Raw genomic sequence first — 72,089 nt, forward strand, 5'->3', positions numbered from 1 at the left:
GATGATCCTAACCCGGAGGCTCCTGCTGAAGCTTCACTTCCCAATATCCCGGAGCAGCCCCAATGGGTAATGTGTGTGGGTAGCGTAATAGTTCTCCAGCCCAATGAGACTACTGCCCACCCAGAATCCTCACAGGGTGACTACGCTTTCCGGAATACTTCTTCCAACCTCAAGAGGCAGTCCAGACGTGCTAGACTTAGAGGCAAGCAGTCACGCCTGGGTCTGTCCTCCCTGAGACCTCCTGAACCCTTCGGGGTGCTACCTGGTAACGAAAGGACAGAGACTCTCCTATACTCTGTACCTGATACCTCGCTCGCTTCGTCCAGTGAGTCCAACCTGGTGTACTCCGAAGCAGAGGTTACTCCCGAGTCTCTACACCCCTCCGACCAGGCGGAGGACCTCCAGTTGTGTTTAGAACCCTTCGGGGTGCCACCTGGTGGTGAATGGACAGAGACTTTCCTATACTCGGTACCCGATACCTCGCCTGCTTCCTCCAGTGAGTCCGACCTAGTGTTCTCCGAAGCAGAAGTTACTCCCGAGTCTCTACACCCCTCCGACCAGGCGGAGGACCTCCAGTTGTGTTTAGAACCCTTCGGGGTGCCACCTGGTGGTGAATGGACAGAGACTTTCCTATACTCGGTACCCGATACCTCGCCTGCTTCCTCCAGTGAGTCCGACCTAGTGTTCTCCGAAGCAGAAGTTACTCCCGAGTCTCTACACCCCTCCGACCAGGCGGAGGACCTCCAGTTGTGTTTAGAACCCTTCGGGGTGCCACCTGGTGGTGAATGGACAGAGACTTTCCTATTTCCTGTACCTGATACCTCGCCTGCTTCCTCCAGTGAGTCCGACCTAGTGTTCTCCGAAGCAGAAGTTACTCCCGAGTCTCTACACCCCTCCGACCAGGCGGAGGACCTCCAGTTGTGTTTAGAACCCTTCGGGGTGCCACCTGGTGGTGAATGGACAGAGACTTTCCTATTTCCTGTACCTGATACCTCGCCTGCTTCCTCCAGTGAGTCCGACCTAGTGTACTCTGAAGCAGATGTTTTCTCTGAGCCTCAGTACTCTTCTGACCCGGCGGAGGACCTCCAGTTGTTTCCTGAATCCTCCGGGGTACCACCAGATAACAAAGAGACAGTGACTTTTCCTCATTATGTACCTGATAACCCGTCTATTTCTTCCTGTGAGCTTGACAAGATGTACCTCGAAGCAGAGATTACCCTCAAGTCTCTGTCCCCCTCCAACCCAGTGAACGACTGGTCCTCGAATTCCCTGCGGAAGATTCTGGCAGGCCTGAAGAAGAGGGGGCGTAAGGGGGGAGGTACTGTAACATACCTGGCGGCGTCCTTGCATAGTGGTCCATCTCCCACTGTGCAGGAGCGCGCACTTGATCTCCTGTCCAGAATGTCTCTCTGGCTTCCCTCCATGCTGTCTTGTTTGTGTCTGTGTCTGTTTCTGCTGCTTAAGGGCGGCGCCCGATCACTTCCTGCCTTTTGTACCTGCTGTGGGTCACACCCCTTGTGCGTCCTCAGCCTATCGCTGTCTGTCTCTTGGTATATAGCTCAGCAGCTCCCTTCTATCCCTGCCTGAGCATATGTGTTTCTTTCAGTGTGTGCTTGCACTCTGAAGGTGCCAGGTCCCGTCTTTGTTTCCCTGTCCGCCTTTCCTGTAGGCTTGTTTCCAGGCCTGTCTGAACTAAGTCCTGTATGTTTCCTGCTTTTCGGTATTAGTTCCCGTGTCTGAACTAAGTCCTGTATGTCTCCTGCTTTACGGTATTAGTTCCCGTGTCTGAACTGTGTCCTGTATCTTGTCTGTCCTGTCTGAACACGCTCCTTGCCTGTTCGTCCCGCCTCTCTGGGGGCAGTATTCCCAGACCCGCTCCTGTATCCCGCTGCAGTGTCGGTCTCCTCCGTACACTCAGTTCCAGTCTGAACTCTCTCCTATCCTTTACCTGTTTTGTCTATGTCCATTCCCTTCCTTTTCCTGCAGAGTCTGTACTCGTACCTAACTCCTGCTTGTTGTCTCTGTACTCCCGTTTGTGAGTTTTTGGTCCACTCGCTACTTCACTGCAAGTACCCTGTGGGTGTCTGGCTCTGTCTTTCCCTTCCTGTCTGTTCCGTGTGAACAGAGTCCTGTCCTGCCCTGCTTCTGCCCGCTGCTCCTGCAGTCCTGTCCTGCCCTGCTTCTGCCCGCTGCTCCGGCAGTCCTGTCCTGCCCTGCCTGTACCCTATCCTGCCTGTATTGTTCCTGAGTCCCAGTGTGTACTGGGCCCTATCCTGCCTGTATTGTTCCTGAGTCCCAGTGTGTACTGGGCCCTATCCTGCCTGTATTGTTCCTGAGTCCCGGTGTGTACTGGGCTCTATCCCGCCTGTGTTCCTACCTGCTAGTGCCTCCCCGTCTGCACTCTAGCTGTGCTTGCCTTTACCCGCCTGCCTGCATACCCGCCTGCCTGCATACCCGCCTGCCTGCATACCCGCCTGCCTGCATACCAGTCTGTTCCTGTATTTCCCTGTGTGGGTCAACAGCCGTGTCCGGGGTCTGTCCTGGAGTAGCACCTGGTCCCTCTGCTCGGTTCCTCCTTGGTGCACTGGCGTCGTATGCCGTCGTGCCACCTTGGTCGGATCGGGTAGATACTTAGTTACGCCCCTCCAGGCATACACTCTCCGGCACGGTCCAGTGGAATCACTACCAATCACATGCACACGCCGCTCTAGCCCGGGCGTGTGCATAACAAGTGCATTATATTCTATGAAGGACAATGCGGAGTGCATTATATTCTATGAAGGACCATGCGGTGTGCATTATATTCTATGAAAGACCATTGGGAGTGCATTATATTCTATGAAGGACCATGGGGAGTGCATTATATTCTATGAAGGACCATGGGGAATGCATTATATTCTATGAAGGACCATGGGGAGTGCATTATATTCTGTGAAGGACCATGGGGAAAGCATTATATTCTATGAAGGACCATGTGGAGTGCATTATATTCTATGAAGGACCATGCGGGGTGCATTATATTCTATGAATGACCATGGGGAGTGCATTATATTCTATGAAGGACCATGTGGAGTGCATTATATTCTATGAAGGACCATGCGGGGTGCATTATATTCTATGAATGACCATGGGGAGTGCATTATATTCTATAAAGGACAATGCGGAGTGCATTATATTCTATGAAGGACCATGGGGAGTGCATTATATTCTATGAAGGACCATTGGGAGTGCATTATATTCTATGAAGGACCATGGGGAGTGCATTATATTCTATGAAGGACCATGGGGAGTGCATTATATTCTATGAAGGACCATGTGGAGTGCATTATATTCTATGAAGGACCATGCGGGGTGCATTATATTCTATGAATGACCATGGCGAGTGTATTATATTCTATGAAGGACCTTGGGGAGTGCATTATATTCTATGAAGGACAATGCGGAGTGCATTATATTCTATGAAGGACCATGGGGAGTGCATTATATTCCATGAAGGACCATGGGAAGTGGATTATATTCTATGAAGGACAATGCGGAGTGCATTATATTCTATGAAGGACCATGGGGAGTGCATTATATGAGTGCATTATATTCTATGAAGGACCATGGGGAGTGCATTATATTCTATGAAGCACCATGCGGAGTGCATTATATTCTATGAAGCACCTTGGGGAGTGCATTATATTCTAAGAAGGACCAATGGGAGTGCATTATATTGTAAGGAAGACAATGGGGAGTGCATTATATTGTATGGAGGACCATGGGGAGTGTTTAATATTCATTGGAGGACCATGGGTGGTGCATTATACTATATGGAGGACTATATGGGGTCAATTATACTATATATAAGGTAATGTGGGGCCATTATAATATTTGGAGGGCTATGTGGGGGCCATTATACTGTATACAAGCAATTATACATTTTGAAGGTTTGTGTGGGGTCCTTCATACTGTGTGGGGGGCTGTCTGGGGGCCATTATACTGTGTGGTGGCCTGTGTTGGGCCATTATACTGTTTGAAGAGTTGTAGCGCCATTATACTGTATGCAGGCCCATTATACTGCATAAAGTTCTGTGTGTCTGTTTTGCGGGATCAAACTATGTTGAGGTCACCATACTTTGTCTTAGGAGTTGAGGTGGGGTACAATAGGGTCATTATACTGTGCATGTGGAGGCTGATGTGGAGGAATTCACCATGGGGGTATCATACTGTATTTGGTGGGCACTTTTGTTGGCATCATACTATATGGGGGCAATGAAAGAGGAATCTAGGACTTCAACAGGAGGAATAGTACTATGTAAGGGCTGCAAAGTTGTGTGATATGGTCTTCTGTGATCCCAACAATTATTTTTTTTTTTTTGGGGGGGGGGGAAGGGGTGACCCAATTAGAACTTCTGCTATGTGGCCCCATCATTTCTAGGTACGCCCCTGGTTCAGTTTATTGTAAACATTGATAGAAAACAAAATAGCAATATTGCAGTTGTTTGTCATTTTGTCTTCTGAAACCTCCATACATTCTAATACACTGCAGGCTGCTCAATGCTATTCACTGGGAAAACTGTCAGATAAGCTCTGTATACAGATCACTACAGATAGTATACAAAAAATTATCTTGGATCTAAAAGTGCAGAATACATGCACTAGACTGAAATTGTCCCTCCCTCCGCATACTTGCATTCTCATTTACATGTAATATTATATTCAGAAACATAATATACATACGTGATGGCTGTAAGCTGGTGAAATCTTTCCCCTGTCTCTGTTTTAACAGGTCTATAACAGAAAACAGTTTTCATACATGAGGGCTCGTGTCATATCTCACTCATTATACACTATATTACAATACTTACATCTGATTTAAAGGGAATCTGTCAACACGTTTTTGACACCTAATCTGATATAGAGATCATATATCCAGTGATATTTCACTTACTGGGCTGCTTGCTGTTATATTAGCAGTAGATTATTACTAGAGAACTAGTAAACCTGCTGCCATGTAGTCCTCCATATTCATGAGCTCTGTATAACTCTGTACCCACCCCTGATTGGCATCTGTAGCACCCTGAGGATTCGGCTGCTACAGGGGTATTGCACCTCAACCCAGAGGTGTGATGTTCCACTCCCGGGTAAGGAAGGAGTGTGGAACTGAGCTCAGATAGACTGCATGCACTACATACATCCCATTCCAGAGGAGCAGGCCGACGGTACTCCCACTTAGAAATGTGCAGGTACAACCGAGCCTGTTCCTGGCTGGAGTGGGAGGGGGGTGGTACATCCCATGTAGTGTAGGGGCAGATAGGGGGAGCAGTCTGGGTAGTGATAGGAGCTCATTGGGTGCTGGTCACCTGAGCTCACACATAGAGGGATATATAAGGAGGGCACCAACTTAGATCAGGGTCAGACGCTGAGAACAAGTCAGCTGGAGAGAGAGAAGGAAACAGCAGCCCTGGAGAGAGAGAGAGGAGAAAGAAAGAGAAAGACCCAGAAGGGGAAGACTGAAGGGACCCAAGAACCCAAATTAGAGCACCGGGTGAGGAGTCAGCAAGAGGGTACCGGAACCCAAGCTGGTGGGGGTAAAGACATTCCCCAGCCAGAGACCGGAGACCGTGGGCAGTGTCTGTCACGGTCACCCACCACATTCACCCCGAAGGCAAACCACATGAAGGGTCAGGGAACCCAGGGCCAAGGGTGTCCCAAAAGAAGGCCCGAGGGAGCTGGACCTAGGTGAATCACTGGTGGGGACGGCTGAAGAAAGGACAGAGGGAGAGCTCAGGGCCACGCTCTGGACTTGTTTGGGGGTTGGCTGGATCCAGGACCTGGTGGACGCAGCACGGCTCGGGTGGTCACTAGCAGCTGGAGTGACCAGTACAACATCAGCAGTAAGTAAACACCCTTAACTGCATAACCCGAGTCTGTCTTCATTGCCGGCTGCACTGCACCACCACAACCCCCATCCTCTGCGCCTGTCCCCTCTGAGGCTATACCCCTCCCGTTGGGGGTTATCCCACCAAGCTGCGCACCCACCATCAGCCTCAGCGGACCCTGCAGCAGCGGCGGCCACAGTGACCGCATCACAACGGGTGGCGTAGTCGACATAAAAGAACTTTAATAACATCTGTAGGACTGCCGCATAACACTTAGCTTGACGCCCTGGGCACGGGACCGGGTCACAGCCGCTCGGAGACTACAACCCCCCCCCCCATCTGATCCGGTGCCGGGTATTCCCCTCAAAAAGGAATATGTCCCAGGGGGCGCGTCAACTTTGGCGTAGTCGGCAGGATTGCGTGCCCGCAACACCCGGGTACTGCGTGCCTGAAGAAAGGTGCGGGTTTGCCTCGGAAGGAGGTCTCCCGCCGGTTCCGGAGGGTCCGCGCCATCGGACTCCATCACCAGTCGTTTCCCGCCGATTGTCCGCCATTTCCAACTTGTTCCCGCCATCTGCAGAGTTTCCCGCCACTGGGCGACGCTTCCCGCCAAAACCGCAGATTTCCCGCCTTGGAAGAGCAGCGGACGCCATTGTGGGCGTGCCAAAGGAGGGTAAGAGGCCACCTCCCATCGTGGGCCAGGACAGAAAATGGCGCCAAAAGTGGAAACCGCCCCCACCAACAGAGACTGTGATGCTGGAGGTGTCTGTCAGCGTGAGAGAACTCCCCCTGGAGCTGACGGTCACCGAGTTGCCCCGGGACCGCCCTCGAAGTGGGGGGAGACGAAGGAGAAGAGAAAAGATGGGTGTCGCTTGGAGCGGTCTGGAGCGAGCGCACCCGGAGGCAGGAAGCCTGGAAAGGAGCAGCAGAAAAGCTCACCCGGAGATGGAAAGAGAGCGGAACAGCACCGGCCCGCTGGCCAGGAGTCTGCTAGAGACCGAGGAGGGAGGGCGGAGCGGCGCCGGCCCGCTGGCCGGGAGCCTGCCGGAGGCCGAGCGGAGCGGCGCCGACCCGATGGTCGGGAGCCTGCTGGAGTCCGCGGCCCCGCTGGGTCTAGCGGGGATCCTAGCGCAGCTCCCCCGGGACCGGGAGTGTGCGCGGGCTGCCCTGGAGGGCCTCGCGCGGAGGGTGGCCCGGGTGCAGCGGGAGATGCTGGCGGGGTGGAGCCGGGAGATGGCTCAGCACGCAGAGACCAGTCAGCGGAGCACGCTACCCTGGAGGAGGAGGCGGACCGCCTCTGGGGATGGCGCGGGAGGACCCGGGGCCGGAGGCGGCGCCGGGGAGGGAGCCGAGCGCATGGAGGCAGGTAAAGGGGACGCCTATACCCCAAGCCGTGACGCCGCTTACCTGCCCCAGCTCCCCGTCGCAGAGCCCGAGGGTCCCCCTGCTGTGCCCGAAAACGCCATGTCACCGACGCAGACTAGGCCCCAACCGGAAGCCGCCGCCGCGACCCCTGTGACGTCACACGCCTCGACCCCGAGCGTGACCAAGCAGGAAGTACCACCAGCCTGGTCGCAAGGCCTAGTACCCCCGGGCGCCGCAATACCAACAGCGCCCCCTACCTCCGCGGAGCCCCCGGCCTGGTCGCAGGGCCAAGTAGCCCAGGGCGCCGCCGTCCTTGCGGTGCCCTTTACCTTCCTGATACCCCAGGCCTGGCCGCAAGGCCCGGGCAACCCGGGCGCCACCACCACCGCGCCCATGAGACCAAGAGTGCCGCGTCTGGGAGGAGCAAGAGGACCCGGACGGGTCTGAAGTAACAACCAGCTATAAGCAAAGAGCAGGAGGAAGACGCCGTTGAGTGCGGCAGAGCAGGTGCTGTAAATAGTTACCCAATCGGGGTATATAGGAACTGAAACTAGAACTGTTGTTGCTGCTAAAATAGTCCCCGTTGGGACCAGTGAACTGTTTTACCCGTTAACCCCTTCATCCTACAGGCTGAGGACTGTGAGCAGCCATTCCCTACCCTCTACCTGGCCGAGGACTGAGAGCGGCCAACTTCCAACTTCCCTGTATATAGTTGCGCGTCCTAAAGCGCCCCCTACCGGTTTTATAGGAAAACCAGTTTTTCTGAGAGACTGTCGTACTTTTCCCGGACACACGTTGCACAGTGTCCGGAGGAGGAACCTGAAACCAGAGACCAGAGAAGTCTACGAGAATGTTTTATATGAAAGTTATATATAATGTTTTATATGTTTATATGAAAAATATGTATGTTTTTGGTGTTTTATGTCTTACAGCCCGAGGACGTGCTGTGATTTACCAGGGGGGAATGTAGCACCCTGAGGATTCGGCTGCTACAGGGGTATTGCACCTCAACCCAGAGGTGTGATGTTCCACTCCCGGGTAAGGAAGGAGTGTGGAACTGAGCTCAGATAGACTGCATGCACTACATACATCCCATTCCAGAGGAGCAGGCCGACGGTACTCCCACTTAGAAATGTGCAGGTACAACCGAGCCTGTTCCTGGCTGGAGTGGGAGGGGGGTGGTACATCCCATGTAGTGTAGGGGCAGATAGGGGGAGCAGTCTGGGTAGTGATAGGAGCTCATTGGGTGCTGGTCACCTGAGCTCACACATAGAGGGATATATAAGGAGGGCACCAACTTAGATCAGGGTCAGACGCTGAGAACAAGTCAGCTGGAGAGAGAGAAGGAAACAGCAGCCCTGGAGAGAGAGAGAGGAGAAAGAAAGAGAAAGACCCAGAAGGGGAAGACTGAAGGGACCCAAGAACCCAAATTAGAGCACCGGGTGAGGAGTCAGCAAGAGGGTACCGGAACCCAAGCTGGTGGGGGTAAAGACATTCCCCAGCCAGAGACCGGAGACCGTGGGCAGTGTCTGTCACGGTCACCCACCACATTCACCCCGAAGGCAAACCACATGAAGGGTCAGGGAACCCAGGGCCAAGGGTGTCCCAAAAGAAGGCCCGAGGGAGCTGGACCTAGGTGAATCACTGGTGGGGACGGCTGAAGAAAGGACAGAGGGAGAGCTCAGGGCCACGCTCCGGACTTGTTTGGGGGTTGGCTGGATCCAGGACCTGGTGGACGCAGCACGGCTCGGGTGGTCACTAGCAGCTGGAGTGACCAGTACAACATCAGCAGTAAGTAAACACCCTTAACTGCATAACCCGAGTCTGTCTTCATTGCCGGCTGCACTGCACCACCACAACCCCCATCCTCTGCGCCTGTCCCCTCTGAGGCTATACCCCTCCCGTTGGGGGTTATCCCACCAAGCTGCGCACCCACCATCAGCCTCAGCGGACCCTGCAGCAGCGGCGGCCACAGTGACCGCATCACAACGGGTGGCGTAGTCGACATAAAAGAACTTTAATAACATCTGTAGGACTGCCGCATAACACTTAGCTTGACGCCCTGGGCACGGGACCGGGTCACAGCCGCTCGGAGACTACAACCCCCCCCCCCATCTGATCCGGTGCCGGGTATTCCCCTCAAAAAGGAATATGTCCCAGGGGGCGCGTCACATCCTTTTGCCCATGCACAGTGTACACAGAAATCGGCCAATCAGTGGTGTGTGGGGTAATACAGAGCTCAGCATTCAGAGAAATGGGAGATCTGCAGCAGATAAAACAGTGATTTTATCAAAACTGCAGCAATTGTCTTAGATCTAAAAGTGCAGAATATGTGCACCAGACCAAAATCATCCCGCCCTCTGTGCACTTGCACTCTCATTTACATATAATACTATATTCTCTGATATAATATACATACTTAATGGCTGGGCGCTGGTTTCGCCCTCTCTGTGTCTCTATTTTTTCAGGTCTGTAACAGAAAACAGTTTTCATACATGAGGCCTCGTGTCATATCTCACTCATTATACACTATATTACAATGTATACATCTGATTTCAAGGGAATCTGCCATCACGTTTTTCACACCTAATCTGATATAGAGATCCTATATCCAGTGATATGTCACTTACTGGGCTGCATGCTGTTCAATCAGCAGGAGGCTTGAGGACTAGTAAACCTTTTGCCATGTAGTCCTCTATATTCATAATCTCTGTATAACCCTCACTGATTGGCAGTTTTTTGTCAATGTACAATTTACCCAGAAAGCTGTCAATCAGTGGGGTGGGTGATTATACAGAGCTTAGCATTCAGAGAACTGCTAGATCTGTAGCATAGGAAGTAGTAATTTTGATTAAAGCTGCAGCAAGCAGCCCAGTATGTGACACATTGCTGGAATCAGGATCTCTGTGAATACATCATGCTGTTTTCAGATTACATTGCATTAACATCGTCACAGATTCCATTAAAAGAGAAATTGTCACCAGGTTTTTGACACCTAACCTGAGAGCAGTATAATGTAGAGATGAAATGTTTGCTTCTAGCGGTGTGTCACTCATTGGGCTGTTTGCTGTAGTTTATATAAAATCAGCAGGAGATTATGTCTAGAGAACTAGTAAACCTGCTGCCATGTAGTCCTCCATATTCATGAGCTCTGTGTAACTCTGTACCCACCCCTCATTGGCAGTCTTTTACCCATGCACAGTGTACACAGAAAGCTGCCAATCAGTGGTGTGGGGTAATACAGAGCTCAGCATTCAGAGAAATGGGAGATCTGCAGCAGATAAAACAGTGATTTCATCAAAACTGCAGCAATTGTCTTAGATCTAAAAGTGCAGAATATGTGCACCAGACCAAAATCATCCCGCCCTCTGTGCACTTGCACTCTCATTTACATATAATACTATATTCTCTGATATAATATACATACTTAATGGCTGGGCGCTGGTTTCGCCCTCTCTGTGTCTCTATTTTTTCAGGTCTGTAACAGAAAACAGTTTTCATACATGAGGGCTCGTGTCATATCTCACTCATTATACACTATATTACAATGCATACATCTGATTTCAAGGGAATCTGTCATCTGGTTTTTGACTCCTAATTTAAGAGCAGCATGAAATAGAGACCCTAAATCCAGGGATGTGTCACTTACTGGACTGCTTGCTGTTTTATCAGCAGTAGATTATCACTAGAGTACTAGTAAACCTGCTGCCATGTAGTGCTCCATATTCATGAGCTCTGTGTAACTCTGCACCCACCCCTGATTGGCAGTCTTTTCCCATGCACAGTGTACATAGCTGCCAACCAGTTGTGTGTGGGGGGTAATACACAGCATTCAGAGAAATGGGAGATCTGCAGCAGATAAAACAGTGATTTTATCAAAACTGCAGCAGGCAGCCCAGTAAGGGACACATCGCTGGAATTGTTGCTTTTAGATGGGGTATTAAAAACCTGAAGATAGATTCTGTTGAAATTCTAAAATTCAGTCTGCCAGCAGCTGCCAATAGAGGCATATTCTATATAGGGATACCTAGAGACCTAGAAGGTTGTTGGCAGAAAAATATATTATTTCCGTTTTTTACATTTGCAATAGATTATTCCAGACATAACTAATTTAACGTACTGGTGATTTTCTTACTATATACCAGAAAGTGAATATTGTGGACAATGAAATACAGAAGCTCACCACGCCACTATCACTCAGGATTTACCGGAATATTGATGACGGGTGACAATTCCTGCTGGTGAAGCTCAGCTATTGTAGAACCCAAGAAGGTGAAAAAGAGTCTTTGACACTTCCATCCATAAAATCAATCTTTTTATTAGACATTCACTTAAAAACAGGAGGATCCATCATGAGGAAGAAACCTTAAGTGTTTCTGGGGTACACTAGGCCCTTAGCATTAGTCCTATGACTAAGAGCATAGTGTATGGTTTAATCCTGATGATGGATCCTCCTGTTTTCAAAAAAGATTGATTGTATGGATGTAAGTGCTGAAAACTCCTTTTGATTCATCTTTGGTTCTGAACAGCGGCTTATCAGCAATGGCGGCAGGCCACGCGACTGCTATGGGGCTCAGTGTCAGCGCTCGCACTGGGCCCCCATCCGTCTGTCATGGTGAGCAATGATGATGGAGGAGGGCGCATCAGCAGACGCTTCCACCCCATCATTCTTCCTCAGCGTCTGACGTGTCAGAGCAGCGAGCATGATGGCATCATTACAGAGCGCCCGCTGTACTGAGATGTGCAGCACTTCACACCACATGTTCAGCAGAGAGGAGCATCGGGTGGAATGAGGGGAGGTGAGTATTGTATTTTTTTTAAATCAGTGACTGGTGGCCATATTAGAGTATCAAGGACCATGCGGGGTGCATTATATTCTATGAAGGACCATGGGGAGTGCATTATATTCTATGAAGGACCATGGAGAATGCATTATATTCTATGAAGGACCATGGGGAGTGCATTATATTCTATGAAGGACCATGGGGAGTGCATTATATTCTATGAAGGACCATGGGGAGTGCATTATATTTTAGGAACGACAATGCGGAGTGCATTATATTTTAGGAACGACAATGCGGAGTGCATTATATTCTATGAAGGACCATGGGGAGTGCATTACATTCTATGAACGACAATGCGGAGTGCATTATATTCTATGAAGGACCATGGGGAGTACATTATATTTTATGAAGGACCATTGGGAGTGCATTATATTCTATGAAGGACCATGGGGAGTGCATTATATTCTATGAAGGACCATGGGCAGTGCATTATATTCTATGAAGGACCATGGGGAGTGCATTACATTCTATGAAGGACCATGCGGGGTGCATTATATTCTATGAAGGACCATGGGGAGTGCATTATATTCTATGAAGGACCATGGGGAGTGCATTATATTCTATGAAGGACAATGCGGAGTTCATTATACTCTATGAAGGACCATGGGGAGTGCATTATATTCTATGAAGGACCATGGGGAGTGCATTATATTCTATGAAGCACCATGCGGGGTGCATTATATTCTATGAAGGACCATGGGGAGTGCATTATATTCCATGAAGGACCATGGGGAGTGGATTATATTCTATGAAGGACAATGCGGAGTGCATTATATTCTATGAAGGACCATGGGGAGTGCATTATATGAGTGCATTATATTCTATGAAGGACCATGGGGAGTGCATTATATTCTATGAAGCACCATTGGAAGTGCATTATATTCTATGAAGCACCATGGGGAGTGCATTATATTCTATGAAGGACCAATGGGAGTGCATTATATTGTAAGGAAGACAATGGCGAGTGCATTATCTTGTATGGAGGACCATGGGGAGTGTTTGATATTCATTGGAGGACCATGGGGGTGCATTATACTATATGGAGGACTATATGGGGTCAATTATACTATATATAAGGTAATGTGGGGCCATTATATTATTTGGAGGGCTATGTGGGGGCCATTATACTGTATACAAGCAATTATACATTGTGAATGTTTGTGTGGGGTCCTTCATACTGTGTGGGGGGCTGTCTGGGGGCCATTATACTGTGTGATGGCCTGTGTGGGGTCATTATACTGTTTGAAGAGTTGTAGCGCCATTATACTGTATGCAGGCCCATTATACTGCATGAAGGTCTGTGTGTCTGTAATGGGGGATCAAACTATGTTGAGGTCACCATACTTTGTCTTAGGAGTTGAGGTGGGGTACAATAGGGTCATTATACTGTGCATGTGGAGGCTGATGTGGAGGAATTCACCATGGAGGTATCATACTGTATTTGGTGGGCACTTTTGTTGGCATCATACCATATGGGGGCAATGAAAGAGAAATCTAGGACTTCAACAGGCGGAATATTACTATGTAAGGGCTGCAAAGTTGTGTGATATGGTCTTCTGTGACCCCAACAATTATTTTACTTTTTGGGGGGGAAGGGGTAACCCAATTAGAACTTCTGCTATGGGGCCCCATCATTTCTATGTACGCCCCTGGTTCAGTTTATTGTAAACATTGATAGCAAACAAAATAGCAATATTGCAGTTGTTTGTCATTTTGTCTTCTGAAACCTCCATACATTCTAATACACTGCAGGCTGCTCAATGCTATTCACTGGGAAAACTGTCAGATAAGCTCTGTATACAGATCACTACAGATAGTATACAAAAAATTATCTTGGATCTAAAAGTGCAGAATACATGCACTAGACTGAAATTGTCCCTCCCTCCGCATACTTGCATTCTCATTTACATGTAATATTATATTCAGAAACATAATATACATACGTGATGGCTGTAAGCTGGTGAAATCTTTCCCCTGTCTCTGTTTTAACAGGTCTATAACAGAAAACAGTTTTCATACATGAGGGCTCGTGTCATATCTCACTCATTATACACTATATTACAATACTTACATCTGATTTAAAGGGAATCTGTCAACACGTTTTTGACACCTAATCTGATATAGAGACACTAAATCCAGGGATGTGTCACTCACTGGGCTGCTTGCTGTTATATTAGCAGTAGATTATTACTAGAGAACTAGTAAACCTGCTGCCATGTAGTCCTCCATATTCATGAGCTCTGTATAACTCTGTACCCACCCCTGATTGGCATCCTTTTGCCCATGCACAGTGTACACAGAAATCGGCCAATCAGTGGTGTGTGGGGTAATACAGAGCTCAGCATTCAGAGAAATGGGAGATCTGCAGCAGATAAAACAGTGATTTTATCAAAACTGCAGCAATTGTCTTAGATCTAAAAGTGCAGAATATGTGCACCAGACCAAAATCATCCCGCCCTCTGTGCACTTGCACTCTCATTTACATATAATACTATATTCTCTGATATAATATACATACTTAATGGCTGGGCGCTGGTTTCGCCCTCTCTGTGTCTCTATTTTTTCAGGTCTGTAACAGAAAACAGTTTTCATACATGAGGCCTCGTGTCATATCTCACTCATTATACACTATATTACAATACATACATCTGATTTCAAGGGAATCTGCCATCACGTTTTTCACACCTAATCTGATATAGAGATCCTATATCCAGTGATATGTCACTTACTGGGCTGCATGCTGTTCAATCAGCAGGAGGCTTGAGGACTAGTAAACCTTTTGCCATGTAGTCCTCTATATTCATAATCTCTGTATAACCCTCACTGATTGGCAGTTTTTTGTCAATGTACAATTTACTCAGAAAGCTGTCAATCAGTGGGGTGGGTGATTATACAGAGCTTAGCATTCAGAGAACTGCTAGATCTGTAGCATAGGAAGTAGTAATTTTGATTAAAGCTGCAGCAAGCAGCCCAGTATGTGACACATTGCTGGAATCAGGATCTCTGTGAATACATCATGCTGTTTTCAGATTACATTGCATTAACATCGTCACAGATTCCATTAAAAGAGAAATTGTCACCAGGTTTTTGACACCTAACCTGAGAGCAGTATAATGTAGAGATGAAATGTTTGCTTCTAGCGGTGTGTCACTCATTGGGCTGTTTGCTGTAGTTTATATAAAATCAGCAGGAGATTATGTCTAGAGAACTAGTAAACCTGCTGCCATGTAGTCCTCCATATTCATGACCTCTGTGTAACTCTGTACCCACCCCTCATTGGCAGTCTTTTACCCATGCACAGTGTACACAGAAAGCTGCCAATCAGTGGTGTGGGGTAATACAGAGCTCAGCATTCAGAGAAATGGGAGATCTGCAGCAGATAAAACAGTGATTTCATCAAAACTGCAGCAATTGTCTTAGATCTAAAAGTGCAGAATATGTGCACCAGACCAAAATCATCCCGCCCTCTGTGCACTTGCACTCTCATTTACATATAATACTATATTCTCTGATATAATATACATACTTAATGGCTGGGCGCTGGTTTCGCCCTCTCTGTGTCTCTATTTTTTCAGGTCTGTAACAGAAAACAGTTTTCATACATGAGGCCTCGTGTCATATCTCACTCATTATACACTATATTACAATGCATACATCTGATTTCAAGGGAATCTGTCATCTGGTTTTTGACTCCTAATTTAAGAGCAGCATGAAATAGAGACCCTAAATCCAGGGATGTGTCACTTACTGGACTGCTTGCTGTTTTATCAGCAGTAGATTATCACTAGAGTACTAGTAAACCTGCTGCCATGTAGTCCTCCATATTCATGAGCTCTGTGTAACTCTGCACCCACCCCTGATTGGCAGTCTTTTCCCATGCACAGTGTACATAGCTGCCAACCAGTTGTGTGTGGGGGGTAATACACAGCATTCAGAGAAATGGGAGATCTGCAGCAGATAAAACAGTGATTTTATCAAAACTGCAGCAGGCAGCCCAGTAAGGGACACATCGCTGGAATTGTTGCTTTTAGATGGGGTATTAAAAACCTGAAGATAGATTCTGTTGAAATTCTAAAATTCAGTCTGCCAGCAGCTGCCAATAGAGGCATATCCTATATAGGGATACCTAGAGACCTAGAAGGTTGTTGGCAGAAAAATATATTATTTCCGTTTTTTACATTTGCAATAGATTATTCTAGACATAACTAATTTAACGTACTGGTGATTTTCTTACTATATACCAGAAAGTGAATATTGTGGACAATGAAATACAGAAGCTCACCACGCCACTATCACTCAGGATTTACCGGAATATTGATGACGGGTGACAATTCCTGCTGGTGAAGCTCAGCTATTGTAGAACCCAAGAAGGTGAAAAAGAGTCTTTGACACTTCCATCCATAAAATCAATCTTTTTATTAGACATTCACTTAAAAACAGGAGGATCCATCATGAGGAAGAAACCTTAAGCGTTTCTGGGGTACACTAGACCCTTAGCATTAGTCCTATGACTAAGAGCATAGTGTATGGTTTAATCCTGATGATGGATCCTCCTGTTTTCAAAAAAGATTGATTGTATGGATGTAAGTGCTGAAAACTCCTTTTGATTCATCTTTGGTTCTGAACAGCGGCTTATCAGCAATGGCGGCAGGCCACGCGACTGCTATGGGGCTCAGTGTCAGCGCTCGCACTGGGCCCCCATCCGTCTGTCATGGTGAGCAATGATGATGGAGGAGGGCGCATCAGCAGACGCTTCCACCCCATCATTCTTCCTCAGCGTCTGACGTGTCAGAGCAGCGAGCATGATGGCATCATTACAGAGCGCCCGCTGTACTGAGATGTGCAGCACTTCACACCACATGTTCAGCAGAGAGGAGCATCGGGTGGAATGAGGAGAGGTGAGTATTGTATTTTTTTTAAATCAGTGACTGGTGGCCATATTAGAGTATCAAGGACCATGCGGGGTGCATTATATTCTATGAAGGACCATGGGGAGTGCATTATATTCTATGAAGGACCATGGAGAATGCATTATATTCTATGAAGGACCATGGGGAGTGCATTATATTCTATGAAGGACCATGGGGAGTGCATTATATTCTATGAAGGACCATGGGGAGTGCATTATATTTTAGGAACGACAATGCGGAGTGCATTATCTTTTAGGAACGACAATGCGGAGTGCATTATATTCTATGAAGGACCATGGGGAGTGCATTACATTCTATGAACGACAATGCGGAGTGCATTATATTCTATGAAGGACCATGGGGAGTGCATTATATTTTATGAAGGACCATTGGGAGTGCATTATATTCTATGAAGGACCATGGGGAGTGCATTATATTCTATGAAGGACCATGGGCAGTGCATTATATTCTATGAAGGACCATGGGGAGTGCATTACATTCTATGAAGGACCATGCGGGGTGCATTATATTCTATGAAGGACCATGGGGAGTGCATTATATTCTATGAAGGACCATGGGGAGTGCATTATATTCTATGAAGGACAATGCGGAGTTCATTATACTCTATGAAGGACCATGGGGAGTGCATTATATTCTATGAAGGACCATGGGGAGTGCATTATATTCTATGAAGCACCATGCGGGGTGCATTATATTCTATGAAGGACCATGGGGAGTGCATTATATTCCATGAAGGACCATGGGGAGTGGATTATATTCTATGAAGGACAATGCGGAGTGCATTATATTCTATGAAGGACCATGGGGAGTGCATTATATGAGTGCATTATATTCTATGAAGGACCATGGGGAGTGCATTATATTCTATGAAGCACCATTGGAAGTGCATTATATTCTATGAAGCACCATGGGGAGTGCATTATATTCTATGAAGGACCAATGGGAGTGCATTATATTGTAAGGAAGACAATGGCGAGTGCATTATCTTGTATGGAGGACCATGGGGAGTGTTTGATATTCATTGGAGGACCATGGGGGTGCATTATACTATATGGAGGACTATATGGGGTCAATTATACTATATATAAGGTAATGTGGGGCCATTATATTATTTGGAGGGCTATGTGGGGGCCATTATACTGTATACAAGCAATTATACATTGTGAATGTTTGTGTGGGGTCCTTCATACTGTGTGGGGGGCTGTCTGGGGGCCATTATACTGTGTGATGGCCTGTGTGGGGTCATTATACTGTTTGAAGAGTTGTAGCGCCATTATACTGTATGCAGGCCCATTATACTGCATGAAGGTCTGTGTGTCTGTAATGGGGGATCAAACTATGTTGAGGTCACCATACTTTGTCTTAGGAGTTGAGGTGGGGTACAATAGGGTCATTATACTGTGCATGTGGAGGCTGATGTGGAGGAATTCACCATGGAGGTATCATACTGTATTTGGTGGGCACTTTTGTTGGCATCATACCATATGGGGGCAATGAAAGAGAAATCTAGGACTTCAACAGGCGGAATATTACTATGTAAGGGCTGCAAAGTTGTGTGATATGGTCTTCTGTGACCCCAACAATTATTTTACTTTTTGGGGGGGAAGGGGTAACCCAATTAGAACTTCTGCTATGGGGCCCCATCATTTCTATGTACGCCCCTGGTTCAGTTTATTGTAAACATTGATAGCAAACAAAATAGCAATATTGCAGTTGTTTGTCATTTTGTCTTCTGAAACCTCCATACATTCTAATACACTGCAGGCTGCTCAATGCTATTCACTGGGAAAACTGTCAGATAAGCTCTGTATACAGATCACTACAGATAGTATACAAAAAATTATCTTGGATCTAAAAGTGCAGAATACATGCACTAGACTGAAATTGTCCCTCCCTCCGCATACTTGCATTCTCATTTACATGTAATATTATATTCAGAAACATAATATACATACGTGATGGCTGTAAGCTGGTGAAATCTTTCCCCTGTCTCTGTTTTAACAGGTCTATAACAGAAAACAGTTTTCATACATGAGGGCTCGTGTCATATCTCACTCATTATACACTATATTACAATACTTACATCTGATTTAAAGGGAATCTGTCAACACGTTTTTGACACCTAATCTGATATAGAGACCCTAAATCCAGGGATGTGTCACTCACTGGGCTGCTTGCTGTTATATTAGCAGTAGATTATTACTAGAGAACTAGTAAACCTGCTGCCATGTAGTCCTCCATATTCATGAGCTCTGTATAACTCTGTACCCACCCCTGATTGGCATCCTTTTGCCCATGCACAGTGTACACAGAAATCGGCCAATCAGTGGTGTGTGGGGTAATACAGAGCTCAGCATTCAGAGAAATGGGAGATCTGCAGCAGATAAAACAGTGATTTTATCAAAACTGCAGCAATTGTCTTAGATCTAAAAGTGCAGAATATGTGCACCAGACCAAAATCATCCCGCCCTCTGTGCACTTGCACTCTCATTTACATATAATACTATATTCTCTGATATAATATACATACTTAATGGCTGGGCGCTGGTTTCGCCCTCTCTGTGTCTCTATTTTTTCAGGTCTGTAACAGAAAACAGTTTTCATACATGAGGCCTCGTGTCATATCTCACTCATTATACACTATATTACAATGTATACATCTGATTTCAAGGGAATCTGCCATCACGTTTTTCACACCTAATCTGATATAGAGATCCTATATCTAGTGATATGTCACTTACTGGGCTGCATGCTGTTCAATCAGCAGGAGGCTTGAGGACTAGTAAACCTTTTGCCATGTAGTCCTCTATATTCATAATCTCTGTATAACCCTCACTGATTGGCAGTTTTTTGTCAATGTACAATTTACCCAGAAAGCTGTCAATCAGTGGGGTGGGTGATTATACAGAGCTTAGCATTCAGAGAACTGCTAGATCTGTAGCATAGGAAGTAGTAATTTTGATTAAAGCTGCAGCAAGCAGCCCAGTATGTGACACATTGCTGGAATCAGGATCTCTGTGAATACATCATGCTGTTTTCAGATTACATTGCATTAACATCGTGACAGATTCCATTAAAAGAGAAATTGTCACCAGGTTTTTGACACCTAACCTGAGAGCAGTATAATGTAGAGATGAAATGTTTGCTTCTAGCGGTGTGTCACTCATTGGGCTGTTTGCTGTAGTTTATATAAAATCAGCAGGAGATTATGTCTAGAGAACTAGTAAACCTGCTGCCATGTAGTCCTCCATATTCATGAGCTCTGTGTAACTCTGTACCCACCCCTCATTGGCAGTCTTTTACCCATGCACAGTGTACACAGAAAGCTGCCAATCAGTGGTGTGGGGTAATACAGAGCTCAGCATTCAGAGAAATGGGAGATCTGCAGCAGATAAAACAGTGATTTCATCAAAACTGCAGCAATTGTCTTAGATCTAAAAGTGCAGAATATGTGCACCAGACCAAAATCATCCCGCCCTCTGTGCACTTGCACTCTCATTTACATATAATACTATATTCTCTGATATAATATACATACTTAATGGCTGGGCGCTGGTTTCGCCCTCTCTGTGTCTCTATTTTTTCAGGTCTGTAACAGAAAACAGTTTTCATACATGAGGCCTCGTGTCATATCTCACTCATTATACACTATATTACAATGCATACATCTGATTTCAAGGGAATCTGTCATCTGGTTTTTGACTCCTAATTTAAGAGCAGCATGAAATAGAGACCCTAAATCCAGGGATGTGTCACTTACTGGACTGCTTGCTGTTTTATCAGCAGTAGATTATCACTAGAGTACTAGTAAACCTGCTGCCATGTAGTCCTCCATATTCATGAGCTCTGTGTAACTCTGCACCCACCCCTGATTGGCAGTCTTTTCCCATGCACAGTGTACATAGCTGCCAACCAGTTGTGTGTGGGGGGTAATACACAGCATTCAGAGAAATGGGAGATCTGCAGCAGATAAAACAGTGATTTTATCAAAACTGCAGCAGGCAGCCCAGTAAGGGACACATCGCTGGAATTGTTGCTTTTAGATGGGGTATTAAAAACCTGAAGATAGATTCTGTTGAAATTCTAAAATTCAGTCTGCCAGCAGCTGCCAATAGAGGCATATTCTATATAGGGATACCTAGAGACATAGAAGGTTGTTGGCAGAAAAATATATTATTTCCGTTTTTCACATTTACAATAGATTATTGCAGACATAACTAATTTAACGTACTGGTGATTTTCTTACTATATACCACAAAGTGAATATTGTGGACAATGAAATACAGAAGCTCACCACGCCACTATCACTCAGGATTTACCGGAATATTGATGACGGGCGACAATTCCTGCTGGTGAAGCTCAGCTATTGTAGAACCCAAGAAGGTGAAAATGAGTCTTTGACACTTCCATCCATAAAATCAATCTTTTTATTAGAGATTCACTTAAAAACAGGAGGATCCATCATGAGGAAGAAACCTTAAGTGTTTCTGGGGTACACTAGGCCCTTAGCATTAGTCCTATGACTAAGAGCATAGTGTATGGTTTAATCCTGATGATGGATCCTCCTGTTTTCAAAAAAGATTGATTGTATGGATGTAAGTGCTGAAAACTCCTTCTGTTTCATCTTTGGTTCTGAACAGTGGCTTATCGGCAATGGCGGCAGGCCACGCGACTGCTATGAGGCTCGGTGTCAGCGCTCGCACTGGGCCCCCATCCGTCTGTCAGGGTGAGCAATGATGATGGAGGAGGGAGCATCAGCAGACGCTTCCACCCCATCATTCTTCCTCGGCGTCTGACGTGTCAGAGCAGCGAGCATGATGGCATCATTACAGAGCGCCCGCTGAACTGAGATGTACAGCACTTCACACCACATGTTCAGCAGAGAGGAGCATCGGGTGGAATGAGGAGAGGTGAGTATTGTATTTTTTTTAAATCAGTGACTGGTGGCCATATTAGAGTATCACGGACAATGCAGGGTGCATTATATTCTATGAAGGACCATGGGGAGTGCATTATATTCAATGAAGGACCATAGGGAGTGCATTATATTCTATGAAGTACCATGCGGTGTGCATTATATTCTATGAAGGACCATGAGGAGTGCATTATATTCTATGAAGGACAATGCGGAGTGCATTATATTCTATGAAGGACCATGGGGAGTGCATTATATTCTATGAAGGACCATTGGGAGTGCATTATATTCTATGAAGGACTATGGGGAGTGCATTATATTCTATGAAGGACCATGGGGAGTGCATTATATTCTATGAAGGACCATGGGGAGTGCATTATATTCTATGAAGCACCATGGGGAGTGCATTATATTCTATGAAGGACCAATGGGAGTGCATTATATTGTAAGGAAGACAATGGGGAGTGCATTATATTGTATGGAGGACCATGGGGAGTGTTTGATATTCATTGGAGGACCATGGGGGGTGCATTATACTATATGGAGAAGTATATGGGGTCAATTATACTATATATAAGGTAATGTGGGCCATTATAATATTTGTAGGGCTATGTGGGGCCCATTTTACTGTATACAAGCAATTATACATTGTGAAGGTTTGTGTGGGGTCCTTCATACTGTGTGGGGGGCTGTCTGGGGGCCATTATACTGTGTGGTGGCCTGTGTGGGGCCATTATACTGTTTGAAGAGTTGTAGCGCCATTAGACTGTATGCAGGCCCATTATACTGCATGAAGGTCTGTGTGTCTGTGTTGGGGGATCAAACTATGTTGAGGTCACCATACTTTGTCTTAGGAGTTGAGGTGGGGTACAATAGGGTCATTATACTGTGCATGTGGAGGCTGATGTGGAGGAATTCACCATGGGGGTATCATACTGTATTTGGTGGGCACTTTTGTTGGCATCATACTATATGGGGGCAATGAAAGAGGAATCTAGGACTTCAACAGGAGGAATATTACTATGTAAGGGCTGCAAAGTTGTGTGATATGGTCTTCTGTGACCCCAACAATTATTTTACTTTTTGGGGGGGAAGGGGTCACCCAATTAGAACTTCTTCTATGGGGCCCCATCATTTCTAGGTACGCCCCTGGTTCAGTTTATTGTAAACTTTGATAGCAAACAAAATAGCAATATTGCAGTTGTTTGTCATTTTGTCTTCAGAAACCTCCATACATTCTAAAACACTGCAGGCTGCTCAATGCTATTCACTGGGAAAACTGTCAGATAAGCTCTGTATACAGATCACTACAGATAGTATACAAAAAATTATCTTGGATCTAAAAGTGCAGAATACATGCACTAGACTGAAATTGTCCCTCCCTCCGCGTACTTGCATTTTCATTTACATGTAATACTATATTCAGAGACATAATATACATACGTGATGGCTGTAAGCTGGTGAAATCCCACCACTGTCTCTGTTTTAACAGGTCTATAACAGAAAACAGTTTTCATACATGAGGGCTCGTGTCATATCTCACTCATTATACACTATATTACAATACTTACATCTGATTTAAAGGGAATCTGTCAAAAGGTTTTTGATACCTAATCTGATATAGAGACCCTAAATCCAGTGATGTGTCACTTACTGGGCTGCTTGCTGTTATATCAGCAGTAGATTATCACTAGAGAACTAGTAAACCTGCTGCCATGTAGTCCTCCATATTCATGAGCTCTGTATAACTCTGTACCCACCCCTGATTGGCATCCTTTTGCCCATGCACAGTGTACACAGAAATTGGCCAATCAGTGGTATGTGGGGTAATACAGAGGTCAGCATTCAGAGAAATGGGAGATCTGCAGCAGATAAAACAGTGATTTTATAAAAACTGCCAAAAGCAGCCCAGTAAGCGACACATTGCTGGAATTGTTGCTTTTAGATGGGGTATTAAAAACCTGATGATAGATTCCTTTGAAATCCTAATATTCTGTTTGCCAGCAGCTGCCAATAGAGGGGCTTCTGTATGGGAATACCTAGAGACCTAGAAGATTGTTGGCACAAAAAGACTGCATGGTCTATCTTGTCTATATTATTTCCCTTTTTCACATTTACAATCTATTATTCCAGACATAACTAATTTAATGTACTGGTGATTTTCTAACTACTGTATGTACCACAAAGTTAATATTGTAAACATTGATAGCAAAAATATAGCAATATTCTAGTTATTTTGCATTTTGTCTTTTGCAGCCTCCATACATTCTAATACACTGCAGGCTGCTCAGTGCTGTTCACTGGGAAAACTGTCAGATAAGCTCTGTATACAGCTCACTACAGAAGGTATAGGTCCTTTCTTTCTAAAGAAGTCATACTACATAGCGGCTCGTGTGTGTTTTCTTCTCATACCCATTTAACAAGTTAAATAATAATTCCTGTACTGCGACATCTTTGTACTGTAAAATATGATACATGACTGGTACCCAATAAATGGCAATTATATGTGTAGACATTAAGATATTTTGTGTGTGCAGACAGGTTTTAAAGTATAACTTCTCTACCTGAATAAAATGAATCAGAGATAAGGAAACATCTATAATGGATTACAGTATGTAATCCATAAGATTTGCTTATATTAGTTCATTATATCTTTTTCTCTTACATATATGCGACACCATTTGATGCTGTACTTTTCTTCTGAATCAATTCGCATATTCTATGGACCTCCGCACTGTAGTACAAGGAAAACATATCAATGTGTATGTTAGGTAAGGGTTAAACTAGGAATTTTTGTAACACTAGTAATTGATATGATAAATTAAAAAAATATGCAAATTGCCTCTTCAGAGAGGAAGGGGACTAGAACTCTAGTGTCATCTACTGGAAGTAGCAATCCTGAGGCTATGTGCCCACGATGCAGAAATGCTCCGGATTTTTTCCTGAGCATTTCTGCATCTCCCTGGCAGAAGAAACCCATGCGGATTGTACATGCGGATTGTAGATGCGGATTGTACATGCGGATTGTACATGCGGATTGTACATGCGGATTGTACATGCGTCTTTCCTGCCAGGGACATGCAGATATGAAGCATTCTTCACATGCATTTCCGCATGTGGATTGACAAGCGCTTTCCAACCGATTTTACCATCACTTCGAAAGAGCTTGACAACTTGGTCACACTATATAAATCCATGCAACCGGCATGGATTTATATAGTGTGACCGAAAGAATGGTAAAAAAATAAATCTATACTTACCATCTGATGGCCCCCGGTATCTTTATCCGATGCGTCCTGGCTTGCCGGCAGCTCGCGGTACACTACACTGAAGGACCTGCCGTCACATGACAAAATGACATCAATGCAGGTCCTTCAGTCCACCGCGAGCTGCCGACAAGGGAAGACAAGCGCACCACGGGCCATCAGAAGGTAATATTTATTTTTTATTTTATTCTTTTTTTCACAGGTTCTATGGTATCCAGGTCCGGAGGAGAGTCTCCTCTCCTCCACACCCGGTTACCATCCACACATCGAAACGCTTGGATTCCGCATGTAGAGATCCAGTGATGCGGAATCCATGCATTCCAATGCAAGTCAATGGCTGCAAAAACGCAGCGCCTCCGCAAAATAATTGGTAGTGCTGCGTTTTTTTCCGCAATGATAATCCGCAGCGGAAATTTCTGCAGCATGTGCACAGTACATGCGGATTATCATTGGGGAACATGGCAGGCCTTCTACCATGCGTTTTTTAAGCGTTTCTGCAGCGTTTTGCCGCTGCGGAAATGATTAAAAAACGCATCGTGGGCACACAGCCTAAAAGTCAATATCGACCCTTTAACGAGCCTTGCCAGATGACTTAGAATAAAAGCCAAGCTAAAATCTCAATTTGCAAGCACCATGTTTCAGTGTGTCGCCACTCTTCAGTGCAAAATGTGAGATCTGGTCTGTCCAGAATCCAAGGGGTAATGTTTCTCCTTGTGGAGAGTGACATGCCGAGAGTGACATGCCAAGGTTAGCAAACTTTTAAGCCTTGCAATGCTCTTCATGAAAAGTAAATATGCAAATTGCCTCTTCAGAGAGGACTAGAACTCTGGTGCCACATATTGGAAGTAGCAATCCTAAAAGTCAATATCAACTCATTAACAAGGCTTTTCACATGACTTAGAATAAAAGCCAAACCAGAATCTCAATTTGCAGACACTGTGTTTCGGGGTGCAAAGTGTGAGATCTGGTTTGGCTGGGTGAGAGTCATCTGACTGGCTTTTGGCTTTTACCCCAAGTCATATGACAAGGCTCGTTAAAGGGTCGATATTGACATTTAGGATTGCTGCTTCCAAGAGGTGGCACTAGAGTTATAGTCCTCTACCTTTCTGAAGAGGCAATTTGCATATTTAATTTCCCAGAGGTGAATGCATTGCTTAAAAGTTTCCTCACCTTGGCATGACCCTCACCACAAGGAGAAAGGTTACCCCTTGGATCCTGATTAAAAAATATGTCCCACAGTATAGGGAATAAGCTGCTGATTGCTGGGGATCCGTCCGCTGGAACTTCCGGCTCTGAAATGCCCTGTAGGATGGAGCCGAGGTCTCGCATGCACACCACTATACAATGAGAAGAAAGACTTTACCTGGGGTCTGGAGCTGCAGCTGAAAAACAAGCAACAATTTACAATTAGATTTATTGAACTATTTAATAAAAGCTCATTTGCAGTAGATGACTTATTTTAGGCTGTGTTCACATGTTATTTTTTTTCTCATCTGCACAAAACCAAACCAACTAATTTTCATTAGTTTCCTGCATCCAATGTTCATCTATTTTTTTGGTCTATGTGTTCATTTTTACTATTAGTATCTCATCCATTTCTCTTGTATGCAAAAAAAAGCTGAAGGAAGCTTCCTAAGTTTCTCCTAGTAGTCAGTCAATGGGTGAGTTTGGTGCATAATTCGCCCCAAAGCTGACATGTTACTAGCTCCACAGAATATAAGGACCAGTGAAAAATACTGGCAGCACATCTGGTGCAAGAACAAATATGTGAATGAGCCGTTCCTTTCCAACGTTATTGCACAGAGACTTCCTTAAAATCGGATCCATCTGATCTGACATTCAGGTTTCGACTGTACTGTAACTACTGGTGTGCAGGGGTGTTGCATCCATAGCGGCAGACCACACGGCCCGGGAGTCTTAGGGAGCGCTGGCTCTGTTCCCCCATCACCCATCCATCATCACTATTTAACTGTTCCTGTTCCACCATTCAGCCTGCCCCTGTGTCTCTGAGACTCAGCTCAGCAGGCGCCATTACGTCACTAGATAGCACCTGCTGTGCAAAGCCTCAGGCCCCAGGCTGCACAGACCAGAGCAGGGCGCTAAGGGAACACCGCGAGATATAAATGCTATAATTGCATGTGAGAATGTTAATACTTACGTGGGATGTTGTTCACTGCATCCTGTAATAGTAAAACAGAGAAATGTATAAAGACCATGAAATATTTCAGCTTCTTACATTGTACATCACATGCTCATAAGCTTCTATTACACCGGATAATGAAAGGGTTTTAAATTATTGCACAAAATAAATATATTAATACTAGTACAGTCTATGAGAAAAGTGCCAGTCCGTGCCCCAGGCAGCATTCATATAGATCATAAAGAGCACGCCTGGTAAGAGAACACGGCATCTGCAGACAACTCAGGGTGGCATCTGAGAACAACTCAGGGCGGACTCTGCTGACAACTCAGGGCGGACTCTGCTGACAACTCAGGGCGGTCTCTGCTGACAACTCAGGGCGGACTCTGCTGACAACTCAGGGCGGCATCTGCTGACAACTCAGGGCGGCATCTGCTGACAACTCAGTGCGGCATCTGAGAACAACTCAGGGCGGCATGTGCAGAAAACTCAGGGCGGTCTCTGCTGACAAGTCAGGGCGGCATCTGCAGACAAGTCAGGGCGGCATCTGCAGACAAGTCAGGGCGGCATCTGCAGACAAGTCAGGGCGGCATCTGCAGACAAGTCAGGGCGGCATCTGCAGACAACTCAGGGCGGCATCTGCAGACAACTCAGGGCGGCATCTGCAGACAACTCAGGGCGGACTCTGCTGACAACTCAGGGCGGACTCTGCTGACAACTCAGGGCGGACTCTGCTGACAACTCAAGGCGGCATCTGCTGACAACTCAGGGCGGACTCTGCTGACAACTCAGGGCGGCATCTGCAGACAACTCAGGGCGGCATCTGCAGACAACTCAGGGCGGCATCTGCAGACAACTCAGGGCAGCATCTGCAGACAACTCAGGGCAGCATCTGCTGACAACTCAGGGCGGACTCTGCTGACAACTCAGGGAGGTCTCTGCTGACAACTCAGGGCAGCATCTGCTGACAACTCAGGGCAGCATCTGCTGACAACTCAGGGCGGACTCTGCTGACAACTCAGGGCAGCATCTGCTGACAACTCAGGGCGGACTCTGCTGACATCTCAGGGCAGCATCTGCTGACAACTCAGGGCGGACTCTGCTGACAACTCAGGGCGGTCTCTGCTGACAACTCAGGGCAGTCTCTGCTGACAACTCAGGGCAGCATCTGCTGACAACTCAGGGCGGACTCTGCTGACAACTCAGGGCGGCATCTGCAGACAACTCAGGGCGGACTCTGCTGACAACGCAGGGCGGCATCTGCAGACAACTCAGGGCGGACTCTGCTGACAACTCAGGGCGGCATCTGCAGACAACTCAGGGCGGACTCTGCTGACAACTCAGGGCGGCATCTGCAGACAACTCAGGGCAGTCTCTGCTGACAACTCAGGGCGGTCTCTGCTGACAACTCAGGGCGGACTCTGCTGACAACTCAGGGCGGCATCTGCAGACAACTCAGGGCGGATTCTGCTGACAACTCAGGGCGGACTCTGCTGACAACTCAGGGCGGTCTCTGCTGACAACTCAGGGCGGACTCTGCTGACAACTCAGGGCGGCATCTGCTGACAACTCAGGGCGGCATCTGCTGACAACTCAGTGCGGCATCTGAGAACAACTCAGGGCGGCATGTGCAGAAAACTCAGGGCGGTCTCTGCTGACAAGTCAGGGCGGCATCTGCAGACAAGTCAGGGCGGCATCTGCAGACAACTCAGGGCGGCATCTGCAGACAACTCAGGGCGGCATCTGCAGACAACTCAGGGCGGACTCTGCTGACAACTCAGGGCGGACTCTGCTGACAACTCAGGGCGGACTCTGCTGATGTAGCACCCTGAGGATTCGGCTGCTACAGGGGTATTGCACCTCAACCCAGAGGTGTGATATTCCACTCCCGGGTAAGGATGGAGTGTGGATCTGAGCTCGGTAGGCTGCATGCACTACATACATCCCATTTCCGAGGAACAGGCCGACGGTACTCCCACTTAGAAATGTGCAGGTACGACCGAGTCTGTTCCTGGCTGGAGTGGGAGGGGGGTGGTACATCCCAAGTAGTGTAGGGGCAGATAGGGGGAGCAGCCTGGGTAAAGATAGGAGCTCATTGGGTGCTGGTCACCTGAGCTCACACATAGAGGGTGTATATAAGGTGGGCACCATCAAAGAACAGGGTCAGTCAGTCTGTCAGAGTAAGAAGCAGAGGAGGAGCAGAGAAGCCCCAGAGAGAGAGAGAGGAGAAGAAAGAGAGACCCAGAGGGGGAAGAAGAAGAGAGGACTCTAAGACCCCAAATCCAATCCACGGGTGAAGAGTCGGCATCAGGGTACCGGAACCCAAGCTGGTGGGGGCAAAAACACACCCCAGCCAGAGACCGGAGGCCGTGGGCAGCGTCTGCCACGGCCACCCACCACATCCACCACGAAGGCATACCACGTGGAGGGTCAGGGAACCCAAGGCCAAGGGTCTCCCAACAGAAGGCCCGAGGGAGCTGGACCTGGGTGGATCACTAGTGGGGACGGCCAGAGAAAGGACAGAAGGAGAGCTCAGGGTCACGCTCCGGACTTGCTTGGGGGTTGGCTGGATCCAGGACCTGGTGGATGCAGCACGGCTCGGGAGGTCACTTGAAGCTGGAGTGACCGGAACATCAGCAGTGAGTAAATACCCTAAACTGCATAACCCGACTCTGTCTTCCTTTAACACCTATGCTGCACCACCACAACCCCCATCCTCTGCACCTGACCCCCTGAGGCTATACCCCACCCGTTGGGGGTTATACCATCACAAGCTGCACCTACACCATCAGCCTCAGCGGACCCTGCTGCAGCGGCGGCCATAGTGACCGCAATACAATGGGTGGCGTAGTCGACAATAAAGAACTTAATAACATCTGTAGGACTGCCACATACAACTGAGTTTGACACCCTGGGCACGGACCGGGTCACAGCCACTCGGAAGACTACAACTCCCATCTGATCCGGCTCCGGGTATTCCCCTAAAGAATATGGCCCAGGGGGCGCGTCAACTTTGGCGTAGTCGGCAGGATTACGTGCCCGCAACACCCGGGTACTGCGTGCCTGAAGAAAAGAACGAGTTTACCTCAAAAAGAAGTCTCCTGCCGGTTCCGGAGGGTCCCCGCCATCAGACCCCATCACAGGTCGATTCCCGCCAGTTGTCCGCCATTAACAGCGTTTTCCCGCCATCTGCAGAGTTTCCCGCCACTGGGAAGCGATTCCCGCCATTTCCAAAGGTTTCCCGCCTTGGAAGAGCGGACGCCATTATGGGCGTGCCAGAGGGTGGCGAGAGGCCACCTCCCATCGTGGGCCAGGACCGAAAATGGCGCCAAAAGTGGAAACCGCCCCCACCAACAGAGACTGTGATGCTAGAGGTGTCTGTCAGCGTGAAAGAACTGCCCCTGGAGCTGACAGTCACCAAGTGGCCCCGGGACCGCCCTCGAGGGGGGAGGAGACGAAAGAAGAGAGCAAAGATGGGTGTCGCCTGGAGCAGTCTGGAGAGAGCGCACCCGGAGACAAGAAGCCTAGAGCTGAGTCCAGAAGAAGCTTACCCGGAGATGGAAGAAGAGCAGAGCAGCACCGGCCCGCTGGCCAGGAGCCTGCCGGGAACAGCAGAAGGAGAGCAGAGCAGCACCGACCCGTTGGTCAGGAGCCTGCTAGAAGCAACGACCCCACTAGGCCTAGTGGAGGTCCTAGCACAGCTCCCCCGAGATCGGGAGTGTGCGCAGACCGCTCTGGAGGGCCTCGCAAGGAGGATGGCCCGGGTGCAACGAGAGACGTTGGCGCAGTGGAGCCGAGAGATGGCCCAGCAGACCGAGACTCGTCAGCGGAGCACGCCACCCGAGATGAGGAGAAAGACCGCCTCTGAGGATGGCGCAGGAGGACTGAAGGCCGGAGACGGCGCCGAGAAGGGAGCCGAACGAAAGGAGGCAGGTAAAGGGGACGTCTCTACCCCAAACCGGGAAACCGCGCACCTGCCCCAGCTCCCCGTCGCAGAGCCCGAAGTACCCCCTGCCGTGCCCGTAACTGCAACGTCACCGCCACAGACTAGGCCTCAACCGGAAGCCGCAGCCGCGACCCCTGTGACGTCACACGCCTCGACCCCGAGCGTGACCAAGCAGGAAGTACCACCAGCCTGGTCGCAAGGCCTAGTACCCCCGGGCGCCGCAATACCAACAGCGCCCCCTACCTCCGCGGAGCCACCGGCCTGGTCGCAGGGCCAAGTAGCCCAGGGCGCCGCCGTCCTTACGGTGCCCTTCACTTTCCAGGTGCCCCAGGCCTGGCCGCAAGGCCTGGGCAACCCGGGCGCCACCACCACCGCGCCCATAAAACCAAGAGTGCCGCATCTGGGAGAAGATCTGTTCGCCCAACACACATGGCCGGACGGGCAGCCCTTTGTCTGGCCCAGGGTGTACTACGAACAAGAGCTCCAAAAGAGGGCAAGGCCCATGTGTGAACCCCTGATCCCGGCTCCAAAGCCCGTTAAGAGGATCTCGCCCCCGCTAGCAGAAGCGCAGTTTGAGTGGGACTCCACCGGAGAAGATCTCATGGGGTTCACTCAAGAGACTCGGGCAGCCGCAGCGGAGCGTGCAGAGTGCTGCCGCCAGCAGCTCGAGGTCTTTGAGAGGGAGCGGAGAGAGAGGCGGGTCCGGGAACAGCAAGCTCAAGTAAGGAGCGCGGAGCAGAAGAGCCGGGCCAGGAGAGACCCCCGTGCAGCGCATAGTCCCCGCACCACCGGGACTGTGATCAAGTTTAACATGCAGCATGGGTGGGGCTTCATCCGAGACCACCGCACCCCAGGCGACGTCTTTGTGACCAGGAGAGACGTTGAGTCCCACCTACCGGAGGGACACAGAGGTCGTGACCTTTACATCGGGGACGAGGTCACCTTTACCCGGCACAAGTGTGCCAAAGGACCCTACGCCCTCCATGTGCATCGCCTGACGGAGGAAGAGCTGCGGTGTGAGGAGGAAGAGCAAGAGGACCCGGACGGGTCTGAAGTAACAACCAGCTGTAAGCAAAGAGCAGGAGGAAGACGCCGTTGAGTGCGGCAGAGCAAGTAGATGTAAATAGTTACCCGACCGGGTACCAAAGAAACTGTTGATATATATATATATAGTCCCCGTTGGGACCAGCTGAGTGAACTGTTTACCCGTTAACCCCTTAATCCCACAGGCTGAGGACTGTGAGCAGCCATTCCCTTCCCTCTACCTGGCCGAGGACTGAGAGCGGCCAACTTCCCCTGTATATAGTTGCGCTTCCTAAAGCGCCCCCTACCGGTTTTATAGGAAAACCAGTTTTTCTAAGAGACTGTCGCACTTTTCCCGGTCACACGTTGCACAGTGATCGGAGGAGGAGCCAGAGGCGACGAGAATGTTTTATATGAAAAGTTTATTTGATATATATATATATAATGTTTTATATGTTTTATATGTTTATGAAAAAAAATTTGTATGTTTTGTGGTGTTTTGTTCTTACAGCCCGAGGACGTGCTGTGATTTACCAGGGGGGAATGTAGCACCCTGAGGATTCGGCTGCTACAGGGGTATTGCACCTCAACCCAGAGGTGTGATATTCCACTCCCGGGTAAGGATGGAGTGTGGATCTGAGCTCGGTAGGCTGCATGCACTACATACATCCCATTTCCGAGGAACAGGCCGACGGTACTCCCACTTAGAAATGTGCAGGTACGACCGAGTCTGTTCCTGGCTGGAGTGGGAGGGGGGTGGTACATCCCAAGTAGTGTAGGGGCAGATAGGGGGAGCAGCCTGGGTAAAGATAGGAGCTCATTGGGTGCTGGTCACCTGAGCTCACACATAGAGGGTGTATATAAGGTGGGCACCATCAAAGAACAGGGTCAGTCAGTCTGTCAGAGTAAGAAGCAGAGGAGGAGCAGAGAAGCCCCAGAGAGAGAGAGAGGAGAAGAAAGAGAGACCCAGAGGGGGAAGAAGAAGAGAGGACTCTAAGACCCCAAATCCAATCCACGGGTGAAGAGTCGGCATCAGGGTACCGGAACCCAAGCTGGTGGGGGCAAAAACACACCCCAGCCAGAGACCGGAGGCCGTGGGCAGCGTCTGCCACGGCCACCCACCACATCCACCACGAAGGCATACCACGTGGAGGGTCAGGGAACCCAAGGCCAAGGGTCTCCCAACAGAAGGCCCGAGGGAGCTGGACCTGGGTGGATCACTAGTGGGGACGGCCAGAGAAAGGACAGAAGGAGAGCTCAGGGTCACGCTCCGGACTTGCTTGGGGGTTGGCTGGATCCAGGACCTGGTGGATGCAGCACGGCTCGGGAGGTCACTTGAAGCTGGAGTGACCGGAACATCAGCAGTGAGTAAATACCCTAAACTGCATAACCCGACTCTGTCTTCCTTTAACACCTATGCTGCACCACCACAACCCCCATCCTCTGCACCTGACCCCCTGAGGCTATACCCCACCCGTTGGGGGTTATACCATCACAAGCTGCACCTACACCATCAGCCTCAGCGGACCCTGCTGCAGCGGCGGCCATAGTGACCGCAATACAACGGGTGGCGTAGTCGACAATAAAGAACTTAATAACATCTGTAGGACTGCCACATACAACTGAGTTTGACACCCTGGGCACGGACCGGGTCACAGCCACTCGGAAGACTACAACTCCCATCTGATCCGGCTCCGGGTATTCCCCTAAAGAATATGGCCCAGGGGGCGCGTCACTGACAACTCAGGGCGGCATCTGCTGACAACTCAGGGCGGACTCTGCTGACAACTCAGGGCGGCATCTGCAGACAACTCAGGGCGGCATCTGCAGACAACTCAGGGCGGCATCTGCAGACAACTCAGGGCAGCATCTGCAGACAACTCAGGGCAGCATCTGCTGACAACTCAGGGCGGACTCTGCTGACAACTCAGGGCGGTCTCTGCTGACAACTCAGGGCAGCATCTGCTGACAACTCAGGGCAGCATCTGCTGACAACTCAGGGCGGACTCTGCTGACAACTCAGGGCAGCATCTGCTGACAACTCAGGGCGGACTCTGCTGACATCTCAGGGCAGCATCTGCTGACAACTCAGGGCAGTCTCTGCTGACAACTCAGGGCAGTCTCTGCTGACAACTCAGGGCAGCATCTGCTGACAACTCAGGGCGGACTCTGCTGACAACTCAGGGCGGCATCTGCAGACAACTCAGGGCGGACTCTGCTGACAACGCAGGGCGGCATCTGCAGACAACTCAGGGCGGACTCTGCTGACAACTCAGGGCGGCATCTGCAGACAACTCAGGGCGGACTCTGCTGACAACTCAGGGCGGCATCTGCAGACAACTCAGGGCGGCATCTGCAGACAACTCAGGGCAGTCTCTGCTGACAACTCAGGGCGGTCTCTGCTGACAACTCAGGGCAGCATCTGCTGACAACTCAGGGCGGACTCTGCTGACAACTCAGGGCGGCATCTGCAGACAACTCAGGGCGGACTCTGCTGACAACTCAGTGCGGCATCTGCAGACAACTCAGGGCAGTCTCTGCTGACAACTCAGGGCGGTCTCTGCTGACAACTCAGGGCAGCATCTGCTGACAACTCAGGGCGGACTCTGCTGACAACTCAGGGCAGCATCTGCTGACAACTCAGGGCGGACTCTGCTGACAACTCAGGGCGGACTCTGCTGACAACTCAGGGCGGACTCTGCTGACAACTCAGGGCGGACTCTGCTGACAACTCAGGGCGGACTCTGCTGACAACTCAGGGCGGACTCTGCTGACAACTCAGGGCGGACTCTGCTGACAACTCAGGGCGGACTCTGCTGACAACTCAGGGCGGCATCTGCAGACAACTCAGGGCGGCATCTGCAGACAACTCAGGGCGGCATCTGCAGACAACTCAGGGCAGCATCTGCTGACAACTCAGGGCGGACTCTGCTGACAACTCAGGGCGGCATCTGCAGACAACTCAGGGCGGACTCTGCTGACAACTCAGGGCGGTCTCTGCTGACAACTCAGGGCGGTCTCTGCTGACAACTCAGGGCAGTCTCTGCTGACAACTCAGGGCAGTCTCCAAAGACATGCGGTGAAAGACATGCGGTGCAGGTTCCACTTCTTCTATTAAGGTAATGACGGCCGATGGTGGCCATATAGGATATGAGGGACATCGATATAGATAAATAATGTAATTAGATGATATATATCATGTGCATATGTCTCCTCTTCTCTGCTGGTAGCAGCTTCTTTACTGCACTATAGTTGTGGCATAGCATGATCCTAGAGAGGTGCTATACCTGCATCTGACATGTTACCTGTTTGTTTTTAAGGAATTTTTAATGCAAATGTATGTATTTTCTGCCCTCCTTCACCCTGAATTTCCTGTATGATATTTATAATAAAGTTTTTTCATATTTTCATTACAATGGGCCATATATCGTTTTCTTTTTGCCTCGGCACCTCCTAGTTAACTGGGGGGCCGGCTGTCAATCAGCATGATGTCGGCAGTCACACCTCCTCAACAGAGCAGAGAAGAAACTGCCAATCTGTCAGCGTGACGTCAGCAGAGGCCGACAGTTGAATGTGCCAGCGAAGCATGGCGCTGGGCACAACAGACAGGTAGCGAGCAACTAGCCGCCTGTTAGTGTGTAGGCACATTTTTTTTTCAAAGTCCCGGATATCCCATTTAAAGAAAACAAAGTCAAGTTTGGTGTCGTAATAATCATGCTGACCTGATTGGGCCAGGCATTTGGCCGTGCATAAAGAATGGACGTGAGACAACAGAAATTCATTTTTATCTATATCTTTTCTTATTTCGGACTTACATAAATTGCTCTCCGTTGCTTTCTCGACATTTTTCTAGCAGATATAATAATCACACATACCTAAATGGACAAATAGAGAGGTTTTCTTATAAGTATCCTGATCTTAAATCCCAGTTTTATTAGTAGTACATATTGCCATAACTAATGAACAAATATAAAGTTTTCTCATTAAAAATATTTGGGATATGAGAATTGGGAAGTAGAGGAAGCTTGTGATAAGAAATCAGAAACTTATATAGATAGGAAATGGGAAATAATAACAGGATAGGACAGAAGTGTAAGACACAGATACTCACTGTAGAACTTCTTCTATAACCCTCAAAGGAGTTCCGGGCGAGCAGCTGCTTATATAACCTTCATGATGTCATAATGTCAAGGCAGAGGTGACCATGGCGCCGGTCCTGTGATGTCACAACATTCTAGAATGTGCCCTGCAAGCCCTACAGCCAATGATATTCAATATAATTATATATAATAAAGTCTATGGAGGCTTTATAATTGTATGTAAATAATCGGATACAGCAAATTGTTAGAAACAACACCCCCCCCCACAAACACACACACACACATACCTTGAACATATATATGGACGCAATGTTTTTCTTATATTGTTATTATACATATACATCATATGGACATAAGTATAGGGATGCAGACTTTTATGACATACCATTCTAAATCAATAGTCATTCATTTGGAGTTGGTCCCTTTCTACAAGATTTTGGAGGTGTATGGGGGAATTTTTGCCCCTTCATTCAGAAGAGCATTTGTGACTTCATACACTGATTCTGCATGGGTGGTCCTGGCTAGCAATCTCCATTCTAGTTCATTCCAAAGGTGTTGGATGGGGTTGAGGTCAGAGGTCTGTGCGACCAGTCAGGTTCTTCCACATCAAACTCTCTTTCTGCACTGGAGCATAGTCGTGATGAGACAGAAAAGGGCCTTCTCCAAACTGCTCCCACGATGTTGGAAACATACATTTGTCCTTAATGTCTTCTAGGCTGAAGATTTAAAACTCCCCTTCACTGGAACTAGGAGTCCAAGGCCAACCCCTGAAAAACAACCCCATAGCATTATCCTCCTCCATCAAACTTTACAGATGGCACAATGCAGGAGGGCCGTCATCAGGGCATTACTGCCCTTACTGGCTTATGGGGCACGGTGAGCATAGGAGCCCGGACGGGCCCTCCCCACCTCTCGCCAGGCCCCAGTAAACTGAACTTGCATCCTCGGACGCAGGTTTACTTTAAATCTATTGCCATGGAGCTGCAGCAAGGTTAGGAGGAACTTTTTTTTTTTTTCTTGAGACATGGGGCAGAATGGAAGATGAGACAAGGGGGCAGGATGGAGATGACACATGGGGCAGAATGGGAGATGAGGCATGGGGGCAGAATGAGAGATGACACATGGGGGGCAGAATGGGAGATGACACATGGGGGGCAGAATGGGAAATGACACATGGGGGGCAGAATGGGAAATGACACATGGGGGCAGAATGGGAGATGACACATGGGGGGCAGAATGGGAGATGACACATGGGGGCAGAGTGGGAGATGAGAAATGGGGCAGGATGGGAGATGAGACAAGGGGGCAGGATGGAGAGGAGTCCTGGGGAGATAATTTGCATATTCCCACTGCATTTTGGGGTAAGTGAAGAGTCTCCGCGAGCTCAAAGAACACTGGATTTTGGCTGTTGGAGCTGAAAAGAGGACATCGGTAAACCGCGCGCCTGCTGGCGTGCGCATTTTGAAGCTTTTTTTTTTTTTAAGCTGTTTTCAGAACATTAACAGTAAGAACATGGAAGAGTCCAGGAGCCATTTGGTGAGCTGCATATCCTGCTACATGTTCACAGACTTGCCAGTGGAAAAGCCAAACTTCACATGCCAGAAATGCAAGCGTGTGTCCCTGTTGGAGGAAAAGTTGCGAAATCTAGAAGAGAGGTTAACTACCTTGAAAATCATTAAGGAAGGTGAAGAGTTCTTAGACAGAGCAGAATTATCTCTTCATGATTCAGAAAGAGAAGAAATTCGAACTGCACCTGACGAAACAGAGGAATGGAAGCATGTGACCCACAGAAGCAGGAGGATCGAGAGGCAGTCAGCACCCATACTGCTCAGGAACCAGTACCAGGCTCTCACGCAGGAGAACCATGAAGAAATACAGCAAAATAAGACTTTGCCAGCAATGAATAACCTTTTAAGCCCTCAGAATCCTCCTGGATGGAGAAAGAAGAATGTTGTGAAGAAAAAACGGAGAGTGGTGGTCATGGGGGATTCCCTGTTAAGAGGAACAGAGGCCGCTATCTGCAGACCAGACATAACCTCAAGAGAAATGTGCTGTCTTCCAGGAGCAAAAATTAAAGATGTGTCTGACAGGATATCAAGACTCTTCAGTAGTGTTGAGCGATACCTTCCGATATCGGGAAATATCGGATCGGATTGGATCGGACCGATACCGAAAAAGTATCGGATATCGCCGATTCCGATACCGGAAACCAATGCAAGTCAATGGGACATAAATATCGGAATTAAAATAAACCCTTTCTTTCCTTGTAGGTTATTTCTACATGAAGGAAAACAACTAAGAATAATGTAGAATGTATTGGGGGAGGTGGGGGAGACAATAAAGGCATAGAGGTTTAGCCCAGTCAAATGGAATAGCAGGAATTAATATTTTTTTATTATGTTCTGAGTTACGGAAATATTAACTATGTTAAGTATTTTTATATTTTGTCAGATATTTATGTTTCACTACTTCCATGCTCTTCACCTTCTTTTTTACTTCTCCCACACTTTCTCCTTCATCATCCTCAGCATCTTTTTCATCCACTTCTTCTTCACCTTCTTCTTCTTCACCTTCTTCGTATTATTCTTTTTTTTACATTCTTCATATTCTACTTCTTCATCTTCTTCATATTCTTCTTCTTCATCATATTCTTATTTGTGACAGGCATTCCTGTAGTTGTTATCTATAAAAGGTTGGACATTACACCTTTCGTTCTGCCCGTCACAAAAGATTTACAACAGGATTTGTCCGCGTTCAGTTTGGCCTGCAGCAGCAGGTCTTTTCCAGGGGCACCACGAGGAGGAACGGACTCACCCCCATACACTGCTTAGTCATCTTCTGCTTATAATTTAGATATTATCTTTTGCTCTGATTTTTAGTCTTATGCTTAATGTTCTTCCGCTTTTTGTTCTGCAGCTTCTTGTATTTCTGCTTCTTGGTTTTCTGTCTCTTGTTTTTCTGTATCTTGGTGCTTGTCTTCTCTTCTTTGTCTTCTTGGTCAACTTCTTCAGGGTCATCTTCTTGGTCTTCTTCGGGGTGGTCTTCAGGGTCGTCGTCTTCGGGGGTCCTCGTCTTCGGGGTCCTCGTCTTCTTCGGGTTGGTCTTCTGGGTCCTCGTCTTCGGGGTCCTCGTCTTCTTCGGGGTGGTCTTCAGGGTCCTCGTCTTCTTCGGGGTGGTCTTCAGGGTCCTCGTCTTCAGGGTCATTGTCTTCGGGGTCCTCGTCTTCTTAGGGTTGGTCTTCAGGGTCCTCGTCTTCAGGGTCCTCGTCAGGGAGATCCAGAGTGATTACCAAGAACCATTTCAAAAAGCTTGAACTTGGAAATGTAGCAGAAGGTACAAGAAAGCTGAGGAACTACCGAGGACCAGCTGACGGTACTGGAACCCGGATGGATAGCAGAAGGTACAAGAGCCAATGGAACTACCGAGGACCAGCTGATGTTACTGGAACTCGGTTACTAAGCAGGAGGTACCTGTGCCAGAAAGCACTACCAAGGACCAGCAGACGTTGGTGGAACTTGGATACCGAGAAGGAGGCACCTAATCCAAAGGCACTGCCGAGAACCAGCTGACGGTACTGGAACCCGGATGGGTAGCAGAAGGTACAAGAGCCAATGGAACTACCGAGGACCAGCTGATGTTACTGGAACCCGGATGGGTAGCAGAAGGTACAAGAGCCAATGGAACTACCGAGGACCAGCTGATGTTACTGGAACTCGGTTACTAAGCAGGAGGTACCTGTGCCAGAAAGCACTACCAAGGACCAGCAGACGTTGGTGGAACTTGGATACCGAGAAGGAGGCACCTAATCCAAAGGCACTGCCGAGAACCAGCTGACGGTACTGGAACCCGGATGGGTAGCAGAAGGTACCCATGTAAAAAAAAAGTTCAAGGCCGCGAGCCGGCCGCAGTTACCAAAACCCACAGTCCTACAGAGGGTGCTTGTCCTATTGGCACTATGGAACCAGCCTTCATTGCCAGATCCCGCAGCCCACATAGGAGTCACCTAAACTGCAGGCACCATAGAGTCGGCTAACCCGACCGCAACACGACAGGACAACGCATTGGAGGCAAAGTGACGTTGACACTACCCGGAAACAGCTGGCGTGCTGGAACCAGGCTGGGCAGGAGGGAGTACCCGTGCCAAAGACACTGCCGAGAACCAGCTGACGGTACTGGAACCCGGATGGGTAGCAGAAGATACAAGAGCAAATGGAACTACCGAGGACCAGCTGATGTTACTGGAACCCGGATGGGTAGCAGAAGGTACAAGAGCCAATGGAACTACCGAGGACCAGCTGATGTTACTGGAACTCGGTTACTAAGCAGGAGGTACCTGTGCCAGAAAGCACTACCAAGGACCAGCAGACGTTGGTGGAACTTGGATACCGAGAAGGAGGCACCTAATCCAAAGGCACTGCCGAGAACCAGCTGACGGTACTGGAACCCGGATGGGTAGCAGAAGGTACAAGAGCCAATGGAACTACCGAGGACCAGCTGATGTTACTGGAACTCGGTTACTAAGCAGGAGGTACCTGTGCCAGAAAGCACTACCAAGGACCAGCAGACGTTGGTGGAACTTGGATACCGAGAAGGAGGCACCTAATCCAAAGGCACTGCCGAGAACCAGCTGACGGTACTGGAACCCGGATGGGTAGCAGAAGGTACCCATGTAAAAAAAAAGTTCAAGGCCGCGAGCCGGCCGCAGTTACCAAAACCCACAGTCCTACAGAGGGTGCTTGTCCTATTGGCACTATGGAACCAGCCTTCATTGCCAGATCCCGCAGCCCACATAGGAGTCACCTAAACTGCAGGCACCATAGAGTCGGCTAACCCGACCGCAACACGACAGGACAACGCATTGGAGGCAAAGTGACGTTGACACTACCCGGAAACAGCTGGCGTGCTGGAACCAGGCTGGGCAGGAGGGAGTACCCGTGCCAAAGACACTGCCGAGAACCAGCTGACGGTACTGGAACCCGGATGGGTAGCAGAAGGTACAAGAGCCAATGGAACTGCCGAGAACCAGCTGGCGGTGCTGGAGCCCAGGGTAAATACTAAAAACAGAAGAGCCAGAGGTGTATTTGGAGGAGGTTTTAAATCCGTACTACAGTGGATGTGGACAAAGCAGGAGAATTTGCCGGACACACAGCTGGGGATCAGCTGACGTTACTGAATCCCAATAACACTGGAGCAAGCGTTGACTGTGCAGACGGCACTTCTGAGCAGCAACTAGCGGTATTGGAGCCCAGGGTAAATACTAAAAACGGAGGAGCCAGAGGTGTAATTGGAGCAAGTTTTAAATAAGTAGCACAGTGAATATGGACAGAGCAGGAGAAATTGCCGTGAACACAGCAGGGGAACAGCTGACGTTACCGAACCCCAATAACACCGCAGCAAGTGTTGACTGTGCAGACGGCACTTCCGAGCGCCAACTGGCGGTGCTGGAGCCCAGGGATAAGAATGAAAACAGAGGAGCCAGAGGTGTAATTCGAGCAACTTTAAAATGTGTAGTACAGTGGATGTGGACAAAGCAGGAGAAATTGCCGTCCGCACAGCAGGAGAACAGCTGACGTTACTGAACCCCAATAACACGGCAGCAAGTGTTGACTGTGCAGACGGCACTTCCGAGCGCCAACTGGCGGTGTTGGAGCTCAGGGATTACAGTTCAGGTGGTAGAAACATGAACAGAACAGGAGACCTGGATACTGTTGCCAACCAATTATTTATTCTGGAAGAGGACTGGCAAATTCATGAGAGATCCAGGCCTTGTTCATTTTGAGAAAAGTAAGCCGGTCAACGTTATCGGAGGATAGTCGCATGCGACGGTCTGTTAGTACACCACCTGCGGCACTAAAGACGCGTTCCGATAATACACTAGCAGCAGGGCAAGCTAGCACCTCCAGTGCATACTGACTAAGCTCTGGCCATGTATCCAGCTTACAGACCCAAAACTTGAAGGGAGAAGAGCCGTCTGGGAGTACACTAAGAGGGCAAGACATGTAGTCTGTCACCATCTGACGGAAACGTTGCCTCCTGCTGACTGGAGCTGTCTGTGATGGTGTAGACATTTGTGGCGGCGGGGACACAAAACTTTGCCACATTTCGGCCATACTGGTCTTGCCTTGTGCTGAGGCGCTGCTTCTGCTCCCTCTTTGTGCAGAGCTTCCTCCACTGCCTCGACGCACTGAGCTGCTTTGTAAAGCACTAGCAGCACTGCTCTCGGTTGGAATGGAGAACATGATGGAATGCACCAGTGCGTCTTGGTACTCCCGCATTTTACGCTCCCGGTTCAATGGTGTTATGAGGCTTTGTAAGTTGTCCCGGTAGCGAGGATCTAGGAGGGTGGACACCCAATAATCAGCCGTGTTGAGAATGTGGGCGATGCGGCGGTCATTTCTGAGGCACTGCAGCATGAAATCAACCATGTGCTGCAGACTGCCAACTGGCCAAGAAACGCTGTCCCCTGCTTGAGGCGTGATCTCTGCCTGCTCTGCATCACCCCACCCTCGCTCTAGATACTGACTACTAGAGCATTGTGTACCTCCCTCCTCTGGACAGATGTCTTCCTCATCCATTGACTCCTCCTCATCCTCCTCACAAAGTGTCCCCTGCCTAGGCCTTTGTGAGGAACCACGTTGCGCAGACTGTAGAGAAGCAGATGGCATTTGTGACTCCTCATCCTCCACCTCTTCCAAAACCTCGTCCCTTAGTGCTTGCAGTGTTTTTTCAAGCAGGCAGATAAGGGGGATAGTCATGCTGACTAGTGCATCATCTGCACTCGCCATCCGCGTGGAATAATCGAAGGCACGCAAAACGTGGCAAATGTCCTTCATAGAGGCCCACTCAGTGGTGGTGAAGTGTGAACGGCGCGCACTGCGACTTGTTTGCGCCTGCTGCAGCTGGTACTCCATTACTGCTGCCTGCTGCTCACACAACCTCTCCAACATATGTAACGTTGAATTCCACCTGGTGGGTAGGTCACATATGATGCGATGTTCCGGAAGACATAATCGGCGCTGCAGAGCTGCAATGCGTGATCTTGCATTGCTGGAACGCCGCAAGTGAGCGCACTCTATGCGGACCTTGTGAAGCAGTGCATCAAGATCCGGATAGTCCCTCAAAAAACTCTGCACGACCAAGTTGAGCACATGTGCCAGACATGGGATGTGAGTGAGGTTGCCTAGGCCCAGAGCTGCCACGAGATTTCGGCCATTGTCACACACTACCATGCCTGGCTGGAGATTCGCTGGCACAAACCACACGTCACTCTGCTGCTTGATGGCATTCCAGAGCTCCTGCGCTGTGTGGCTTCGATTCCCCAAAGAAATTAATTTTAATACGGCCTGTTGACGTTTGGCCACGGCTGTGCTCATATCGGTCATCATAACAGGTAACCGTTCACGGGTCGATGTGGAGGTAGACCGTGACGGCTCCTGCAGCGCTGATTCAGAGGAACTGGAGTATGAGGAGGAGTCAATGTGTACAGACTGGATTCCTGCAATCCTTGGAGTTGGCAGAACACGTACAGCGCCACTCTCAAGATCTGTACCCGGCTCCACAACATTTACCCAATGGGCAGTGAGGGAAAGGTATCGTCCCTGTCCATGCTTACTGGTCCACGCATCAGTGGTCAGGTGGACCTTGCTACTGACGGCGTTTTGTAGCGCATGTTTAATTTTTCCCTCCACATGATGTTGCAGGGCAGGGACGGCTTGCCTGCTGAAATAAAAGCGGCTGGGCACGTTGTATTGTGGGACTGCCAATGCCATAAAGTTACGGAATGTGTCAGTCTCCACCAGCCTGAATGATAGCATTTCAAGGGCCAGTAGTTTAGCAATGCCAGCATTCAGAGCCTGTGCTCGGGGGTGGTTTGCCGAGTATGGGCGCCTTTTCTCCCATGCCTGTGCTAACGATGGCTGTAGACTGGCCTGGGAGTGTGAGGATGACTGGGAAAGTGGTGCTGTGGGTGGAATTACACTGTGTCTCTGTACAACAGTGCCAGAGATTCTTCCATGGCGATCCTGTGAGGAAGCCGAACCAGCTGTGTGTGAGCTGGAGGAAGAGGCTACAACACGAGCTGAAGAGGTGGTAGGTGGCGCTGTAGGTTGGCCTAGGTCTTCAGTGTGTTTGTGTAACTCCACCACGTGCTTGGTCCGCACATGTTTCCACATATTTGTGGTATTGAGGTTGCTGACACTTTTCCCTCTTTTCACCTTCTGATTACACAGCTTGCATTTGACAAAGCAAATGTCATCTGCAACTGTGTCAAAAAAGGACCAGGCACTGCAAGTCATGGGAGCGCCCGCTTTGGATTTTGGAAGAGCCATGCTCCTAATGGGTGCCGAAGTGGAGGCTACAGGCAACCAAGTCTGCCCCCTCCCTCTCCCTCCTTTTTGGGCCGTTCGGGGAATCTCTTCCTCAGAGCTGCTCCCACCACCTTCCTGTCCCTCACGCCATGATGGGTCAAGGACCTCATCATCTACACCACCCTCTTCAAACAACTGCTTCTCCTGGGTAGTCTCGACAGCACAGTACGCACCAGAAAGTGGCACCTGAGTCTCATCATCAGATGCGTACTGAGGTGTGCTGCTGACCATAGGCACTGGCCCACCCGCCTCTTCAGATTCAGAGAGACAAAACGGTTGCGCATCACTGCATACTACCTCTTCTTCAAATTCTCGAATTCTGCTTGGCTGGCCCCCTCTTTCCAAGCCAAGAGATTCAGAGAACAGAAGTAGAGATGGCTCCTGTCCAGGGCTCTCTGACTGCCTGGGCAATTTGGCAGGTGGTGAAGAGACAGATGGGTGCTCTTCAGTGCTCAGGACCTGAGAGGATCTGGAACTAATTGAAGTCGATGCGTTAGCTGCCATCCATCCGACAACGGCTTCAATTTGGTCCTCGCGCAGCAGTGGGGTACGGCTAGCTCCTACAAAGCTGCGCATAAAGGACTGTTCCCTGGTAAAACTGGGGGATGCTGAGTCACTGGTGCCCGCAGCAGGCACAGAATCCCCACGTCCTCTCCCTGCAGGCACAGAATCCTCACGTCCTCTCCCTGCAGAAACTCCACGCCCACGCCCACGACCACGACCACATGCCTTACTCCCTGCCTTCTTCATCTTGGTAGACTGATAAAGATAGGCAGAAAAGTACTAAGGGCTTAGTGTGCTTATTCCTGAACAGCTGCTAACAGGTATAAGAAACACTAATTTTATAAAGTGTGGACTAGACTTTAATATGAGCTAATGTGGCCTACACAACTGTAAAGTGGAGTGTTTGGTGAACTTTATTTAGGTTTTTTTTGTCACAAAAAGACACTGGATGTGCCTAAAGATGTAATAACGATAGTATCACAAACTTTTTGTAGCTATTACAATGTAGGAAGGTAACCTACAATGCAATAGATGAGGCTGCAAAAAATAGGCTAATACTAATCTGGCTGGGGCTGCAGGGCCCAATGCTGCAGAAAGGCTCCTCTATCTACTCCTATATAGTGTGTTTGGAATCAATTTAGCTGAATATGGATGGAACCACCACACTAATAGGAGATATCAGGAAAAATTATGAATTGGCAATAAAGGACAATGTATGAGGCAGTGACACACACTGAGTGCACTACAACCAGACGGGGTTGAAGCACACACTACAGGGTGAGCTGCACTCACACACCAGACCTTGCAGACAGCGGTGAACAGTACAGATGCAGAGCACTGTGCACTAGTGCTGCAAGACGGAAAAAAATTCTCTATCTACTCCTATATAGTGTGTTTGGAACCAATTTAGCTGAATACAGATGGAACCACCACACTAATAGGAGATATCAGGAAAAATTATGAATTGGCAATAAAGGACAATGTATGAGGCAGTGACACACACTGAGTGCACTACAACCAGACGGGGTTGAAGCACACACTACAGGGTGAGCTGCACTCACACACCAGACCTTGCAGACAGCGGTGAACAGTACAGATGCAGAGCACTGTGCACTAGTGCTGCAAGACGGAAAAAAATTTCTCTATCTACTCCTATATAGTGTGTTTGGAACCAATTTAGCTGAATACAGATGGAACCACCACACTAATAGGAGATATCAGGAAAAATTATGAATTGGCAAAAAAGGACAATGTATGAGGCAGTGACACACACTGAGTGCACTACAACCAGACTTGGCTGAAGCACACACTACAGGGTGAGCTGCACTCACACACACAGACCTTGCAGATAGCGGTGAACAGCACAGGGAACTGTGCACTAGCACTGCAAGGCACAGTGATTTAGAAAGTAGCTTGGGTAAAGCAGTATAGAGCAAATAGGTAGCTAAAACTGTCCCTCAGAACAACAGCGTCCTATCCCTAACTGAATTCACAGCAGAGTGAGCTCAAAATGGCGGCGGTGGCTTTTATAGTGCATCATGACATCATTTCAGCAGCCAATCACAGCCATGCCATTAGTTAAGATGCCTACATGCCTAACAGGATGTGCCCACACTTCTTAGGATCCTCATTGGCTGAATAAAATGAAAATGTCTCATTGCATTATGGGAACTTCCGATTCCGGTATACGATATTGCAATAGTATCGGAATTAAGTATCGGAATTCCGATACCGCGAATATCGGCCGATACCCGATATTTCAGTATCGGAATGCTCAACACTACTCTTCAGACCTACAGATCACTACCCATTCCTGCTAATACATGTGGGGACAAATGACACCTCAAGAAAGGACCTGGAAACCATCTGCAGTGACTTTGAAGACTTAGGCAAGAAAGTGAAAGAATTGGGAGCGCAGGTGGTCTTCTCATCCATCCTCCCAGTGGATGGCCATGGAACAATGAGGTGGAATAAGATTCTACAGGTGAACAACTGGCTACGTCGATGGTGCCGTCAACAAGGATTTGGATTTCTGGATCACGGAATGAATTACCTATATGATGGTCTACTTGCTAGAGATGGGGTGCACCTTACGAAGACTGGAAAACATGTATTTGGAAGTCGCCTTGCTACACTCATCAGGAGAGCTTTAAACTAGAACAATGTGGGAAGGGAAGCAAAAGGCCAGAAAAAGCCATACAGCTGACAAATACTATTGAGATCTCTGCTACTGGAAGTGGAAAGGAAGAACAAAGACAAAACAATTTAAATAATAAAAATATGGGAGGAAGAGAAACCAATCACAAACTAAAATGTTTTTATACAAATGCACAAAGCATGGGCAACAAACAAGGAGAATTGGAACTACTAACGCAGGAAAAGGAATATGATGTCATTGGAATCACTGAAACTTGGTGGGACAATACACATGATTGGAATAAAAGGCTAAAAGGATGCAACTTATTTGCAAGAAACAGACTTGATAAACGAGGAGGAGGTGTCGCATTGTATGTTAGAAAAGCGTATATCTGCACAGAGATTGAAGCTTCAGAGACTGGGAGTTCTGTGGAAACTGTTTGGGTAAGAATACAAGGAGAGAACAACGGAAAGGACACCATTGTAGGCATTTACTACAGGCCACCTGGGCAAGCTGAAGATATGGATGAACTCTTTATGTATCAAATGACCAAGTTCTCCAAAAAATATGACGTAGTGGTCATGGGAGATTTCAACTATCCAGACATTTGTTGGGAATCTCTCTCAAGTAAAACTAACAGGTCAAGCAAATTCTTATCCTCTCTTGCTGACAACTTTATCTTCCAAAAGGTAGAGGAGAAAACAAGGGGATCTGCTACTTTGGATCTAATCCTTATAAACAGGGAGGAAATGGTTGAGGAGGTAAAGGTGGCTGGGACGCTAGGAGGCAGCGATCATGCTATTATAGAATTTTGGATAACTAGAGGAGGAAGACATGTGAAGACTCAAACTTCAAGGTTAGATTTCAGAAAGGCAGATTTTAAGAGACTCAGAAAGAGAATAGGAGGGATCCAATGGCTGGATGTCCTTAAGGACAAAAATGTCCAGGAAGGATGGGAAATTTTTAAAAATGAGATTCTCAAAGCACAATCGTTAACAATCCCGAAAAGTAGGAAGAATGGGAAGCATTTAAGGAAACCAGGATGGATGAACACAGAACTTAAACACATGCTAAAAAGAAAGAAAGAAATGTTTATTAAATGGAAAGAGGGAGGCATATCTAAAGAAGATTATAATGCAGTCTGCAGAACCTGTAGGGCACGTATCAGGTTAGCTAAAGCTGACAATGAATTAAGGCTTGCACGAGATGTCAAAAGCAATAAAAAAGGATTTTGGGGGTATGTCAAAAGTAAAAGAAAAGTCAAAGATGCTATAGGATTTTTACAGGATGAAAATGGAGAAATGGTAAGAGAGGATGTTGAGAAGGCCGAACTTTTTAATTCCTATTTTGCATCTGTTTTCTCTCAGAAAGAAAATGTAACATCAACTGATCTTCACTGTCCTTTTAAAGGAATAGAGGAATCCAAGTTATCTGTAAACAGAAAGATTGTGAGGGAATATTTAGCTAACATAAATGAGTTCAAGTCTCCAGGTCCAGATGAATTACACCCCAGAGTACTGAAGGAGATCATAGAAGAAATTTTAGAACCACTCTCCATAATCTTTGAAAATTCTTGGAGAACAGGAGAAGTCCCAGAAGACTGGAGAAGAGCAAATGTTGTTCCTATCTTCAAAAAGGGGAAGAAGGTGGACCCAGGGAACTATAGGCCGGTGAGTCTGACTTCTATACCAGGAAAGATCTTTGAACAAATTATTAAACAACATGTACGTAAGCACATGGATAAGAATGAAGTGATTAACCAGAGTCAGCATGGGTTTGTAACTAACAAGTCATGTCAGACTAACTTAATTTCCTTCTATGACAGAATCACTGACTGGGTGGATCAGGGAAATGCTGTAGATATAGTATATCTTGACTTCAGCAAAGCATTTGACAAAGTATTTCACACCATCCTTATTGAAAAAATGACCAAGTATGCAATGGACCAGGCAACTGTTAGGTGGATTCATAACTGGCTTAGTGATCGGACTCAAAGGGTGGTTGTAAATGGCTTCACATCCAGCTGGATGAATGTCTCAAGTGGGGTACCACAGGGCTCCGTCCTGGGACCTGTATTGTTCAACATCTTTATCAATGATTTAGATGAAGGAATTGAGGGTAAACTGATTAAATTTGCTGATGACACAAAGCTAGGAGGGATAGCTAATACTAGAGAAGAGAGAGAGAGGATTCAAAAAGACCTAAATAAACTGGAGCAGTGGGCAGTAACTAACAGAATGGTTTTTAACAGGGAAAAATGCAAAGTACTACATCTGGGCAATAAAAATGAAAAAAGCATATACAGAATGGGAGGAATAGAGCTAAGCAACAGTACATGTGAAAAAGACTTAGGTATACTAATAGATCATAGACTGAACATGAGTCAACAGTGTGATGCAGCAGCAAAAAAGGCAAATACAATTCTGGGATGTATTAACAGAAGCATACAGTCTAGATCACGTGAAGTCATTATCGGTCTTTACTCCTCTTTGGTCAGACCTCATCTGGAATACTGTGTACAGTTTTGGGCACCACATTTTAAAAAAGACATCGACAAACTGGAGCAAGTTCAGAGAAGAGCGACCAGAATGGTGACTGGTCTGCAAACCATGTCCTATGAGGAACGGTTGCAGGATTTGGGAATGTTTAGCTTGCAAAAAAGAAGACTGAGAGGAGACTTAATAGCTGTCTACAAATATGTCAAGGGCTGTCACATTGTAGAAGGATCATCTTTATTCTCATTTGCACAAGGAAAGACTAGAAGCAATGGGATGAAACTAAATGGGAGGAGACACAGATTAGATATTAGAAAAAACTTTTTGACAGTTAGGGTGATTAATGAGTGGAACAGGCTGCCACGAGAGGTGGTGAGTTCCCCTTCAATGGACGTCTTCAAACAGAGGCTGGACAGACATCTGTCTGAGATGATTTAGTGAATCCTGCTTTGAGCAGGGGGTTGGACCAGATGACCCAGGAGGTCCCTTCCAACTCTACCTTTCTATGATTCTATGATTCTATGAGATGACACATGGGGCAGGATGGGAGATGAGACAAGGGGGCAGGATGGAGATGACACATGGGGCAGGATGGGAGATGAGACAAGGGGGCAGGATGGAGATGACACCTGGGGCAGAATGGGAGATGAGACATGGGGGCAGAATGGGAGATGAGACATGGGGGCAAAATGGGAGATGATATATGGGGACAGAATGGGAGATGAGACATGGGGGGCAGAATGGGAGATGACACATGGGGGTGTAGCACCCTGAGGATTCGGCTGCTACAGGGGTATTACACCTCAAGCCAGAGGTGTGGTATTCCACTCCCGGGTAAGGATGGAGTGTGGGACTGAGCTCAGTTAGCTGCATACACTACATACATCCCATTTCCGGGGGACAGATCAACGGTACTCCCACCAGTATATGTGCAGGTACGACAGCGTCTGTCCCTGGCTGGAGTGGGAGGGGGGTGGAACATCCCAGTGGTGTAGGGGCAGATAGGGGGAGTAGTCTGGGTAAAGCTAGGAGCCCATTGGGTGCTGGTCACCTGGGTTCACACATAGAGGGAGTATATAAGGTGGGCACCATCTTAGATCAGGGTCAGTCTTCTGTAGAGGGTTAGTCAGTCCTGAGAGAGGTCCAGGAGCGCCTGCAGAGAGAGAGGAGAAGAGAAGGACCCAGAGGGGGAGAAGAAGGAACCCCAAGAACCCAGTATACAACCAGAAGGGTGAAGGGTTGGCACGCAAGGGAACCGGATCCCAAATTAGTGGAGGAGAGAAACAACCCTCAACTAAGAACCGGAGGCTGCGACATTACATGTGGAGCAGCCCCTCACCAAGTCCACTAAGAAGGCACACCGAGCATAGGGTCAGGGAAGCCAAAGAAGGTTCACCCAATAGGAGACCCGAGGGAGCCGGACATAAGTGGACCCCTGGTGGGAACGGCCAGTAGAGAGGACAGTCAGAAAGGGAGCTCAGGACCACGCTCCAGAATTGCTTGGGGGTTGGCCGAGTCCAGGACCTGGTGGACGCAGCACGGCTCGGCGGTCACTCAAGGCCAGAGTGACCAACAGAACAGCAGTAAGTAAAAACCCTGAACTGCACAGCCCGACTCTGAGTCTTCTTACCATCCACACTGCACCACCACTACCACCATCCTCTACACCTGACCCCCTGAGGCTATACCCCTCCCGTTGGGGGTTATACTACCACAGCTGCACACATACCACCAGCCTCAGCGGACCCTGCTGCAGCGGCGGCCTTTTGACCGCAAATCAACGGGTGGCGTAGTCGACACTAAGAACAACTAATAACATCTGTAAAGACTGCCACACACTGAGTTTGACACCCTGGGCACGGACCGGGTCGCCGCCACTCGGAGACTACAACCCCCATCAGATCCGGCTCCGGGTAATCCCCAAACAGCACTGGCCCAGGGGGCGCGTCAACTTTGGCGTAGTCGGCAGGATTTCGTGCCCGCAACCACCGGGTACTGCGTGCCTGAAGAAAAGTTTAAAGTTACCTCCAAAAGAAGTCTCCCGCCGATTCCAGAGGGTCCCCGCCATCGGATGCCATCACGGATCGTTTCCCGCCGGTTGCCCGCCATCTGCAGCTTTTTCCCGCCATCTACGGAGTTTCCCGCCACTGGGAGACGATTCCCGCCATTTCCAGAAGATTTCCCGCCTTGGAAGAGCAGACGCCATTATGGGCGTGCCAGAGGGTGGCAAGAGGCCACCTCCCATCGTGGGCCAGGTCCAGGAATGGCGCCAAAAGCAGAAACCGCCCCCACTAACAGAGACTGTGATGATAGAAGTGTCCATCAGCGTGAGAGAACTGCCCCTGGAACTGACAATCACTAAGTTGCCCCGGGACCATCCTCAATGTGGGCGGAGACAGAACAAAAGAACGAAGATGGGTGCAGCCTGGAGGAGTCTGGAGAGAGCGCACCCGGAGACAAGAAGTCTGGAGAGGAGTCCAGAGAAGTCGTACCCGGAGATGGAGGGAGAGTCAGGCAGCACCGACCCTGTGGTCAGGAGCCTGCTGCAAGCAACAACCCCACTAGGCCTAGTGGAGATCCTAGCACAGCTCCCCCAAGACCGGGAGTGTGTGCAGACCGCGCTGGAGCGCCTCGCACGGAGGATGGCCCAGGTGCAGCGAGAGACGCTGACGGAGTGGAGCCGAGAGATGGCCCTGCAGGCAAGAACCTGCCAGCGAAGCACGCCACCCGAGACGAGGAGACAGACCGCCTCTGAGGATGGTGCAGGAGGAGTGAAGGCCGGAGACGGCGCCGAGGAGGGAGCTGAACGGACGGAGGCAGGTAAAGGCGACGTCACTACCCCGAGCCGAGAAACCGCGTGCCTGCCCCAGCTCCCCGTCGCAGAGCCCGAAATTCCCCCTGCCGTGCCCGTCGCTGCACCGTCACCGCTCCAGACAAGGCCTCAAGCAGAAGCCGCGGCCGCGACCCCTGTGACGTCACGCGCCTCAACCCTGAGCGCGGCAAAGCAGGAAACACCACCGGCCTGGTCGCAAGGTCTAGTACCCCCGGGCGCCGCAGTACCAACAGCGCCCTCTACCTCCACTGAGCCACCGGCCTGGTCGCTGGGCCAAGTAACCCCGGGCGCCGCCGTCTTCATGGTGCCCTTTACGTTCAGGGTACCCCAGGCCTGGTCGCAAGGCCTGGCGAACCCGGGCGCCGCTTGCACCACCGCGCCCTCAACATCTAGAGTGCCGCACCTGGGTGAAGACTTGTTTGCCCAGCACACTTGCCCGGATGGGCAGCCCTTTATATGGCCACCGGAGTACTACCAACTGGAACTCCAAAAAGCAAGGCCCCTGTGCGAGCCCCTGATTCCGGCTCTGAAGCCCGTTAAGAGGACCCCGCTCCCGCTGGAAGAAGCGCAGTTCGAGTGGGACGCCAACGGAGGAGACCTCATGGGATTCACCCAAGAAACGCGGGCGGCCGCAGCTGAACGTGCGGAGTGCTGCCGGCAGCAGTTAGAGGTCTTCGACCGGGAGAGGAGAGAGAGGCGCGTCCGAGAGCAGCGGCTGCAGGAACAGAGCGCAGAGCAGAAGAGCCGGACCAGGAGGAACCCCCGTGCAGCCCACGGTCCCCGTGCCACCGGGCCTGTAATTAAATTCCAACTGCAGCACGGTTGGGGTTTCATCAGGGATCATCACACCCCCGGCGACGTCTTTGTCACCCGCAGAGACGTAGAAAGCCATCTGCCGGAGGGACACAGAGGTCATGACCTGTATGTAGGGGATGAGGTCACATTCACCCGGCACAAGTGTGCCAAAGGACCCTACGCCCTCCATGTGCATCGCCTGACGGAGGAGGAGCTGCGGTGTGAGGAGGAGCAAGAGGACCCGGACGGGTCTGAAGAAGGAGCAGGAGTACGCCGTCATTAAAGTACGGTAAAGAGACTGTACATAGTTACCCGTCAGGGTATAAGAACTGTTACTGCTGCTAGTTAAAATATAGTCCCCGTTGGGACCAGCAAATTGAACTGAAACCCGTGTGTCCCTATTCCCACTGACCGAGGACTGAGAGCGGTCATTCCTTTCCTAATACCTGGCCGAGGACTGAGAGCGGCCATATTTCCCCTTGTATATAGTTGCGCTTTTTTTAAGGCGCCCCTTATTGGTTTTATAGGAAAGCTGTGTTATTCTACAAGAGACTGTCGCACTTTACCCGGTCACAAGTTGCACCGTGGCCGGAGGAACAAGAAAGTTTTATATAAAAAGTTTTTGCTGATAATATATATAATGTTTTATATCTTTATGTTGTTATGAAAAAATTGTATGTTTATGGATGTTTTATTCTTTTACAGCCCGAGGACGTGCTGTGATTTACCAGGGGGGAATGTAGCACCCTGAGGATTCGGCTGCTACAGGGGTATTACACCTCAAGCCAGAGGTGTGGTATTCCACTCCCGGGTAAGGATGGAGTGTGGGACTGAGCTCAGTTAGCTGCATACACTACATACATCCCATTTCCGGGGGACAGATCGACGGTACTCCCACCAGTATATGTGCAGGTACGACAGCGTCTGTGCCTGGCTGGAGTGGGAGGGGGGTGGAACATCCCAGTGGTGTAGGGGAAGATAGGGGGAGTAGTCTGGGTAAAGCTAGGAGCCCATTGGGTGCTGGTCACCTGGGTTCACACATAGAGGGAGTATATAAGGTGGGCACCATCTTAGATCAGGGTCAGTCTTCTGTAGAGGGTTAGTCAGTCCTGAGAGAGGTCCAGGAGCGCCTGCAGAGAGAGAGGAGAAGAGAAGGACCCAGAGGGGGAGAAGAAGGAACCCCAAGAACCCAGTATACAACCAGAAGGGTGAAGGGTTGGCACGCAAGGGAACCGGATCCCAAATTAGTGGAGGAGAGAAACAACCCTCAACTAAGAACCGGAGGCTGCGACATTACATGTGGAGCAGCCCCTCACCAAGTCCACTAAGAAGGCACACCGAGCATAGGGTCAGGGAAGCCAAAGAAGGTTCACCCAATAGGAGACCCGAGGGAGCCGGACATAAGTGGACCCGTGGTGGGAACGGCCAGTAGAGAGGACAGTCAGAAAGGGAGCTCAGGACCACGCTCCAGAATTGCTTGGGGGTTGGCCGAGTCCAGGACCTGGTGGACGCAGCACGGCTCGGGCGGTCACTCAAGGCCAGAGTGACCAACAGAACAGCAGTAAGTAAAAACCCTGAACTGCACAGCCCGACTCTGAGTCTTCTTACCATCCACACTGCACCACCACTACCACCATCCTCTACACCTGACCCCCTGAGGCTATACCCCTCCCGTTGGGGGTTATACTACCACAGCTGCACACATACCACCAGCCTCAGCGGACCCTGCTGCAGCGGCGGCCTTTTGACCGCAAATCAACGGGTGGCGTAGTCGACACTAAGAACAACTAATAACATCTGTAAAGACTGCCACACACTGAGTTTGACACCCTGGGCACGGACCGGGTCGCCGCCACTCGGAGACTACAACCCCCATCAGATCCGGCTCCGGGTAATCCCCAAACAGCACTGGCCCAGGGGGCGCGTCAGGGGCAGAATGAGAGATGAGACAAGGAAGCAGAATGAGAGATGAGGCATGGGGCAGAATGGGAGATGAAACATGGGTGCCAGAGTGGGAGATGAGACATGGGGGCAGAATGGAAGATGACACATGGAGGCAGAATGGGAGATGACACATGGGGGGCAGAATGGGCGATGATACATGGGGGGCAAAATGGGAGATGACACATGGTAGGCAGAATGGGAGATGAGACATGGGGGCAGAATGGGAGATGACATGGGGGCAGAATGGGAGATGATACATGGGGCAGAATGGGAGCTGACACATGGGGCAAAATGGGGAGGAGACACAAGGGGGCTGGATGGAGCAAAAAAATGGGGGCAGAATGTAGAGGAGACGTGGAGGCAGAATGGGAGCTGAGACATGGGAGAAGAATGGGAGATGACACATGAGGACAGAATGGGAGATGAGACATGAGAACCAGAATGGGAGTTGACACATGGGGGCAGATTGGGAGATGAGACATGAAGGTCAGAATGGGAGATGAGACATGGAGGTCAGAATGGGAGATGAGACATGGGGGGCAGAATGGAGATGACACATGGAAGCAGAATGGGAGATGACACATGGGAGCTGACACATGGGAGCAGAATGGGAGATGAGACATAGGGGGCAGAATGGGAAATGATACATGCGGGGCAGAATGGGAGATGACACATGGAAGCAGAATGGAAGATGACACATGATAGGCAGAATGGGAGATGCGACATGGGGGCAGAATGGGAGATGACATGGGGGGCAGAATGGGAGATGATACATGGGGCAGAATGGGAGCTGACACATGGGGCAAAATGGAGAGGAGACACATGGGAGCTGGATGGAGCAAAAAAAATGGGGGCAGAATGTAGAGGAGACGTGGAGGCAGAATGGGAGTTGAGACATTGGGCAGAATGGGAGATGAGACATGGGGGGCAGAATGGGAGATGAAACATGGGGGAAGAATGGGAGATGACACATGGTAGGCAGAATGGGAGATGAGACGGGGGCAGAATGGGAGATGACACATGGAAGGCAGAATGGGAGATGAGACATGTAAGCAGAATGGGAGATGACACATGGGGCAGAATGGGAGATGAGACATGGGGGGCGGAATGGGAGATGACACATGGAAGCAGAATGGGAGGTGACACATGGTAGGCATAATGGGAGATGAGATATGGGGGCAGAATGGGAGATGACATGGGGGACAGACTGGGAGATGATACATGGGGCAGAATGGGAGCTGACACATGGGGCAAAATGGAGAGGAGACACATGGGGGCTGGATGGAGCAAAAAAATGATGGCAAAATGTAGAGGAGCCGTGGAGGCAGAATGGGAACTGAGACATGGGGCAGAAGGGGAGATGAGACATGCGGGGCAGAATGGGAGATGGCACATGGAGGAAGAATGGGAGATGACACTTGGTAGGCAGAATGGGAGATGAGACGGGGGGCAGAATGGGAGATGACACATGGAAGGCAGAATGGGAGATGAAACATGTAACAGAATGGGAGATGACACATGAGGCAGAATGGGAGATGAGAAATGGGAGCCAGAATGGGAGATGAGACATGGGGGCTGAATGGGAGATGAGACATGGGGGAAGAATGGGAGATGAGACATGAAGGTCAGAATGGGAGCTGACACATGGGGGTCAGAATGGGAGCTAACACATGGGTGTGCAGAATGGAAGCTGAGACAGGGGGGAAGAATGGGAGATGAGACATGGGGGTCAGAATGGGAGATGAGACATGGGGGGCAGAATGGGAGATGATACATGGGGCAGAATGGGAGCTGACACATGGGGCAAAATGGAGAGGAGACAGAGGGGGGCTGGATGGAGCAAAAAAATGAGGGCAAAATGTAGAGGAGCCGTGGAGGCAGAATGGGAACTGAGACAAGGGGCAGAAGGGGAGATGAGACATGCGGGGCAGAATGGGAGATGGCACATGGAGGAAGAATGGGAGATGACACTTGGTAGGCAGAATGGGAGATGAGACGGGGGGCAGAATGGGAGATGACACATGGAAAGCAGAATGGGAGATGAGACATGTAAGCAGAATGGGAGATGACACATGGGGCAGAATGGGAGATGAGAAATGGGAGCCAGAATGGGAGATGAGACATGGGGGCTGAATGGGAGATGAGACATAGGGGAAGAATGGGAGATGAGACATGAAGGTCAGAATGGGAGCTGACACATGGGGGTCAGAATGGGAGCTAACACATGGGTGTGCAGAATGGAAGCTGAGACAGGGGGGAAGAATGGGAGATGAGACATGGGGGTCAGAATGGGAGATGAGACATGGGGGGCAGAATGGGAGCTGAGACATGGAAGCAGAATGGGAGATGACACTTGAGGGCAGAATGGGAGATGAGAAATGGGGGGCAGAATGGGAGATGATACATGAGAGCAGAATGGGAGATGATACATGGCGGCAGAATGGGAGATGACACATGGGGCAGAATGGGAGATGAGACATGGGGGGCGGAATGGGAGATGACACATGGAAGCAGAATGGGAGATGACACATGGTAGGCAGAATGGGAGATGAGACATGGGGGCAGAATGGGAGATGACATGGGGGCAGAATGGGAGATGATACATGGGGCAGAATGGGAGCTGACACATGGGGCAAAATGGGGAGGAGACACAAGGGGGCTGGATGGAGCAATAAAATGGGGGCAGAATGTAGAGGAGACGTGGAGGCAGAATGGGAGCTGAGACATGGGAGAAGAATGGGAGATGACACATGAGGACAGAATGGGAGATGAGACATGAGAACCAGAATGGGAGTTGACACATGGGGGCAGATTGGGAGATGAGACATGAAGGTCAGAATGGGAGATGAGACATGGAGGTCAGAATGGGAGATGAGACATGGGGGGCAGAATGGAGATGACACATGGAAGCAGAATGGGAGATGACACATGGGAGCTGACACATGGGAGCAGAATGGGAGATGAGACATAGGGGGCAGAATGGGAAATGATACATGCGGGGCAGAATGGGAGATGACACATGGAAGCAGAATGGAAGATGACACATGATAGGCAGAATGGGAGATGCGACATGGGGGCAGAATGGGAGATGACATGGGGGGCAGAATGGGAGATGATACATGGGGCAGAATGGGAGCTGACACATGGGGCAAAATGGAGAGAAGACACATGGGAGCTGGATGGAGCAAAAAAAATGGGGGCAGAATGTAGAGGAGACGTGGAGGCAGAATGGGAGCTGAGACATTGGGCAGAATGGGAGATGAGACATGGGGGGCAGAATGGGAGATGACACATGGGGGAAGAATGGGAGATGACACATGGTAGGCAGAATGGGAGATGAGACGGGGGCAGAATGGGAGATGACACATGGAAGGCAGAATGGGAGATGAGACATGTAAGCAGAATGGGAGATGACACATGGGGCAGAATGGGAGATGAGACATGGGGGGCGGAATGGGAGATGACACATGGAAGCAGAATGGGAGGTGACACATGGTAGGCATAATGGGAGATGAGATATGGGGGCAGAATGGGAGATGACATGGGGGACAGACTGGGAGATGATACATGGGGCAGAATGGGAGCTGACACATGGGGCAAAATGGAGAGGAGACACATGGGGGCTGGATGGAGCAAAAAAATGATGGCAAAATGTAGAGGAGCCGTGGAGGCAGAATGGGAACTGAGACAAGGGGCAGAAGGGGAGATGAGACATGCGGGGCAGAATGGGAGATGGCACATGGAGGAAGAATGGGAGATGACACTTGGTAGGCAGAATGGGAGATGAGACGGGGGGCAGAATGGGAGATGACACATGGAAGGCAGAATGGGAGATGAGACATGTAAGCAGAATGGGAGATGACACATGGGGCAGAATGGGAGATGAGAATTGGGAGCCAGAATGGGAGATGAGACATGGGAGCTGAATGGGAGATGAGACATGGGGGAAGAATGGGAGATGAGACATGAAGGTCAGAATGGGAGCTGACACATGGGGGTCAGAATGGGAGCTAACACATGGGTGTGCAGAATGGAAGCTGAGACAGGGGGGAAGAATGGGAGATGAGACATGGGGGTCAGAATGGGAGATGAGACATGGGGGGCAGAATGGGAGCTGAGACATGGAAGCAGAATGGGAGATGACACTTGAGGGCAGAATGGGAGATGAGAAATGGGGGGCAGAATGGGAGATGTTACATGAGAGCAGAATGGGAGATGATACATGGGGGCAGAATGGGATATGACATATGGTAGGCAGAATAGGAGATGAGACATTGGGGTAGAATGGAAGATGACATGGGGGGGAGAATGGGAGCTGACACATGGGGCAAAATGGAGAGGAGACACATGGGGGCTGGATGGAGCAAGAAAATGGGGGCAGAATGTAGAGGAGATGTGGAGGCAGAATGGGAGCTTGAATTCAGAGTTTAAAGGTCGTCTGACGAACTGTCTGCGGCCCTTGGACGGAAAAAGAACAATTTTACTTTCATCAGTCGACAATGTTTCTCCATTTCTCTTTAGGCAAGTTGATGTGTTCTTTTGCAAATTGTATCCGTTTCAGTACATGTGTTTTTCTTAACAATGGGACTTTGCAGGGACTTCTTGCTAAGAGATTAGCCTCTTCTAACTGTCATAGTACTCATAGGTAACTTGCTGATCATTGGCTGTGCCTTTGCCATTATGGCTATTCTTCGATCCATTTTAAACTATTGGAGATCATTTTAGCTGAACAGCCTATCATTGTCTGCACTTGTTTAGAAGTTTTACCCTCTCCAATCAACTTTTTAATCAAAGTACGCTGTTCTTCTGAACAATGTCTCGAACAACCCATATTTCTCAGGCTTTCAAGGAGAAATGCATGTACAACAAGTGCTGGCTTCATCCTTATATAAGGGCCACCTGATTCACACCTTTTTCTTCACAGAATGATTGACCTGACTAATTGAACTCCACAATGTTATTTATTTTGAGCACACCCCCTTTCAATTAATTATTAAAATACACAGACTCAAAAACATGCAGATCATGAATGCCGAGTCTGTTGGTTTTCTTAATCTACTGCACCAACTGGTAAATTGTTTGATATGTGGTAATATAATTTATACCAAAAACAGTGATTAATCTGATTAGTCATATTAGACTGCTATTATTTTGAACACTACTGTATAATGAATGGGGGGATGGACGCAGGGCAGGGACTAAGACTATGTGCACACATTCAGGATTTCCAGCAGAAAATTCTACTGCCTAATGTGTTGGCAGGAAAAACGTTGCATAAAATACGCTTTTTGCTGTGCTTTTAAAAGGCGATTTTGTTGCAGATTTTTCTCCACTCATTGGAATGGGTGAAATATGCTGCAAGAATTGACATTATGCAGATTTGAATCTGCTGCAAATCTGTAAGGAAAAAATAGGCAGCGTGTGCATGACTTCAGGATTCACATTCAATTTGCTGGTACAGTAAAATGATACGTATTTGATGCAACATGTGCACATAGCCTTGGAATTAGTTGGGGGAATGTTAGACCCTGACTAATATTTATTTATTGGGCTCCGGAAATTATAGTTAATGGGGGGGGGCACAGAGCTAGATTACGTATCAGTTTATATTTTTACTGGTGCGTGGCTGATTATATATGTGGGATACATATTTGTATTCAGGGGAGCAATGTGATGGAGACGTGTGTGTGTGTGTGTATATATATATATATACATATGATATATGTGACCTTATTATTTTCAGGGCTGCGGTGATCAGTGTGACAAGACGCGTCGTGGGTGGAAGATGTCGACATGAAGGTCTGACCAGATTGAGAAGAAACAACAGAAAATGGCTCTAATCAGACGAGATGTAAGTATTTATTCTGGTGTGTATGACTTGGAGTAATACTGTTCTTTGTAAAATTGCTTAGGCCACTTTCTCACATTTGTGTGAAATGTCTGTGAGCTGCCAGATTTTTTTATTGGATGGCACATGGACTCAGGGTTTCATAGATCCATTCACTTATCTGTGAAAATCATGGATCCGAAAATGAGGTCTGCGAGACTCGGGGCATGCCCTGTTTCTGATCTGATTTTGAAGATCAGAATAGGACTTACTCAGTGGGTCTGTGTGCTATTCGAGAAAAAAAGAAAATTGAGCAGCACACTGATACAGAAATGTAGCCTTACTGTATACAGCACCGTCCCTTATTGTATAATGTACTCCCTTATTATGTATAGCACAGTCATTAAAGGAGTATTCCCATCTCTAAGTTCCTATCCTAATATGTAGTACGTGTAGTAATATTAGCAAATGGCCACAAATATAATGACAGTTAGTCAGCTGTTAGTGGTCGTAACTAGTGATGAGCGAGCGCGCTGTTAACCCTTTCACCGAGCACGCTCAGATAGTGACCGAGTATTTTCGGCGTGCTCGACAACTATGTTCGAGTCACCGTGGCTGCATGTGTTGCAGCTGTTACACAGCTGAAACACATGCAGGGATTGCCTGTTTGTTAGACAATCCCTGCATCTCTTATTATGTATAGCACCGTTGTAGCATCGGCGTCTCTGCCCTCTGCCAGACAGAGATGCTGTCCCCCTTACCGCCGCGCTCCTGCCCCGGCGTCTTCCTGCTCCACTGCCGCTGCCGGCGCGCGCAGCTTCCTGGGTACTGTGCTTATGGCGCGCGTGCTCCCTCCCTCTTAAAGGGTCCGCGCGCACCGTCCTAAGGAGTCCCCAGCCAATGGCCGGAGGACTTCCCATATATAAGGCACCTCCTCCAAAATGGAGGTGCCCGTGCAAGCTTGTTGCTCTGTGTATTAAACTTTGCTTCAGCCCTCAGGTCCCGCTGCCAGTCCAGTCCGCCAGCCTGACTACCAGTCCAGTCCGCCAGCCTAACTACCAGTCCAGCCCGACAGTCTGCTTCCAGTCCAGTCAGCCAGTCTGTCTATGGGCTCGGCCAGTCCATCTATCCAGAGCCTTTACCTGCTACCTGTCTCCGCCAGCCGGAACACACACCAGCCCGACAGTCTGCCTACGGTCCAACCGGCCAGCCTGTCTATGTGCTCGGCCAGTCTGCCTACTCAAAGAACTTACCAGTAACCTGCCTGTTACCTGCCGAGCCTGCCTACCTGGAGGCTCCAGCCTGTTCTCTGCCGTGCCTACCAGCCTGCCTACTGTACCTGGAGGATCCTGCCTGTTACCTGCCGTGCCTACCAACCTGCCTATCTGGAGGCTCCTGCCTGCTACCTGCCGTGCCTACCAGTATGCCTACCTGGAGGCTCCTGCCTGTCACCTGCTGTGCCTACCAGTCTGCCTACCTGGAGGCTCCTGCCAGTTGCCCATGGTGTCCACCAGTTTGTCTACCTGGACCACCCGTCAGCCTGCCTGCCGTGCTCATCTGCTGTACCGGTCAGTTCCTGCCATCTGACCCGTGGGAGACACCTGCTCTCATACAAGGTCTGGCCCAGAGTGGCACCTGGTCCCTCTGCCCCGTTCCTCCCTGGTTCACGGAGTCGATTGAGCCGCCGTGCGACCTTGGTCAGTCCGAGTAGATACTTAGTCACGCCCCTCTGTTCCCTCCTTGCACCGCAGCACAGAGGTTCCACCACCTGGATCCGTAACAGTTTGCACGGGCCATGGAACCGGGTGGCCCCCATGCCCCCTCGCTCTCTGACCTGTACCAGGAGGTCTCACGTCAGAGATCCCAGCAGGAAACCATCCTGTCTTTTCTACGGACTGTTAACTCATGCCTGGACACGCTGTCCACCACGTCAGTGTCCGCCTCTAGCCGATCGGCACCCAATCCGGCGGCACCTCAACTCAGTGGCGCTATGGCGTCCGGCTATGGACCCCGGCTCTCGGCACCTCCACGTTTTCCTGGTGACCCCGCCTTATCTCGGGGCTTCATATACCAGTGCACCCTGCACTTTGAGCTCTTGGCACACCAGTTCATCTCCGACAGGGCCAAGGTGGCCTTCATCATGTCTCACCTCACCGGAGAGGCACTGGCATGGCTAAACCCCCTGTGGGAGAAAGGGAACACCATGGTGTCTGATCTACCGACCTTCCTCGCTGCTTTCCGGAAGGTCTTCGATGAACTAGGATGAAAATCCTCTACTGTCTCCTCTCTTCTCCGTCTCCGCCAAGGGAGTCTCACCGTAGGTCAGTATGCCATACACTTCCGGACTCTCGCATCTGAACTGGCTTGTAACAACGAGGCCCTGGTGCCCGTCTTCTGGGAGGGTCTTTCCGGACGGATTAAGGATGAGCTAACCGGTCGTGACATTCCTTCCACCCTGGACGACCTGGTGTCATTGGCCACCCAGATTGACATCCGTTTTCTGGAACGTGCCAAGGAGACAACCCAGTAGAGAAGATTTCCGCGTCTCGTGCCAACTTTCCAAAAGCCAGTCCCGCAACCCACAATTCCCCAGGCACGCTCGCACGAGCCCATGCAAGTTGACCAAACCAAGATGGCCAAGTCTTGCTTGGAGATACGCCGAGCGGAGGGGAGTTGCTTCTATTGCGGCAGTAAAGAGCATCTGATCCGTTCATGCCCAGTGAAGTCAGGAAACTCCAATGTCTAGGACCGCTTGGAGAGGTCATCCTAGACAAGAGTAAAACCTCTCCATCATTGACTCAATCTGTTTGTATTTCCAGTGGCAATACACGCTTTTTGAGACAACCCACCTGGATTCCGGAGACTTCGGGAATCTTATCTCACAGGCTGTTACGCATGCTCCCGGGCAGACTGGCATGAGTGTGATTAGTGATCCCACTATACCATGAACCGAGGAGTGCCTGGAGGGGCATAACTAAGTATCAACCCAATCCGACCAAGGTCACACGGCGGCTCAGTGGACTCCATGAACCAGGGAGGAAAGGAGCAGAGAGACCAGGTGCTACTCCAGGTCAGACCCCGGTCACAGCTGTTGACCCACACCGGGGAATGCAGGAACAGGCAGGTTAAACTGGCATATTGACTGGTGGGTACTTGCAGGCATGGCTGGTATGCAGACAGGTGGATATTGACAGGCACAGCTGCTATGCAGACAGGTGGGTACTGGCAGGCACGGCTGGCATGCAGACAGGTGGGCACAGGGAGGCACGGCTGACATGCAGACAGGCGGGTATTGGCAAGTAGAAACGTAGGCAGGATAGGGACCAGTACAGACTGGGATACAGGAACAGAGCCGCAGGTGCGGTAGACAAGCAGAGCAGAGCAAAACCAGCAGATGCGGTGAACAAGCAAAGCAGAGCAAAACCCGCAGATGCGGTGAACAAGCAAAGCAGAGCAAAACCGCAGATGCGATGAACAAGCAAAGCAGAGCAAAACCCGCAGATGCGGTGAACAAGCAAAGCAGAGCAAAACCCGCAGATGCGGTGAACAAGCAAAGCAAAGCAAAGCCGCAGATGCGGTGAAGAAGCAGAGCAAAACCCGCAGATGTGATGAACAAGCAAAGCAAAACCGCAGATGCGGTGAACAAGCAAAGCAGAGCAAAACCGCAGATGCGGTGAACAAGCAAAGCAGAGAAAAACCGCAGATGCATTGAACAAGCAAAGCAGAGCAAAACCGCAGATGCGGTGAACAAGCAAAGCAGAACAAAACCCGCAGATGCGATGAACAAGCAAAGCAGAGCAAAACCGCAGATGCAGTGAACAAGAAAAGCAGAGCTAAACCGCAGATGCGGGGAACAAGCAAAGCAGAGCAAAACCCGCAGATTATTTATTTATTTTTTATTATTATAGCACCATTTATTCCATGGCACTTTACATGTGAAAAAGGGGTATACATACAAGAACAATTACAATAATCTTGAGCACAAAGTGACGGCGACTGGTACAGGAGGAGCGAGGACTCTGCCTGCGAGGGCTCACAGTCTACAAGGGATGGGTGAGGATACAGTAGGTGAGGGTAGAGCTTGTCATGCAGCTTTATTTGTGGAGTGGTGGTTACTGCAGGTTGTAGGCTTGTCGGAAGAGATGGGTCTTCAGGCTCTTTTTGAAGGTTTCCACGGTCGACGAGAGTCTGATGTGTTGGGGTAGAGAGTTCCAGAGTAGGGGAGACGCACGGGAGAAATTTTGTATGCGATTGTGGGAGGAGGAGATTAGAGGGGAGTAGAGAAGGAGATCTTGTGAGGATCGGAGGTTGCGTGCGGGTATGTAGCGGGAGACTAGGTCAGAGATATATGGAGGAGACAGGTTGTGAATGGCTTTGTGTGTCATGGTTAGGGTTTTGAACTGGAGTCTCTGGGCAATTGGGAGCCAGTGAAGAGATTGGCAGAGAGGAGAGGCCGGGAAATAGCGGGGGGACATGTGGATTAGTCGGGCAGCAGAGTTTAGGATGGATTGGAGGGGTGCGAGAGTGTTGGAAGGGAGGCCACAGAGCAGGAGGTTGCAGTAGTCAAGGCGGGAGATGATGAGGGCGTGCACAAGTGTTTTTGCAGATTCATGGTTGAGGAATGTGCGGATCCGGGAGATATTTTTGAGTTGGAGTCGGCAGGAAGTGGAAAGGGCTTGGATATGTGGTTTGAAGGAGAGTTCAGAGTCCAGGGTTACCCCAAGGCAGCGAGCTTGATGGACTGGGGAGAGTGGGCAGCTATTGACTATGATGGATAGGTCAGTTGGGGGGGTTGAATGAGATGGCGGAAAGATGATGAATTCTGTTTTGTCCATGTTAAGTTTTAGAAAGCTAGCAGAGAAGAAGGATGAAATAGCTGACAGACATTGTGGGATTTTGGTTAGTAAGGAGGTGATATCAGGTCCAGAGAGGTAGATCTGTTCGTCGTCAGCATAGAGGTGTTAATGAAAGCCATGAGACTCTATGAGCTGTCCCAGGCCTAAGGTGTAGTTGGAGAAGAGCAGGGGTCCTAGAACTGAACCTTGGGGGACACCGACAGATAGGGGGTGAGATGCGGTGAACAAGCAAAGCAGAGCAAAACCCGCAGATGCGGTGAACAAGCAAAGCAGAGCAAAACTGCAGATGCGGTGAACAAGCAAAGCAGAGCAAAACCGCAGGTGCGGTGAGCAAGCAGAGCAAAGCAAAACCCGCAGATGAGGTAGACAGGACAGGGCTCTGTTCACATGGAACAGACTGGAAAACACAAGAAGATAGCTGGAACACAGGAGATAGATACAGAGGGAGGGAAACAGAACGAGTAGAACCAGATACACACAAGGTACTTACAATGAAGTAGCGAGTGGATACAAGACTCACAAACAGAAGTACAGAGACAATGAGTTGGAGTTAGGTGCAGGTTCAGATACTGCAGGAAAGAAGGAAGATACAGACATAGAGACAAACAAGTAATGGACTAGGACATTGCTCAGACAGGATCTGAACCAGGAACAAGATACAGGAATGAGCCTGGGAACTCAGCCCCCAGGATGGCAGAAACTGACTAGAAGTCACAGGTACAGGTAGAGGTCCTGGGTACTCAGCCCCGAGGGTTACAGAAACAGACTAGAGTCAGGACAGGATCTGGCAACTCAGTTGCAAAAGACAAACTGAGTGAAAGTGTTGCTCAGGCACCTCCTAATGGATGGAGGGGGTTTAAGTATCCACTGACTCACAGCAATAGGCTGAGGACGCATTATGACTGTGCACACAGTAACTATAAGAAACAGGCAGAAGCCGCGCCGACGCCCTAAGCAGTCAGACAAGAGACATGAACAAATAAAGTAGCACACTGTAACACTGAATATATAGATGTGAAATATGAAATATGAATAGCATAACTGCTGTAAAAAATAGAAATAAATGAAAAATTTTTGGAAAATTTTTTTAGCGCATGAAATATGAAGTATGGAAAATGAATAGCATTACTGCTGTAAATAAATGAGAAATCTTAGCGCATAAATTGGCCAATTCATGTGTACCTGACAGCCGCGGTAAGGCGTTTCTCGATGTCAGGACCTACCAATGTGAATACCTCTCTAAGAGACCTCCGTCTGCTTATGTGTGGGAAAGACAGATCCTGATGCATTTAAAACCACCTGCGGCATGGGGGTGGGGGTGGAGTGCTCAGTCAACGCTAAATCTAGTAATCAAGAGAATGACGGCACTTCCACTACAAAAACTAGGTGTGAACAGGTGCTTACTAAGAGCAGCTACCTCCATATATAATGAACAAATAAAGTAGCACACTGTAACACTGAATATATAGATGTGAAATATGAAATATCAATAGCATAACTGCTGTAAAAAATAGAAATAAATGAAAAAATTTTGGAAAATTTTTTAGCGCATGAAATATGAAGTATGGAAAATGAATAGCATTACTGCTGTAAATAAATGAGAAATCTTAGCGCATAAATTGGCCAATTCATGTGTACCTGACAGCCGCGGTAAGGCGTTTCTCGATGTCAGGACCTACCAATGTGAATACCTCTCTAAGAGACCTCCGTCTGCTTATGTGTGGGAAAGACAGATCCTGATGCATTTAAAACCACCTGCGGCATGGGGGTGGGGGTGGAGTGCTCAGTCAACGCTAAATCTAGTAATGAAGAGAATGACGGCACTTCCACTACAAAAACTAGGTGTGAACAGGTGCTTACTAAGAGCAGCTACCTCCATATATAATGAACAAATAAAGTAGCACACTGTAACACTGAATATATAGATGTGAAATATGAAATATGAATAGCATAACTGCTGTAAAAAATAGAAATAAATGAAAAATTTTTGGAAATTTTTTTTAGCGCATGAAATATGAAGTATGGAAAATGAATAGCATTACTGCTGTAAATAAATGAGAAATCTTAGCGCATAAATTGGCCAATTCATGTGTACCTGACAGCCGCGGTAAGGCGTTTCTCGATGTCAGGACCTACCAATGTGAATACCTCTCTAAGAGACCTCCGTCTGCTTATGTGTGGGAAAGACAGATCCTGATGCATTTAAAACCACCTGCGGCATGGGGGTGGGGGTGGAGTGCTCAGTCAACGCTAAATCTAGTAATGAAGAGAATGACGGCACTTCCACTACAAAAACTAGGTGTGAACAGGTGCTTACTAAGAGCAGCTACCTCCATATATAATGAACAAATAAAGTAGCACACTGTAACACTGAATATATAGATGTGAAATATGAAATATGAATAGCATAACTGCTGTAAAAAATAGAAATAAATGAAAAATTTTTGGAAATTTTTTTTAGCGCATGAAATATGAAGTATGGAAAATGAATAGCATTACTGCTGTAAATAAATGAGAAATCTTAGCGCATAAATTGGCCAATTCATGTGTACCTGACAGCCGCGGTAAGGCGTTTCTCGATGTCAGGACCTACCAATGTGAATACCTCTCTAAGAGACCTCCGTCTGCTTATGTGTGGGAAAGACAGATCCTGATGCATTTAAAACCACCTGCGGCATGGGGGTGGGGGTGGAGTGCTCAGTCAACGCTAAATCTAGTAATGAAGAGAATGACGGCACTTCCACTACAAAAACTAGGTGTGAACAGGTGCTTACTAAGAGCAGCTACCTCCATATATAATGAACAAATAAAGTAGCACACTGTAACACTGAATATATAGATGTGAAATATGAAATATGAATAGCATAACTGCTGTAAAAAATAGAAATAAATGAAAAATTTTTGGAAATTTTTTTTAGCGCATGAAATATGAAGTATGGAAAATGAATAGCATTACTGCTGTAAATAAATGAGAAATCTTAGCGCATAAATTGGCCAATTCATGTGTACCTGACAGCCGCGGTAAGGCGTTTCTCGATGTCAGGACCTACCAATGTGAATACCTCTCTAAGAGACCTCCGTCTGCTTATGTGTGGGAAAGACAGATCCTGATGCATTTAAAACCACCTGCGGCATGGGGGTGGGGGTGGAGTGCTCAGTCAACGCTAAATCTAGTAATGAAGAGAATGACGGCACTTCCACTACAAAAACTAGGTGTGAACAGGTGCTTACTAAGAGCAGCTACCTCCATATATAATGAACAAATAAAGTAGCACACTGTAACACTGAATATATAGATGTGAAATATGAAATATGAATAGCATAACTGCTGTAAAAAATAGAAATAAATGAAAAATTTTTGGAAAATTTTTTTAGCGCATGAAATATGAAGTATGGAAAATGAATAGCATTACTGCTGTAAATAAATGAGAAATCTTAGCGCATAAATTGGCCAATTCATGTGTACCTGACAGCCGCGGTAAGGCGTTTCTCGATGTCAGGACCTACTAATGTGAATACCTCTCTAAGAGACCTCCGTCTGCTTATGTGTGGGAAAGACAGATCCTGATGCATTTAAAACCAATTTATGCGCTAAGATTTCTCATTTATTTACAGCAGTAATGCTATTCATTTTCCATACTTCATATTTCATGCGCTAAAAAAAATTTCCAAAAATTTTTCATTTATTTCTATTTTTTACAGCAGTTATGCTATTCATATTTCATATTTCACATCTATATATTCAGTGTTACAGTGTGCTACTTTATTTGTTCATTATATATGGAGGTAGCTGCTCTTAGTAAGCACCTGTTCACACCTAGTTTTTGTAGTGGAAGTGCCGTCATTCTCTTCATTACTAGATTTAGCGTTGACTGAGCACTCCACCCCCACCCCCATGCCGCAGGTGGTTTTAAATGCATCAGGATCTGTCTTTCCCACACATAAGCAGACGGAGGTCTCTTAGAGAGGTATTCACATTGGTAGGTCCTGACATCGAGAAACGCCTTACCGCGGCTGTCAGGTACACATGAATTGGCCAATTTATGCGCTAAGATTTCTCATTTATTTACAGCAGTAATGCTATTCATTTTCCATACTTCATATTTCATGCGCTAAAAAAATTTTCCCAAAATTTTTCATTTATTTCTATTTTTACAGCAGTTATGCTATTCATATTTCATATTTCACATCTATATATTCAGTGTTACAGTGTGCTACTTTATTTGTTCATTATATATGGAGGTAGCTGCTCTTAGTAAGCACCTGTTCACACCTAGTTTTTGTAGTGGAAGTGCCGTCATTCTCTTCATTACTAGATTTAGCGTTGACTGAGCACTCCACCCTCACCCCCATGCCGCAGGTGGTTTTAAATGCATCAGGATCTGTCTTTCCCACACATAAGCAGACGGAGGTCTCTTAGAGGGGTATTCACATTGGTAGGTCCTGACATCGAGAAACGCCTTACCGTGGTTGTCAGGTACACATGAATTGGCCAATTTATGCGCTAAGATTTCTCATTTATTTACAGCAGTAATGCTATTCATTTTCCATACTTCATATTTCATGCGCTAAAAAAATTTTCCAAAAATTTTTCATTTATTTCTATTTTTTACAGCAGTTATGCTATTCATATTTCATATTTCACATCTATATATTCAGTGTTACAGTGTGCTACTTTATTTGTTCATTATATATGGAGGTAGCTGCTCTTAGTAAGCACCTGTTCACACCTAGTTTTTGTAGTGGAAGTGCCGTCATTCTCTTCATTACTAGATTTAGCGTTGACTGAGCACTCCACCCCCACCCCCATGCCGCAGGTGGTTTTAAATGCATCAGGATCTGTCTTTCCCACACATAAGCAGACGGAGGTCTCTTAGAGAGGTATTCACATTGGTAGGTCCTGACATCGAGAAACGCCTTACCGCGGCTGTCAGGTACACATGAATTGGCCAATTTATGCGCTAAGATTTCTCATTTATTTACAGCAGTAATGCTATTCATTTTCCATACTTCATATTTCATGCGCTAAAAAAATTTTCCAAAAATTTTTCATTTATTTCTATTTTTTACAGCAGTTATGCTATTCATATTTCATATTTCACATCTATATATTCAGTGTTACAGTGTGCTACTTTATTTGTTCATTATATATGGAGGTAGCTGCTCTTAGTAAGCACCTGTTCACACCTAGTTTTTGTAGTGGAAGTGCCGTCATTCTCTTCATTACTAGATTTAGCGTTGACTGAGCACTCCACCCCCACCCCCATGCCGCAGGTGGTTTTAAATGCATCAGGATCTGTCTTTCCCACACATAAGCAGACGGAGGTCTCTTAGAGAGGTATTCACATTGGTAGGTCCTGACATCGAGAAACGCCTTACCGCGGCTGTCAGGTACACATGAATTGGCCAATTTATGCGCTAAGATTTCTCATTTATTTACAGCAGTAATGCTATTCATTTTCCATACTTCATATTTCATGCGCTAAAAAAATTTTCCAAAAATTTTTCATTTATTTCTATTTTTTACAGCAGTTATGCTATTCATATTTCATATTTCACATCTATATATTCAGTGTTACAGTGTGCTACTTTATTTGTTCATTATATATGGAGGTAGCTGCTCTTAGTAAGCACCTGTTCACACCTAGTTTTTGTAGTGGAAGTGCCGTCATTCTCTTCAAGACAAGAGACATGGACACAGCAGATACTGAAACAAAATGTGCAGCCTGGACTTATAGGTAAGATTGCGGTCTTGCATGGTGGGAGGTGGTGCACCATGCAAGCACCCCGCCAGGAATGTTACACAGGCTGTAGTGGAGCAGTACCAGATTCCTACTAGATGTCTGGCTGAGCCGTTGGCGGTCGCCTCTGTGGATGGGAGGCTTCTTCCAGTGAACATCCTGCTCATCACAGAGCCTGTAACCCTTCAGGTGGGAAT

This window comes from Phyllobates terribilis, unplaced genomic scaffold, assembly GCF_046119375.1.
Source record: "Phyllobates terribilis strain yellow unplaced genomic scaffold, ASM4611937v1 Scaffold_3__8_contigs__length_932513732, whole genome shotgun sequence".
Lineage (NCBI taxonomy): Eukaryota > Metazoa > Chordata > Amphibia > Anura > Dendrobatidae > Phyllobates > Phyllobates terribilis.